The sequence below is a fragment of the Nicotiana sylvestris genome, chromosome 4 (genome assembly GCF_000393655.2).
Source record: "Nicotiana sylvestris chromosome 4, ASM39365v2, whole genome shotgun sequence".
Classification (NCBI taxonomy): Eukaryota; Viridiplantae; Streptophyta; class Magnoliopsida; order Solanales; family Solanaceae; genus Nicotiana; species Nicotiana sylvestris.
The window spans coordinates 175,370,379-175,442,467 of NC_091060.1; the positions used below are offsets into that span (position 1 = coordinate 175,370,379).

At 39.5% G+C, this 72,089-nt stretch overlaps 2 protein-coding genes across 5 annotated transcripts in view; one reads left to right on the forward strand and one right to left on the reverse strand.

Annotated features, from left to right (window-relative positions):
* Positions 1-27,662: 27,662 nt before the first annotated feature.
* Positions 27,663-33,026, reverse strand: LOC104217782 (probable alkaline/neutral invertase D). Of its 2 annotated transcripts, none has more exons than XM_009768103.2 (5): positions 32,935-33,026; positions 31,780-32,263; positions 30,271-30,702; positions 28,762-29,320; positions 27,663-28,151 (listed from the first exon to the last, which is right to left on the reverse strand). In XM_009768103.2, the coding sequence occupies exons 2-5, from the start codon at positions 32,203-32,205 to the stop codon at positions 27,856-27,858; spliced, it is 1,713 nt and encodes a 570-aa protein (XP_009766405.1). In that variant the 5' UTR covers positions 32,206-32,263; positions 32,935-33,026; the 3' UTR covers positions 27,663-27,855. The 2 variants fall into 2 exon arrangements, with proteins under 2 accessions (XP_009766405.1, XP_009766406.1); XM_009768104.2 differs by lacking the exon at positions 32,935-33,026 and adding an exon at positions 32,819-32,887.
* Positions 33,027-71,806: 38,780 nt separating this feature from the next.
* LOC104221659 (uncharacterized) overlaps positions 71,807-72,089 on the forward strand; it is a 12,746-nt gene continuing 12,463 nt past the window's right edge. For all 3 annotated transcript variants that reach the window (XM_070172389.1, XM_070172391.1, XM_070172390.1), the window contains exon 1: positions 71,807-72,089. This exon is cut by the window's right edge and continues 13 nt beyond it. In XM_070172389.1, the coding sequence (XP_070028490.1) occupies positions 71,905-72,089 (185 nt within the window). In that variant the 5' untranslated portion in view covers positions 71,807-71,904.

The window sequence follows — 72,089 nt, forward strand, 5'->3', positions numbered from 1 at the left end:
TTCAGGAACTCAAATAGACCCCCAAAGAACTAGGGTTTTCAAAATCAGTCAGGTTTAGAGGCGATAAACAAGTGAAACAAGCAAACGAATTCAGAATCTCGAATAAACCCCAAAAATTAGGGTTTTCAACATGCTAACTCATATAGAAAAACAAGGTAAACGAATGTTAACAAACAGACTAAGAAACTCAAACAAAATCTCAAGAATTAGGGTTTTAAACATGCTAACTCAAATAGAAAATAACACAAGCAAAACACAGTAAAACATGTCGAGAATCAGAGAAGAGATTCAAAATACCTTAACATAAAACCCTAATTAAAGAATAAAGAGTTTTGAAAGCAAAAAATTAAAGAAACTTTGAGAAAGATGCTTAGAAAGTTCAAAACATATAGATTCGGGGAAGATCTGAAATAAAATCAAAGGAACCTTAGAGATTAGAATTTCGTAAGAAACCCAGGCGATGAGAAAGGCTTTGAAAACCATCGATCTAAGCAGGAAAGTCGAAGATCGAAATCGAATAGCCATGATTGGCATGGACAAAGGTTGAAGACGACCGAAGAATAGTCATCAAGCAAGGCTTGATCGAAACCCCTTCAAGATCTGGTCATAGGACCTCAATGACAAGCACGTAGAGGCCATGAAAGGCTGGTACAGGTCTCCGATGAGCCTGGGAAGCCATGGATTAGGGTTTCAGTGAGAGGCGACGGCTAGGGTTTGAGGTGGGTTGAGAGAGAGTTGAGAGAAAGAAGGGATTCAAAGGCGGCGTCTCTGAAGGAATGGGGTAGGTTTAGGGGTCATTTGAAATTAAAAAGGAAAGAATCAATGGTGGCCGTTGATCTAAGTGATCAACGACCGAGATTGAACGGGGTTACGGGCTGGGTCGGTTGAGTAGGTGCTGGGTCGGGTTAAAGGTAATTGGGTTGGGTAGTTTGGGCTTGAATTTGGGGCTGAGTTGGGTTAATTAGGGGTGCCAAATTGGCTGAAATTGAAATACAATTGAGGCTAGATTGTAAATAGCCACTTTTCCCATTTTGTTTTATAAAAAATAGCAATAACGATTTTAAGAACAAATTAAAAGTACCGAGTAAAAAAATATCATATAAATATTAATTAAAAAATGCTGGGGTTAATTTTATAATTATAAGATGCTATCAATTACAAAATAGGCTATAATTGCAATTATATGCAATTTAGCTTTTTAAAAATGCCAAACGAATTTGTAAAAATATTCAAAAATCACCTTATTTATAGTTTGGTGTAAATAAGAGGATAAAATAAGTTATTTACCAAAAATAATAATTTTGGGAACAATTATTGGATTTATGGTATTAAAATAGGCAATAACTTGGTTTTAAAAATCATTAAAAATACCAAAACTCTTGGGTGTGCTGATATATGCACATATATGCTATTTTGGAAATATTTTGGGTATAAAATTACCTAGGGAAAAATTGGGTATCAACAGCTGCCCCTCTTTACCCCAGGAGGATGAAAGAGTTGTCGGGTAAAGACGAGATGGTCAATTTTGATCGGAAATGGCGATTTGAATGGAATTTTGACCGAGCTCTAGTTTCTGAGTTGCCTACATATCCCTGGTCTTACAGGAATCAGGTCATATGTAGTTCAGGAACCATTGACGGAATATGCCGATGGAGATTTGAAACGGACAAACGCGATGTTTAGATTGAGAGAGGTTTCTGAAAATCGATAGGCTGCGGGAATCAGAGCGAGATCGCTCCTGATGAGATGGACGTTGCTAGCCGGTTTACCTGCAAATGAGCAATACGAACATATATTGTGCATAAATTTAAACGTGATGCAAATTTCCATTGGACCATGAATGCTGTCTTTGGACGGTTAGGATGACGTCCTTGGACCATGACGTCCCGGGCTATGAAGAGCGTAAATAAAAATTCGCATGCCATGAAATGATGTTCTCGGGCCATGTAGATGAAGCCTCCGAACTATGATGCCCTTGAATAATGATATATAAAAGATAAAATGGGGTCCTCAGGCCATGGCATGGCGTTCTCGGGCTATGCAAATGGTGCCTCCGAACAATGACGCATTTGGACAATTTGGCGATCTTTCAGCCCATGAAATGTAGGATTTGGCGATATTTCAGCCAATGCAAGACGTAAATAAAAGGTGGCGATATTTCAGCCATGCGAGAGAGATAAGGTGGTGATCTTTCAGCCGATGCAAGAAAATAAAGTGGCGATATTTCAGCCATGCAGGATGGAGACAGAGCCTAGTCTCGGAAGGCAGAAAGGTAGCCTTATGCAATGCAAGAAATGCAGATGGAGGTAGAGCTTAACCTCGAAAGGCAGAAAAGTAGCCTTATGCAAAATGCATATGGAGACAGAGCTTAGTCTCGAAAGGAAGAAAAGTAGCCTTATGCAGATGGAGGTAGAGCTTAACATCGGAAGACAGAAAAGTAGCCTTATGCAAAATGCAGATGAAGATAGGGCTTAGTCTCGAAAGGCATATAAGGTAGCCTTATGCAGATGATAATGGAGGTAGAGCTTAACCTCGGAAGGCAGAAAAGTAGCCTTATGCAAAATGCAAATGGAGACAGGGCTTAGTCTCGAAAGGCAGATAAGGTAGCCTTATGCAATGCAAGGAAATGCAAGATGGAGACAATGCTTAGTCTTGGAAGGCAGATAAGGTAGCCTTATGCAATACAGAGAAATGCAGGATGGAGACAATACTTAGTCTCGGAAGGCAGAAAGGTAGCCTTATGCAGATGATGATGGAGGTAGAGCTTAACCTCAGAAGGCAGAAAAGTAGCCTTATGCAAAATGCAGATGGAGACAGGGCTTAGTCTCGAAAGGCAGATAAGGTAGCCTTATGCAGATGATGATGGAGGTAGAGATTAACCTCAGAAGGCAGAAAAGTAGCCTTATGCAAAATGCAGATGGAGACAGGGCTTAGTCTCGAAAGGCAGATAAGATAGCCTTATGCAATGCAAGGAAATGCAAGATGGAGACAATACTTAGTCTCGGAAGGCAGATAAGGTAGCCTTATGCAATGCAAGGAAATGCAAGATGGAGACAATGCTTAGTCTCGAAAGGCAGAAAGGTAGTCTTATGCAATGCAGAGAAATGCAGGATGGAAACAATGCTTAGTCTCGGAAGGCAGAAAGGTAGCCTTATGCAAATGATGATGGGGGTTGAGCTTAACCTCGAAAGGCAGAAAAGTTGCCTTATGCAATGCAAAGATATGCAGATGGAGGTAGAGCTTAACCTCGGAAGGAAAAAAAGTAGCTTATGCAGTGCAAGAATGTAAAAGGACGATTAGTAGTAAGATCTCTTAGCTGATAGCCGATTATGACAATATGACTGCTGGGGAGATTGTGTACGGATAGCAATTGCAGGCACGTGATGGTTCTGAGAAGTTGCATAAATGGGAAAGTGTGAGTGCATAAATATATCTAATGATATTGTGAATTGAGTGCCTTTATCCAAAGAAAAATCGTGAGTTCTATAAGGGAAAAAGGTTAGTTCGTCTTCCCCGGGCTCTTGACGTTGTGTGTCATTGGGGTAGCGTCTCTAAACAACAGCAATCTGGATAATAGTTATGCATGATTTAGTAAATAAAACGTAAGTATATAATCGAAAATAGTTTTCTTTAGATGAACCAACGACTGCGACGTGGTTCCAGACATTGCAACCTCTTTCGCTCCGGAATTTTGAGGGTCCTCCTCAAAATTCTGCCCCAGTTTGCTGAGAGTACATTTCTGACGGCTGTGCTGAATGACTAAAAAAATCATCTTCGGAACTTTGAGGGTCCTCCTTAAAATTCTGCCCCAGTTCACTGGGCTGGCACTTCTGGCGATGCATGGACTAAAATCAACTTCGGAATTTTGAGGGTCCTCCTCAAAATTCTGCCCTAGTTCCAATAGCTGGGGGGAATGGAATTTTTATTAAATTGTGACTGAACCCATAGGGCTGCCTACGTATCCCCTCTTAAACGGGAATCCGGTCAGGCGTAGTTCAAATTACATCATAAAGGGAATCATAAGTGGTTACGCATAGTATCGTTTCACTGCATCTGAATTGATTGGCTTCGGCAAGACTTCTCCATCCATTTCTGCAAGAATAAGGGCTCCTCCAGTTAGAACCCGGTGAACTATGTACGGACCCTGCCAATTGGGAGAGAACTTCCCCTTGGCTTCATCTTGATGTGGGAATATTTTCTTCAACACCAGCTGCCCCGGTGTAAATTCCTTGGCTTAACTCTTTTATTGAAGGCTCTGGACATTCTGTTATGATACAACTGACCGTGGCAAACTGCGTTCATCCTTTTCTCATCTATAAGGGCTAACTGCTCTTAACGACCTTTTACCCATTCTACAACATACAACTCTGCTTCTTATATGATCTTTAAGGAGGGAATTTCTACCTCGGCAGGGATGGCCACCTCTGTACCATAAACCAGCATGTAAGGGGTTGCTCCAGTCGATGTGCGGACTATGGTGCGGTATCCCAATAAGGTGAATGATAATTTCTCATGCCATTGTTTGTGCCTTTCGACCATCTTCCTTTGTATCTTCTTGATATTCTTGTTGGCTGCCTCCACAATTCCATTCATCTGAAGCTTGTAGGCTGTAGAGTACTTGTGTTTGATCTTGAATGTTTCACACATTGCTTTCATCAAGTCGCTGTTGAGATTGGAACCATTATCGGTGATGATTGATTCCGGAATTCCGAACCGACAAACAATGCGATCGCGGACGAAATCTACCACAACCTTCTTAGTGACCCCCTTGTATGATGCTGCTTCGACCCATTTGGTAAAATAATCGATTGCCACTAAGATGAACCTGTGCCCATTTGATGCGGCAGGCTCGATAGGTCCGATAACATCCATTCCCCAAGCGGCAAATGGCCATGGTGAGCTTGTTGCAGTAAGCTCGTTTGGAGGCACCTTTATCATATCTGCATGTATTTGATAGTGATGGCATTTGCGAACATATCGGATACAGTCTGTTTCCATAGTCATCCAAAAATACCCTGCTCGGAGTATCTTCTTTGCTAAGACAAAACCATTCATGTGTGGCCCGCAGGTCCCTGCATGCACTTCGTCCAATAGGTTGGATGCTTCTTTTGCTTTGACACACCTTAGTAAACCCAAATCGGGAGTCCTCCTGTACAGGATTCCTCCATTGTGAAAGAAGTTGTTGGATAACCTACGAAGTGTGCGCTTCTGAGTAGCGTTGGCAAGTTCTGGATATTCCGATGTTGTCAAGTACTCCTTGATGTCATGGAACCATGGTTTTCCATCCGCTTCTTACTCAACGTGGGCGCAATAAGCTGGTTGATCATGAATCTTTACTGGGATGGGATCAATGAAATTTGTATTGGGATGGGATCAATGAAGGACGATAAAGTAGCTAATGCATCAGCAAACTCGTTCTGGACTCTGGGGACGTGCTGAAATTATGTCTTTGTGAACCTTTTCCTCAACTCATGTATGTGATGCAAGTAGGGAAGTATCTTAGAGTTCTTGGTTTCCCACTTTTCTCGAACCTGATGTATGAGCAAGTCTGAATCCCCGATCACTAGCAACTCCTGAACGTTCATGTCAATGGCTATTTTGAGCCCCAAGATGCAGGATTCATATTCGGCCATATTATTGGTGCAAGGGAACCTAAGCTTGGCGGATACCGGGTAGTGCTGGCCGGTTTCTGATACTAGGACTGCTCCTATGCCAACTCCTTTGAAATTTGCAGCTCCGTCGAAAAACAACCTCCAACCATCATAGGATTCTGCAATATCTTCTCCTATGAAAGATACCTCTTCATCGGGAAAATACGTTTTTAGGGGCTCGTATTCTCCGTCCATGGGATTCTCGGTGAGATAATCCGCCAAGGCTTGCCCTTTGATTGCTTTTTGGATCACATAAACAATGTCGAATTCACTTAGCAGGATTTTCCACTTGGCGAGCTTGCCAGTGGGCATGGGTTTCTGGAAGATATACTTCAAAGGGTCCATTATGGATATGAGATAAGTAGTGTAAGCAAAGAAGTAATGCCTCAACTTCTACGCGACCTAAGTCAGAGCACAACAAGTGCGTTCTAAAAGAGAATACCGGGCCTCGTATGGTGTGAACTTCTTACTGAGATAGTTGATGGCCTGCTCTTTTCTCCCTGTTTCATCATATTGTCCCAGAACATAACCGAATGCTCCATCCAATACCGCAAGGTAAAGCAATAGGGGTCTTCCTGGCTCAGGAGGAACCAAGACTGGTGGCGTTGACAGGTATTCCTTGATTCTGTCGAAGGCTTTCTGACAATCATCAGTCCACTTGGTAGCAGCATCCTTTTTCAACATTTTGAAGATAGGTTCACAAATGACAGTGGACTGAGCTACAAACCGGCTGATATAGTTGAGTCTCCCCAGGAAACTCATCACGTCCTTCTTGTTCTTTGGCGGCAGCAATTCTTGGATAGCTTTGACCTTTGACGGATCCAATTCTATTCCTCGACGACTCACGATGAAACCCAATAATTTTCCAGCAGGAACCCCGAATGCATACTTGGCGGGATTCAGTTTCAGATTGTACCTCCTCAGTCTGTTGAAGAACTTTTTTAGGTCTTCCATGTGATCCCTGGCTTTCTTGGATTTGATGATGACGTCATCCACATATACCTCGATCTCCTTGTGTATCATAACATGGAAAATAGTAGTCATGGCCCTCATGTAGGTGGCCCTTCATTCTTTAACCCGAATGGCATCATCTTGTAGCAGTACATTCCCCACAGCGTAATGAAAGCCGTTTTCTTTGCATTTTCCTCGTCCATCCATATCTGATGATACCCAGCGAAACAATCAACGAACGACTGTAACTCATGCTTGGCGTAGTTGTCAATTAGAATGTGTATGTTCGGCAAGGGGAAGTCGTCTTTAGGACTGGCCCGGTTACGATCCCGGTAGTCAACACAAACTCTAACTTTCCTATCCTTTTTTGGCACTGGCACGATGTTGGCTAACCATGTAGGATACTCTACTACCCTGAGAACCTTGTCTTTGACTTGCTTGGTAACCTCTTCTTTGATTTTCAAACTCATGTCGAGTTTGAATTTCCTGAGCTTCTGCTTTACCGGCGGACATGTTGGATCTGTTGGCAGTTTGTGAGCTACAATGGATGTACTGAGACCAGTCATATCATCATACGACCAGGCGAATATGTCTTCATATTCCTTTAGGAATTCCGTGTACTCTTTCTTTTTTGATGGTGACAGGTGAACACTAATGTGCGTTTCTTTGACATTCTCTGTATCTCCCAGATTAATGACCTTAGTTTCGTCCAAGTTAGACTTAGGCCTATTCTCAAAATTCTCAACCTCTCTAACGACCTCATCTGAATCCATATCAGTTTGTTGCGTTGTCTCGTTGCAAGTCACAATCGTTGGTTCATCGTCAAGGCAAGTAATAGTAATGTTGTGTAAAATAAAGTGAATGATAGAAAAAATAATAAGAGCGAGATATATAATAAACTGAAATGCTTCGATTGAATTCATAATTGTTTTGAATATCAGAGCTCTTTTCAAAATTAAAGACAATGCGGAAATAAAATCAGCTAGTAAAAAGTAAAAATGTGATGCATGGTGCTTTTGTTTAGCCTTGCTACCCCGAAGCTTTCCGGGCCCTGGTGGTTCTGATTGACCAATTGCTGAGGCGTTCTCATCGGTTCACAGCTTGTATAGAAGGGTCTTCCTCCCCTTCCTCCTCGAAAATAACACAGCAATCCATATCATCGTCTTCCAGAAACAGATTCCTTTTTTCGGATAGGACTCGGAGGAGGAGGAGGTGGAGGGCCCTTGGATCTAGTACTGTATGATGATGGTGCCAGAATGCACGAACTAACCTTTAGGGAGGGGAATAAAAATAAAACAAAAACAAAAAAGGTAACAAGTTAGCGCGAATTATGAGGAAAAATGTTGCAGTATTTAAACACATTGTGCAAGAATATAAATCGCGTCCTAATTTGGGTGCCTCGTTGTGCCCGAGGTAGGTCTAGCAACAAATTAATTTAGAGAACTTATAATGCTAAATGCCTCATTTTATTGATAAAAATAAGACGAATCCAAAATGACACTAAATAACGGAAAGTAAAATATCACTAGTGGCCATTGGCCTTATTACATTAAAAGTGAAAATAAAGACTCCTAACTACTTAGTCCTAGAAGGACCTTCTTCAGGTTGAATGTTCTCGTTGATCAAGTCCTCCAGCTCGCGCAGATTTTCCAGTAAAAATGTTATAGCCAGATGTTCTCCTCTGCCTTCCTCAGCATTTTGACAGTCGATGACTTTTTTCCTCACTTTCCCTTCCAATTCCAGCAAGCTGTACTCCAGGTATTCTAGCTTCTCACTAGCCTTGGTGACTCTCTCTTTCCATTTGTTGATTTGGTTGCTCGGTGGGAGGTTTCTCCACCAAGTCTGTAAGAGTGAAGGTATGTTTACCATACCGAAATCAGGAACTTTGTCATTCATTTTCTGCAAAACAAAAGGGTTAAGACCCCACCCCCACTGGACTCGACTATTTAATACCAATAATCAGCATAAAAGCATTTAGTTCTCCAAATAAATGCACAGAACATGTAGGTGTCCGTTTGGGTTTCAGGGAAACCCGATGGACTTTAGACAAGGTTATCTTAATGAGTCATTATGCGGACAACATAACTAACTCGGCTAGGTTTGACCATGATGCATGTATAATTAAACAGAGTAAGGTTTCTATTGGGGTATTAAAGAGGTACCCTTGAGCGGACAACTCAAGAGGGAAAGGCACGGAACCATTGACTGCACCGCTGATGGACTGGTTTTACCGCAAATACGTCTTTGCCGAATTTAAAGGGTGATAATATTGGAAGAGCGCAACCACTCATTATAAGCGTCGCTATGGTATTTGTATGGCACGAGTGGAATATGATGTTGAAGATGCATTTTACAAGAATGAAATAAATTGACATGTATTTCCACGTTCATAAGATAAATGATTACAATAATTGCAGTAATAACAACAGTATTGAAATAAAGCAGTAAAGGAAAGCAGTTAAAGGAAAGAAAAGACATGAAGAGCCAAGTCAGTTTCGTAGTGAAAGAATAAAAGACAGTAAATAAAGCAATTAATGAGATGGTAGAGTCACAAGCAGCATGCAGTGGTAAAAGCCTAAAGAATCCCCAGTAGAGTCGCCATGCTGTCGATGCCCCCTTTTCTATACGTGGGTCGAAATCGGGTATACGAAATTGGGAGGACAACTCTATTCCCTTTCGAGAATTGGGTCTTAGAAGTTGAAGAGTCGCCAACTAATGATTATAGTACATTAGGACACTTTAAGAAAGAATTGAGATGAAGAACCAGAGGTTGGGTAAGGGCTAGAAATTATCCCGAGGGGAAGGTGTTAGGCACCCCTCAAGATCCACTAGTGTGGTCCCGGCCATGTTACAATTGTGACTCTAAGAAGACAAATAGAAAAGGGTTTTCACATAGTTTCGCAAACAAGTTTAAGAGTTGAAAAAGAAAAGAAGTAGAAGGAGTTTAGAAAGTTTAAAAGAAAACTTAAAAAGAATTAATAAGTAAGGGGGAGAGGGGTTCCTAGGTTTACAAACAATATGGATCACATCAATGCAATATCCAGCAATCTCTCCTCAGAAGAGGGGTCGCACGTGATATTAGCGTACCGGTAATCATATCCATATTCTACCCTTTCCACCCCGTTAAGGTATTAAAGCGCGGAATGGTATCGTTACTTATTGCATGCTATTACCCGTCCCAATCCTATCAGTACCGGAGGCATTTAGGACTACTAATCCTAAAGGGAAAGATATTTGGGGCCTTTTGAGAGTTTTCAAAGGACAAAAATACTAGGGCGTCAATCAAAAACACATAATACAAGTAGAGGGGAAAGCAAATAAGCAGGTAAGGCTCAGGTAAACCTCCTTAAATCAGATAAGCCATGGAGTTTAGCATGTCTTGCATGTACTGGTTTGGTCTTTGAAAATTTAAGCGATAAGCGGACTGATTCAACACATACTTTTCAGACAGGAAGTCCGCATTAGGCTCACTCGAATGCAGTTATCAAAAACTGAGCCACTTTTAGCTATGTGTTGGAAAGAACTACTGATTGTAAAGGAGTTGCAGAATAAGATAAGTTTCATAAAAGATCGAAGACTTAATACAAAGAAAATGGTTTAAAACGAGTTTCAGAAAACATACTTGTTTAAGAAAAAGAGTTGTCGAGTTTTAACAAAAGAACTGAATTGCAGACTGATTCAAAAGGTTTATCAGATAAGTATAAAGAAATGAATTCAGATTGATTTGAAAAAAGTGTTTGTCAAATTATTAGGAAAGCAGTAAGTTTTCAGAAAATATGCACTCATTTGAGAATATTTATCAAGAAGGAAAAAGATGCACTGATTTGGTTGCAAGAAAAGTTTTAAGGGTTCAGAAAACGTGCACAAAGTCGCTTGTTTTAGCAAAAATGGCCAGTACTGTTTTAGACGAGTGAACCAATTCTAATTTGAAGTTCCTATAGGCATGATCTCTACGAGCTACTAATTTTAATACCTTTCAAACGTTAACAGCCTTATAAACATGATATCTATATGTTGATTTATCATTAAACTTAACGGTTTGCCTAATGTCATTATAAATTCAAATCCCTATAAGCATGGTATCTATATGCATAGTTGCAGAAATTAGAAAGTTAGATCCTATAGGCATGGTTTCTACTTGTGAGATTGCATAGATTAACAGTAAAAGTCCTATAGGCATGGTTTCTACCCTTTTGTGCATAAAAGTAAATTCCCTCCCCTTTTCACTAGATCCCCGAGTTTATACAAATTATTACAGACCAGAAAAATAAGACAAAAATAAAAATACATCAGAAATTACAACTACATCCGAGTAGCCTAATTCAGACTTAGTATCTAACAATATGAGATTGAACCACTTTCGAGATCCAGATTTCCAAAGCCTTCTCTTATCTAGGGTGTTTCAGAGATCCAAGGAGTTTCAAGAACTCCAGGCAGTGCTTACACCCAAGATATTAATTAGAAAGAGTTATAGTGCAGTGTGGAAGTATCAGCCCTCAGGTGTCCAAGTTCAGAGGGAGCTCAGGGGGTCCAAGGCAAGGCTCACAAGAGATGGGGTAGAACTTAGTTTCTAAGAATGAGTGTAAGTGCAAGAGGGGGGTTAGGGAGTGCCATGATAGGCTGGTGGTCATGCCTAGCCATATGATAGGCTGGCACACCCCTGACCAGGCCTGTTCAGCCAACAAAGAAGAGTACAGACCTATTGAAGGTCAGACTATGGTCTAGACAGTGATTAGGACACTGTCAGACCAAAGTCTCAGGCTCAGAATACACATAAAGGGAAAGGGGAATAGGAATTGAAAGAGTTTAGGACTGATGGAGTCCAGTCCATATACATGAACAATAATATCAAGTGTTGTCATGTTTTCTGAACCATAACTCAACTTACAAAGGGTTTAGGGATGGGGATTCATGTAGGAGCAGGAATAAACAAATTTGCAAAAAGCAGTAAAAAAAACAAAGAGAAGACTGAAGCATAAACACATAAGAGAGAGGCAGAATTTAAACAAGAAGAGACATACCAGTTGCAGAAAAGTAAGCAGGAAGAAAAGCAGAATACTTGCAGCCAAAGCTCAATCAGAGAAGAGGACTCTAGCTTATGAGTTCAGATAAAAACTCAAATGCTTTTAAGAAAAACTAAGAGTATTTGAGAGAGAAAGTAGTGACTTATGTTGTGTGTGTTTGTCCTTGTTGAAAGAGAAGAGTATAGGTATTTATAGTTTTGAAAACGAATAAGTATAGCCTTAACACAAATATGGGCATGATCACAATCAGAATCAATTAACACAAGACTTCCCTTTAATCAAGGGGTTATTGTTCAAACGGATACTAACAGGATCAAAAATAAGGAAAGAAAATCAGTCTGTAAGTAGAATGGTTGTTGCCATAAAAGGAGTAGTAAAATCATACAATAGGTATTTTAAGTCCAAATACAGGATTGTACTTATTTTTGGAAAGGGTTTAGTAAGGCCAAACCAAGAAAGAGAATCAATTAACCTTTAACAGGCGAGTAAGAGGGAAAAGTTTTGAAATCAGTTATGGGTTTGAAAATCAATCACAGAAGGGACTCAGTATATAAAGGAATGCACAAGTAATAGACATGTGAGGCCAAGCTATGGCAAAAGAAACAACATACAGTAGTAGCATAGAGCAAGCATTCGAAGCATGATAGTCAGGTTTCAGTGGTTTAGTAATAGAGAAAAGGATCAGAGGCATGCAAAGAGTCGAGTGAAAATCATAGTCGAGTTTGACAGGTAGCAATAACTCAGAACCAAAAGAGTCACATAAAGAAAAAAGAGAGTTGAAGTAAAGGAATCACATTGAACAATTTCAACAGACGAAGAACTTCAGGAACTCAAATAGACCCCCAAAGGACTAGAGTTTTCAAAATCATTCGGGTTTAGAGGCGATAAACAAGTGAAACAAGCAAACAAATTCAGAATCTCGAATAAACCCCTAAAATTAGGGTTTTCAACATGCTAACTCAGATAGAAAAACAAGGTAAACGAATGTTAACAAACAGACTAAGAAATTTAAACAAAATCTCAAGAATTAGGGTTTTAAACATGCTAAATCAGATAGAAAACAACACAAGCAAAACACAGTAAAACATGTCGAGAATCAGAGAAGAGATTCGAAATACCTTAACATAAAACCCTAATTAAAGAATAAAGAGTTTTGAAAGCAAAAAATTAAAGAAACTTTGAGAAAGATGCTTAGAAAGTTCAAACACATATAGATCCGGGGCAGATCTGAAATAAAATCGAAGGAACCTTAGAGATTAGGATTTTGTAAGAAACCCAGGTGATGAGAAAGGCTTTAAAAACCATCGATCTAAGCAGGAAAGTCGAAGATCGAACGCGAATAGCCATGGCTGGCCTGGACAAAGGTTGAAGACGACCGGAGAACAGTCATCAAGCAAGGCTTGGTCGAAACCTCTTCAAGATCTAGTCATAGGACCTCAAAGACGAGCACGTAGAGACCATGAGAGGCTGGTACAGGTCTCCGATGAGCCTGGGAAGCCATGGATTAGGGTTTTAGTGAGAGGCGGCAGCTAGGGTTTGAGGTGGGTTGAGAGAGAGTTGAGAGAAAGAAGGGATTCAAAGGCGGCGTCTCTGAAGGAATGGGGTAGGTTTAGGGGTCGTTTGAAATAAAAAGGAAAGAATCAATGGTGGTCATTGATCTAAGTGATCAACGGCCGAGATTGAACGGGGTTACGGGCTGGGTCGGTTGAGTAGGTGCTGGGTCGGGTTAAAGGTAATTGGGCTGGGTAGTTTGGGCTCGAATTTGGGGCTGAGTTGGGTTAATTAGGGGTGCCAAATTGGCTGAAATTGAAATACAATTGAGGCTAGATTGTAAATAGCCACGTTTCCCATTTTATTTTATAAAAAATAGCAATAACGATTTTAAGAACAAATTAAAAGTACCGGATAAACAAATATCATATAAATATTAATTAAAAAATGTTGGGGTTAATTTTATAATTATAAGATGCTATCAATTACAAAATAGGCTATAATTGCAATTATATGCAATTTAACTTTTTAAAAATGTCAAACGAATTTGTAAAAATGTGCAAAAATCACCTTAATTATATTTTGGTGTAAATATGAGGATAAAATAAGTTATTCACCAAAAATAATAATTTTGGGAATAATTATTGGATTTATGGTATTAAAATAGGCAATAACTTGGTTTTAAAAATCATTAAAAATACCAAAACTCTTGGTGTGCTGATATATGCACATATATACTATTTTGGAAATATTTTGGGTATAAAATTACCTAGGGAAAAATTAGGTATCAACATTAGTGATGATGGGGTGTTGAGGATACAGGGCCGGATATGTGTGCCCAATGTAGATGGGCTTCGGGAGTTGATTTTGGAGGAGGCCCATAGCTCGCGGTATTCCATTCATCCGGGTGCCGTGAAGATATATCAATATTTGAGACAGCATTATTGGTAGAGGAGAATGAAGAAAGACATTATGGGATTTGTAGCTCGGTGTCTCAATTGTCAGCAGGTGAAATATGAGCATCAGAGACCGGGTGGCTTGCTTCAACAGATGGATATTCCAGAATGGAAGTGGGAGCAGATCACTATGGACTTTGTAGTTGGACTCCAACGGACCTTGAAGAAGTTCAATGCTATTTGGGTGATTGTGGATCGGCTGACCAAGTCCGCGCACTTTATTCCCGTGTGTACTACCTATTCTTCAGAGCGGTTGGCAGAGATCTATATCTGGGAGATTTTTCATTTGCATGGTGTCCCAGTTTCCATCATTTCAGATAGGGGCACTCAATTTACTTTGCAGTTTTGGAGGTCTGTGCAGCGAGAGTTGGGTACTTAGGTTGAGTTGAGCACGGCTTTTCACCCACAGATGGACGGGCAGTCCGAGCTCACTATTCAGATATTGGAGGACATGTTGCATGCTTGTGTCATTGATTTCGGAGGGTCATGGGATCCGTTTCTGCCGCTCGCAGAGTTTGCTTATAACAACAGCTACTAGTCGAGTATTCAGATGGCTCCATATGAGGCTTTGTATGGGAGGCGGTGTAGATCTCTAGTTGGTTGGTTTGAGCTGGGTGAGGCTAGGCTATTGGGGACAGACTTGGTGCAGGATGCTTTAGAAAAGGTGAAGGTGATTCAAGAGAGGTTTTATACAGCGCAGTCGAGACAAAAGAGTTATGCTGACAGGAAGGTTCAGGATGTATCCTACATGGTTGGGGAGAAGGTTTTGTTGAAGGTTTCGTTCATGAAGGGTGTTATGAGATTGGGAAGAAGGGTAAATTGAGTCCTCGGTTCATTGGGCCTTTTGAGGTGCTTTGGAGGATTGGGGAGGTGGCTTATGAGCTTGATTTGCCACCCAGCTTGTCGAGTGTGCATCAAGTATTTCATGTTTCTATGCTCCGGAAGTATATAGGGGATCCGCCTCATGTTCTAGATTTCAGCACGGTACAGTTAGATGGTGATTTGACTTATGATGTGGAATCAGCAGCTATTTTGGAGTGTCAGGTTCGAAAGTTGAGATCAAAAGATATAGCTTCGGTGAAAGTGCAGTGGAGAGGTCGGTCCGTAGAGGAGGCTACCTAGGAGACTGAACGGGAGATGCGGAGCAGATATCCTCACCAATTTGAGGTTTCAGATATGTTTCTTGACTCGTTCGAGGATGAACGTTTGTTTAAGAGGGGAGGATGTGACGACCCGGCCAGTCATCTCATGAGTTACCACTCTGTTTCCCCTATTTATGCTTCTTATTGCTTTGTTTATGGGTTCTATGCATGATCGGGTTGGTTGGCTCGGGTTCGGAAAGGTTTTGGTAAGGGTTGAGACACTTAGTCTATTTTGAGGAAGCTTAAGTTGGAAAAGTCAACCGGATGTTTATTTATGTGTTAAAGGGCTCGGATGTGAGTTTCTATGATTCGGATAGCTTCGGGAGCTGATTTGAGACTTAGAAGCGTGATCGGAATGCATTTTGGAGGTTTGGAGTGGATTTAGGCTTGAATTGGCAAAAATGGTATTTTGGCATTTTTCGATTGATAGGTGAGATTTTGATGTAGGGGTTGGAATGGAATTCTGGAAGTTACAGTAGGTTCGATGTGTCATTTGGGATGTGTGTGCAAAATTTCAAGTCATTCGGACGTGGTTTGGTAGACTTTTTTATCAAAAGCGTAATTCGGAAGATTTTGGAACCTTAGGCTTGAATTCGATGTGATTTGGTTGATTCGATATTGTTTGAGGTGTTTTGAAGATTGGTATAAGATTGGATGGTGATATGTGGCGTGTTTATGCTTTTGGTTGAGGTCCCGGGGGCCTCGGGATGATTTCGGATGGTTGACGGAAGGATTGAGTTTGGTTTTGGCAGATGAAGATGTTCCATTGCTGTCATAACCGCACCTGCAGCTAGGGGACCACAGGTGCGGTCTCGCAAAAGCGAGTTTGGAGTCGCAGAAGCGGAAGAAGCCAAGGAAGGTAGGAACCGTAGAAGCGGTTAAGGAACCGCACCTGCGATGGCGTAGGTGCGGGTTGTGTATCGCAGATGCGAAAGTTGAGGACTTAAGTGAGGACCGCAGATGCAGCGTCTTGGACCGCATGTGCAAAAAAACTGAGCCAGAAGGTATAAATTATTTCCTTCGCGAAATTTTGGGTTATTCCACCATTTCTAAGTCGGTTTTGGAGCTTTTAGGGAGATTTTGAAGAGGGAATTCAAGGGAGTTTCGTTGAGGTAAGGTTGTTGAACCTAAAACTCGTTTCTATGGTATTATTTCACGGATTAGAGCTGTAATTATGGAAATCAAGGATTAAAAATTAGGAAACTAGGGCTTGGCATTGGAGACTTGACTTGAGGATTTGAGGGGCCATTTGTAGTCGGATTTTGGGACTTTTGATATGTATGAACTCGTGGGGAAATAAGGAATATATTGATATAAATTTTATCAAAATTCGAGACGTGGGCCTAGGGGTCGGGTTTTGGTTAATTTCGGGATTTATGTTGTAAATTGATTATTTCCGCATCGGCTTCGTTCCCTTAGCATATTTTGATGTCGTGGTTCTGATTTTGGATAGATTCGACTCGAGTTGAGGCCGATTCGAGGGACAAAGGCGTTGCGGGCTAGAGTTTGGACCGGATTGAGGTGAGTAATGATTCTAAATGTTGTCCTGAGGGTATGAAACCCCGGATTTCACATCGTTGTGCTATATTGAGGTGATGCACACGCTAGATGACGAGTGTGGGGTCGTACACCGTTGGGGATTGTGACTTAGTTCGTCCCGAATGACTGTTTTATCGCGTATTTGATTGAAAATTGTTTGCTATCATCAAGTTTTGGACGGAATGCCATATTTGGGCCTCGTGCCAACTATTTGAACCCTTATGGGATTTTTACTGCTATTTCCTCACTGTTTTGACTTTATACTTGTACTCAGACATGCTATATTCTAATGTTTTCATAACTCAGCCATATTTACTCTATTTTAACACATTAAATGATATTTTAAATGATAATTTGGGCTGAGCATCATGTTTTACTATTGCCTGAGTGGCTTATGAGATTCTGACTAAGTAAGGTTAAGGGCTTGTGTTGTGAGGATACACTAATTTATGATTATGAGGTCGAGGGCCTGAGATTGTACGCCACGAGGTGGCTTGTTGATATGAAGCCGAGAGCCTACTGATTATGCCACGAGATGGCTTGATATTGCACTTGGTCCGTAAGGGGCCCCTCCCGGAGTCTGCACACCCGCAGTGAGCGCGGGTACCTATTGTGATATGAGATATAGCCCGAGGGGCTGGTGTTGTTATATGTGCTGCCCGAGGGGCTGATTCTATTGGTATTGTGCCTGAGGGGCGGTTATTTATGTGTTTATCTTTTCTAGTTGCCTGTTATTTACTTGCTTAATTGTTAAAAAAGTATTTTAAAGAAGCTTAAACTGAACTAAGATGACTTTATATGTTTTCATTATTTCACTGTTTTTACTGGCTTTATACTGCTTCTTTATAGCATGTTGATGTGCCTTTACATGATTGTTTATCGCTCAGTCTTCATTTAGTATTATTACTCACAGAGTTGGAGTACTCACTTTACTCCCTACACCCTGTGTGTAGATTCAGGCGCTTCAGGTCCTGCTATCGAGTGTTGATTTCTTCCAGCTCAGGCGGATTCGGAGATTCCCTAGGTAGCTGCTCGGCGTTAGCGGCCCAATGCTTTCCCCCTATCTTATTTTCTCTTGTTTTAGTTCTGTAATAGACTATGTAGACTCTTCCTATTCTTAATCGGTTAGTAGATGCTCATGACTGGTGACACCCCGATGTCGGGCTATGTCTATTCCGCAAATTGTATTATTCACCTTCATTTTGGGATTATTATTATGTTAAAGACTTAATTTGTATTATTCTAATTGATTAAAATGAATTGAATGTGTGTCGGCTGGCCTTGTCTTCACGAGAGGCGCCATCACGACCGGATCTGGGTTTAGGGTCGTGACACCTAAATAACTAAGGGTAGAAGTTTGAAAACAAATACATAGAGGGTTAGGGGGAACAGGTTTAGAAATCAGTACATACAGAATAGCAACAAAATTGCACCCAGGAACACACAAAATTTATGTTCAGCATATAGTTCGAACAAGTTGCATTTTGATTAGTCTAGATGTTAATATTAGCATCACTAAGTCGAGTCAGCCAGTCACATAGCAAACAGAATCATTCTAGGAATTGAAACAGGTTAATCAAACAATGCATAGAGAAAAGGAATTGCAAAGGTTAGGGCATACCAGTTGAGAAGAAAGAAAGTAAAGATGCAGTAACAGTTAGGTTCCAGAATAATTTGGGCTTGGCTTTCAGCCGGCCAAATAATAGCCATTTAACACAGAAATCAGAACAGGAGCAAGAGAGAGAGCATAAGTTATGTAGTGAGAATAGGAGAGTTCGAGTGTGGAAAAGTTGTTCCGTTGAAAGGTTGTGTTCTAAAGGGAGTGAGGAAGGGGGTTAAATAGCACACAATGAAGTAAACTAATAAGGTAAGGAACCAGTCATACACAAATAAGGTATGAAAATCAATTAAGGCCAGCATGAATCAATTAACAAGACAAAATCGAGTAAAGTCAGGTTAGTACTACTTGATTTAAGGAAAACCTTATACGAAATCAATTAGTAATTAAGTATTAGGTTAAATAAGGTAAGAACAAACTCCAAAATCAATTAGGAGTCGGCTCTAATAACCAAAGCATAAAATTATGCCAATAGCACCAATTATTAATCACACATTAGTCTAAATAAGGTAAGAACGGGTAAAATCCAATAAAGAAACACTGGTACTAAAGGAAATCCCAATTTCAAACACTAATTTAGGTAAGTGAAATTAATTAACAATTAATCGACGGAGTTTAAGGCAAACGGGCAGAAATAGTACAATGAATGGTCAAATAATTGAAATCCTAAGAAATACAAAGACACCTAGTAAAATCAGTCAAAATAAATGAGGAAATCCTAACAGATACCCAAAGACGAAAATATTTAAGGGTTAAAACATTTTTGCAAAAATCTGTTGAACCAAAACCCTAGTTTTTAGGGTAAATAAAATCGATCAATAATAATAAAAGACTATAAAATATAGAAATAAAAGTACTGAAATTTTAAATGAGAAATACCAAAACAAACATAAAATCATTCCAAATCTAAAAACGATCTAAACAGATTCGACCAAAAAATAGCCAGATTTATAAAAAATAAACAGAAGTTGATCCAAATCTGGTTTGAACCAGAGATTTAAAACCCTAAAATACGAAAATATTCGTACTTACAGGTATTAGGATGAACATAGACGGAATCATCAAAGTATGAGAGACTTTGAACCAAAACTAGTTTGAGTCTCTTGAGATTCACTTGTCATTTGAGGCAAATGAATCAAGTAACATCAAGGTCGAGTAACCAGTAGAGAGACAAAGCCAAATAAGGCAGGGAATCAAGAAGAGATTCCATGAATTAAAGGGAAAAGGGTGACGGCGGGGCTATGGTTTGAGGGGGTGAGAGAGAGGAGAGGAAAGTATCCAAGGACGGCGGGTTGGGGGAAATGAAATAGGGTTTGGGGGTTTTGATATATTAAAAGGGGTTGGGGAATTTAGGGTCATTGATCTTCTGAGATCAACGGCCAGGATTAGATATTTAGGTGGGGCGGGTTTAACTAGATGGGTATGGGTATTGGGTAGTTGGGTTAGGGTATTGGGTATTAGGTATTGGGTTATTCGGTTATTGGGTTGATAGGGTATTGGGCTATTGGGTAGGTCCGAAAAAAAATTAATAAAAGGGCTATTTTAAATACCCACTTAAATTAATAAAATAATTTATAAAAATAATTAATAAATGATAAAAATGTTATTTGTATATGAAAATAATTTAAAATAATTACTTAACATTATAAAAATATAAAAAAATTATTTTCCGCGTAAATAATCTAATTATGCATATATGGGCTATTATTGCAAAGTTATTGCAATTATAGCCTAAAGATACAAATATAATTAGGCATAAAATGATTAAAGCTTAATATAAATATAAATGATAAAAATCAAGTAATAAATCATTATAAAATTATTTTTGATGCAATTAGTAATTATTTAGATAATAAAATGCTGGAATAATTAATTAAAATTATGGAAAAATACTGGTTGATGCTCATGCACTATTTTGAAAGTATATATGTATTTTCAAAAATATATATGGAAAAAATTGGGTATCAACAGAGAATACTTAGGAAAAAATATAAAAGACATAGGGGAAAGGATTCCGACAATTGGGGAAATCATGACTCCAGACCTCCTTAATCTTTTCTCCAACCCATAGTATCTTCGTTGTTAATATATTGATTTAATTTATTATTTAATTAGTTAAACATAAGAATCTTAATATTTATAACATAGAAATTGTTTGAGCTTGTCATCTTAGTGATAGTAAATAATTGTAGCTAAACCTTAGTTCTCTGTGGGATTCAACTTCGAACTCTTAGACTATATTATAATTGCAACGATCGCTTAGTCCTTTTCATAAGGCATAGTTGGGCGTGATCACTTTTAGATCAGATAATGGTCATGAGTTTTTTAATACCCTATGTTCTACTCTTTCAAAGCTAAGGGGATTATTCATCAAAGCAGTTGTGTCCATACTCCTCAACAGAATGGTGTTGTGGAGAGGAAACACAAACATATCCTAGAAGTAGGAAGAGCCTTAAGATTTTAGGCTAACATACCCTTGAGGTTCTAGGGGGATTGCATTCTTGCTGCCACCTATATAATTAATAGATTACCAAGTGTTGTCCTACATAGAAAATCACCTCATGAGATCCTTCATGGTAAACCCACTATCCTTGCTCACATCAGAACTCTAGGATGTCTTTGCTTGCCAAAAAACTAGATTTTCATGATAAATTCACTCCTAAATCTGTCCCTAATGTTTTTATGGGCTATACTACTACTCAAAAATGATATAAAATATATGATATTGAAGCTAACAAATTTATAGTTAGCAAGGATGTTATCTTTAAAGTAAATGTTTATCCTTTAAAACATCTCATGAGTAAATTTCTTGTTGCTCCTAATTCATCTTCTATTCCCTTCTTTCTTTTTTCCTTATTTCTGATCCTCTGTCATTTCCTACAAATGACCATAATCTCATTTTCAATTACATTCCTTCACCTCCTGTTGATCCTATCACTTAGTGTCCATCTATTAGTTCACCTGCTCCACTTCATAATCCTACTTCTTCTCCTTCTTCTACTGTTACACCTGGTCCATCTGATTCACCTACTGATTCTTTGCTGCCCAGAAAATTTGGTAGAACACTTAAGCCTTCTATTTGGCTGACTGATTACATTCATTCTCTTTTACCTTCAGCCTTTACTTCCTGCCTTTATCCTATTCACCATTTTGCTTCCTACTTTCATCTTCCTGCTCATTTTCAGTACTTTCTTGCTTCTTTCTCTGTTTGATATTGAACCTACTTGTTACTCTCAAACCATTAAAAATGATAAGTGGATTAAGGCTATGAACCTTGAGATTAAAGCTTTAAAAGAAAATCATACTTGGGATGTGGTTGATTTCCCACCTGGTAAGGTGCCCATGGACTACAAATGGGTCTACAAAATCAAGTATAATGTTGATGGCTCTATGGAAAGGTTAAAAGCTAGAGTAGTTGCAAAGGGGTATACACAACAAGAAGGCATTGACGTCCATGATACCTTTTCCCCTGTGGCCAAGATAACGATAGTAAGGACTGTATAGTCATTGCTGCCTTTAGGCACTGGCCTATGTATCAAATGAATGTCCATAATGCTTTTCTGAATGGTGATCTTGCTGAGGAGGTTTACATGACTCTTCCTCAGAGATTTGGTAGTCAGGGGAAGCATAAGGTATGTAGACTACTCAAATCTCTATATGGCTTGTAACAGGCCTCCAGACAATGGAATGTGAAGCTGACACAAGCCTTGCTATCATCTGGTTTTCAGCAGAGCAGACATGATTATCCCCTATTCACTAAGACTACTAACAACAAGTTTGTATTTATTCTTATCTATGTGGGTGTTTTACTTGTCACGGGTAATGACTTGGCAGAGATACATCAAGCTAAAAGTGTCTTACATAAAAGCTTCAAACTGAAAGATCTTGGAGAGCTTAGCTACTTTCTAGAAATGGAATTTTGCTAGGTCTGAAGAAGGCATCCTAATATCTCAGAGGAAGTATGCTCTAGAGATGATATTAGAAGCAGGACTATCAGGTTCAAAGCCTAAGGACACCCCTATGGAACAAAAACTGAAGTTAACAAGTACGGAATATGATGAGTATGTGCAGAGAATTGTTACTGATGAGCCATTGAAGGACAAAACCAACTTTCAGAGACTCATTGGCAAGTTATTATACTTGACCATAACTTGGCCAGACATTGCATATGCAGTACAATGCTTGAGTCAATTCATGCATGCACCAAAGACATCTCACTATGAAGCAGCTTCGCATATAGTGAAGTACATTAAAAAATAGTCGGGTCTTAGGTTGTTAATGTCAAGCAGAGGTCAAGAAAATATAGAAGCATTCTGTGATTCTGATTGGGCATCTTGCCCAATGTCCAGGAAATCAATTACATGATTTTGTGTTAATCTGGGAACCTCACTTATCTCATGGAAAGCCAAGAAACAAAGCACCATATCCACAAGTTCAGCTGAAGCAGAATATAGAAGCATGGAACAAACTGTAGTTGAGCTAATATGGTTGAATGGGTTGATGAAAGAGCTAGGAATGAATGTCAAGCTGCCCATAGATTTGTATTGTGATAACAAAGCTACTCTACAGATTGCTGCAAATCCCATATACCATGAGAGAACAAAACATATTGACATTGACTATCATTTCATCAGAGAGAAGATACAAGAAGGGTTGATAAAAACTGCACACATAGCCACTCAAGAGCAACTAGCTGATATTCTGACAACAGCATTGGGGCATCGACAACATGCAGTTCTAGTATTCAAGTTGAGAATGAAAAATATTTTCATTCTCAACTTGAGGGGGAGTGTAGAGGTAAGTAGTTAATGTTGTTGTACAGTTAGCTATTTAAGGTATACTCTTCTAGATAGCCCATCTCGTTAGTTAGCACGTGTGTGTATTAGTTAGTTGGCAGCTATTAGTTAGTGGGATATATTAGTTTAGATATACTCTTGTTTGTACAAATTCTAATATTCCGTTTAATGAAATTTTGCCTTTCTCTCTTTAAAAACTTCTATACTGTTGCTCACAGAGCTTCTTTCGTATAGCTCGAAGTTCTCTAATAGTGGACTTAGGGTTGGTTTTAACAGAATCAAAGATGAAAACTCAGTATTTATTCATGCTATTTTTCAAGTTAAAGCAATGTAATTAAGCAATATCTACATTATAGAGTTGGCAGATATAGTGTGGAGTTCGTATAAAAGGTTGTGAAATTCCTTCTATACCATTTGCCCATTCCCCCTTGTCTCATATGACTTTTATTCAAACTTCTCTATTTTTTAAACTACTACAACTCTACAAGTACCAACCAAATTAACCAGGGGATCCATAGTTAATTTGAAATTATGCAGTAGCAGCAGCAGCTCTTCACTTGATCATACAACCCCTTTAAACTCATACTCTTTCTTATTTCTTAAACGCACACAGAAACATATCTAATTAAGGGCACTTGCGTCTATTGCCATGAGTAGTCATAGTAGAATAGCATGGACAGATATTCTCATTCCCAGAAGTTCCTGGCGGCACGCAGTTGCAACGGGCACAACATGTCCCACATGCTCTCATGCACATTTTCTGTCTAGATGCTAACTTGCACCTCCTCGTACATTCTTTTCCACAATCTGTGTTCAACAAACAATCATCATAAATATTAGTACTAGCTACTACGTATTAACTTAGCTTTTATATATATTGTTCGGACTCTTTAAAAATGTTGTCGGGTGTGTGTCGAATCCTCTAAAAGTGGTACTTTGAGGATCCGACACAGATGCATGCAACAATATTTTTGGAAAGTCGGAGCAACATAGCCAGGAAATAACAACATCAACAACAAATTTAGTATGATAACACCAGTGAGGTCAGGGAACGGTAGTGTATAAGCAGACCTTTCCCCTACCTTGAAGGTAGAGAGGCTGTTTCCGATAGACCCTGACTCAAGGAAGGAGTACAAAGCGAGCAAGCGATAAAATTAAAAGAATGGGATGAGAGAGAAGGAAGGAATGCAAACTTATTGTATAATTAGGACGAGCTTTGAGTGCTTTTGATATTGCATCAATATTATTACTGCTGCTAAGCTCATGATTTTCTGCAGCAGATAAGAGAAAAAGAAGAAAGATTAGTGAGACAATAAGAGCTTTGGACTTGGAGATGTCCATGCCTTAGTAAAACTATTCAGATTGATCACTCTTTCTTTTGAGTACTTCTATGACAGAATGATAGGAGCAAGAAGCACTTATATATACGCATTTTAAAACGCAGAAAATGTTAACCATTTTTTCTTTTTTTTTTTAATTTTCTTTTTTTTTTCTTTTTTCTTGGACCATGAAGGCGCTGATGGGGGCAGGGGGTGTAAAGTTAAACTAATCTTAGCCTGGTCCAGGGGTGGTTTTAGCCTTTGAGCTTATGGGCTCCCATGAACCCAATAGCTTTTGCTCAAACTTTGCATTTATATTAAAAAGTTTACTAAATAGCTATAAATTTTTAACTGTAAACCTACTTATTATTGTATATATAACTCAAGATAGCTAAGAACCCATAAACTTCAAATCTTGAATTCGCCTCTGCGGCGGGTCGTTTTGGTACATGAGATAAGAATAATATTCAGGGGATAAAATTGGGATTTACTTTATCACATGTTTGGTTTGGGGTATTAGTTAATCCCAGAATAACTTTTATACTAAAATGGTAGGATTAGCTATCTCATATAAAAGGTGGGATAACTAATATAATCCCATGGGATATTCCAACCAATGTGATATCTTGGCAGAGGCGGATCCAGAAACTCTATGGGTTCAACTTTTAAAGTTTTTAGCATTAAATCCATTATATTTTTAAAGTTATGGGTTCATACATACTTTTTGCAAATTAATAAAATTTTAACTTCGCGTCAAAAGTTATAGGTTCAATTGAACTCATAGATAATATACTACATCCGCCCCTGACCCTGTATCTTGGAATACCCCACCATTATACCAAACAACCCGTAAAGGACCTATGTAATCCTATAGTAGTGATAGATCCAAATCACTTTTTTGGCCCAAGCAAATAGATATTCTATAGAAGATAAGATACCTTTTTTTGATAGAGTTGATATAGCAAGTGATGCGTCATAAAACAGATGTTAGAAAATTTGACCTTCCGATCATTGAGCAATTGAACACACATAATTTAGTTACTTTAATGTGACGATAAAGAAATTTAGATTATATTATTATAGTGAATAAAGTTCATTGATCATACGTCATGTAATTTCATCATGTATATATCTTACACTAAAGATACATACACGAGTCCTAGATGGAATTACTCCTGAAATCACACAACACCTATGATCCATCTTCACTTAATAATGAAACCAGTAGCTAAGATTAATACATCAATATGTCGATGTTTTCAATGAGTAAAAAATATGATATTGTTGTAAATAGATAATCAACAGACAACTCTTCTGATGTGCTGCTTACAGTCATTGTCTTACTATTGTGCCAGCTTTTATTAGCTGTGAATAATAGATTCCAAACCAAATGCAGAAAAAGCCTAATAATCTATTGCCTGCTGTTAACTTTTCCTATACATAGAAATTTTAGACATAGCATCGTGCATTTTGGTTAAACCCATGCTTTGACGTAGGGGTGTACAAAGGAAATCGATAGACCGCACAAACCCGATAATCCGAGTCAAACCGAGAAAAAAAACCCGACTATGGTTTGGTTTGGTAGTGGGAAAAAAAAATTCGACCATAATTGGTTTGGTTTGGTTTTACCTAAAGAAAGTCAAACCGAAACCAAACCAACCTGACATTACATATATAGAAATTTTAGATATATTTAATATATAAATATACTTATTATGATGTTATTTATAAATATTTCTTAAAAAAATTCATAATTTTATCTTTTAAGGTATTATTTCAAGGTTGAACTTAGAACTTTTGAATGTTCCAATAAGTTTTATAGCCATTAATATTAGTAAATTAAATAATGCTAACAAAATTCCAAACCAAAATCAAATCAATACTAATGCCAACAAAAGACATTCAATTCAATACTACGAACGGGAATGTATTGAATATCTATTTTCTGTTTTGCAATAATTTAAATAAAAATGCATAACCTATTTTTATTTTTTCTTTAGCGTTTAGTCATGTAATTAATACTCCCTTATTAGTCTACTTATTTTAGCATGACTTAGTACTTTTAGATTATGTTTATTTTTATTATGGCTTTTTAATTAGCAATATTGATATTACATGTCTTTATTGTTGAATATTCTAGGATAAGCCATGACACATCTCATATTTTGTATTATTATCTTGGAAAATACTTTATATAGTTGTATTTTACTAGGATTAAAGAAATATGAGCACGAGTTATATGTTTTGTTCTACGAAGATTTTACCGGAAAAAAATCCGAAAAACCCGAATAACCCAAAAAATCGAGAAAACCCGAAAAACCCGAGTTTTATTTGTTCGGTTTGGTCTTTAGATTTAATAACCCGATACAATTGGTTTGGTTTGGTAATGTAAAATCTGAACCAAGCCGACATATGTACACCCCTACTTTGACGTATGGTTTGATTAAGGGTGTCTAAAAGGATAATTTAGGTGTTACATCATTGCCCAAACATTTAAAACGTCTAAAAATAATGTATATTTCTTAAATCAAAGTTTCATTACTAATAGGTCCCCAAATTGAGGACCCCATTTTTCGCTATATGTTCATTAATACTTTTTTCAAAAAAAAAAATAAGTATTTTAAACTAAAAAGTCTAAAAAAAATTAATAGAAAAAGAAAAAGAAAACTTTGAATAGTTCGACGCGTATGAAAGTATCTTTGATTTTCTATTTAAAGGGAACAAATTTTGATCACTACTCCCTCCGGTCCAAAATAAGTAATTTTTTGGATATTTTCACACAAATTAAAAAATTTACCTTTTAACATTAATTAGCAATAAAATTGACCATATTAACCTTTATTATCTCACATAAACACTCCTAACACATACTCCAACACTATTTACTCCAAGGGCAATGTAGGAAAAAAATAATTAATTCATCCTTAAAATCTGAAAAGATCACTTATTTTGGACCATAAAAAAAGGCCAAAAAATCACTTATTTTGGACCGAAGGGAGTAGATGATAAAAATCTTTAAAAAAAATATGCGAAAATTCCTTAATAACATATTAGCCACTAGGACATTGATGGTCCACACTTATTTAAACATTCTTTACATTATCAGCGTATAAAACTAGAACTTCAATTTGTTTTGTTCCCTAACAACTCCTTAGATCAGCTAACATCAAACATCTTTGGCATTCAATGGACATCCTTAGACAAAAACCAGATTAACCGGGGGGGAAAACAGAGTAATGTGTACAATCTCGTGGTCAATTCAACGAAAATTCGACATTTTTGAGACAAACTAAAAGAGAATGATTAAGAATTCCCAAAAAAAAAAAAAAAAAACATGTTGTTTGGTAGAGAAATTGTATACAAGGATATTAACAGGTCCAAGAAGCAGATCTTTTCATGGTAGGCTTCATCTGTTTATCTTCTTCAAGTGCTATCATACCCAAATGAGATGGATCTTCCAACATCATTCTAGCTACCAAGTAACCGGCAATGGACCATGTCTGGAACTTACGAGCCTGCTTTCCGATAAATCGACCAAGCTTTCCATCATAATATTCCGGCCAGCTATCTTTTAGTAATCGCGATTCAGCTAGTTCAATGGCCCGTCGTGCTATTTGGGGTCTACCAGTCTTGATAGCTGCTGCAGTAAGGAGCCATAGAAGAACTAGACAAAGAAACCACACAAATCAGTATAGCACTGAATTGTAAATATCACAGTAGAAAATACGAGAATGGGGAGCCTTGGAGCAACAGTAAAGTTGTCTCCTTGTGACCAACAGGTCACGGGTTCGAGCCGTGGAAGCAGCCACTAATGCTTGGGTACGGCCCTTCCCCGAATCCTACGTGAATGTGGGATTTGTGCACCAGACTAGACTGCCCTTTACAGTGGAGAGTATGAATAGTACTCCCTATGTTCATGTATGTGCATCTGACCGAAGTTTAAGAAAGAAAGAAACAATTTGGGAACTTGACAAACATCCCATGACATTTTTTATGACTATAAAATCATGTCATTAAGGGTAAAATAGAAAGTGCAAAGTTAGATTGTTTCTAAATATAGAAAAATGTCATTCTTTTTGAACGTGCTAAAAGGAAAGAGTCACATAAGAGAGCATGAAATTGTTGTGATTCATTTGCTAATTAGCTGTTAAGCTACCCAACAAGTTGACTTGCAATCTCTATAGCTGTGCATCATAATACGGGTGAAATAGGAAAGTAACTTTAAATAGATTTAAGTACTTTTGGTTGTTGAATGCTTGAGAAGAAAATTTAACCTGGCCAAGATCCACCATTATGATAACTCCAACTAGTGTTTTTAGGATCACATCCTGTAACAATCCTCCATTCATGACCTTCCATAGCGGGATAACAGATTTTTAGCGGCATTTCTCCTACTAGCTCTTGCCATCTTGATTCAACAAGATCCATTATGGCCGAAGCTTGCTCAGGTGTAGCCAAAGATGACAAAATTGCAATACAGTTGCCCAAACAAAACCAACGGAAGTCCATGTGAGCAGGACTAACATTTCCAATGAAGTAACCACCACGACTTGGCATGAAATCAAAAACCCAGTCTGGGAGGGAATCTGGCATCACATTAAACTTGTTTACCGCAGTGTGAGAGTACTCTTCAGTTTTGTAACGGTATATATCATTCAGCTGTTTTATGTCCAGCCAAAAGTAACTTCTCATGTGAAAGCTTAAAGCATGAAGGCGTTTGATTATTGCATCACAACACTCTCTGCCTTCTTCGTCGGGTTTAAGGAGAAGCAAGGCACATCTTAAGGCCATAAAGAAAAGCGCTTGTATTTCAATAGGATAACCATAGACACCCTGGCAACAATATGAAACAAAGTTTTTAAAACCTGTGAGTCTATCGAGCGAGTGGGTATTTAAAAGGAAATTGGACTACAATGATTGAAAAATTCATGGTGTACAAAACGATATGGAGATTTCCACTCATGATCATAGTCAATTTCATTGAACTGAGGAGAAGATAAATATGAGGAAGGAGTACAAGATGAAAGACTTGAAATAGGAGAAAAATAAAAGAAAAAGGCAATCTCCTCATTGAAGTAAAGTGAACACTGCTTAATCAAGTAAGAGGAGGTTTAACTGTTTCATAATTTAGCTACTATCAAGATAGATTCGGACACTTCTAAGAAGCTGAAGCAGATATTCAAATGGCAACTTAAGGAATCAGTTACACCTCCTTGTTTGGCTTCAATTGCGCGCGAACAATTAAGAGATTAAACAAGCATGACTACCTCCATAGATGATGAAACTAATAAAGCCCTTTAGCAGGGAGAGAACACATTAAACCTATTTCTTAACATACACCTTTGCTCTTCCATTTGCTTCTATTCTAGCAAAGGACGTGACTATCTCAGCTGAATTCCTGTTCGAAGCCTAAATTAGCCCAAGTCAAAAGTGGTGATTTGCCATTTACGACGAGCAATAATATTTCTAACAGCCAGACACAGCAGCAAATGATGAAAAGGGAAAAAGGGAGAAGGGGAAAAGTAAAGGACGATAAAAAGAAGAAGAATAGAAAATCACCGTCATCATGTAATAAGAAATAGAAAATCAAGCATGTAATAAGTCTGACAGATTCTATACAGGCGTTTGTTAAATAATGCAATTCTAAAAGTAACATTTGATTGATATCAGCATGTCTTTGACATACAATGCAAGGATCATATATAACAAACAGAATATAAGACAGGACCCATAAGTCAGATCTAGGTAAAAACGATAAAGAGAGGAGAGTACATCAGACTGACCATTCTGCGATCAATCATAGAGCATCCATCAGCACACAGCAGCGTTGGGAATGTATCAAAACCTTCTGAAAGACATAATTCAAGAATCAGCCTTATACCCCTTTGGCATTCAGGCATCTCAGCCAAAGAAGTATCCCCTGTAGACTTTGTGTATGCACGAAGTAGTATAATCCACCAGAAGCCTGAATCCACAGGAGCAACTCTACCGATAGCACTTTCGCCAAAATCTGCAGTTATAGTCTCATAGTTCCTAACAGGATCGTGAAGTACTTTAAAACTTGCAGGCATGACTCCAGCACCTAGCTTGAACTGGTCTATCTTCTTCTCCCGAGATTGGAGGCGCAAGGTTTTCAAAAGAAAGTTTTTTACTATTTCAGGTTCACCATTCATCAAGAATGCCAAAGCGCTAGGGACAAAATCTCTGACAAAAACCTGCCAAGTCAAATGTTCATTACTTATAGAGGATCAACTTCTGGATCACACACTTCTATACATTCATATTGCACAATAAAGGCCATCAGGAAAATGAAGATGTTAAGATGGATGTGTGGATGTATGGTTATAAAAAGAGACAAGATAAGAAATGATCACAGCGTGCAAGTAGTACATATAAAGGATAACAATGAGAGAAGGTTTACTACAGTGGTTTAACCGCGTTCTACACAGACTTCCAAATGTACAAGTGCTTAGGTGCAATACTACGATGTCAAAGCTACTAAAAGGGAATGAGGTATACCTAATACAACATGGAAGAAAGTCATCTTAAAAGGTGTTCGATCAACCAATGCGACTTAGATAAGAACAATGCGACTTAGATAAGAACAGAGCCATTGGAAGCAAGGGATTCATATTAGTGATACGAAATAGGAGTGGTTGGTTTTGAGACTTAGTTGTTCTTGTTACACTCACATTAGGTCTGATGTTTGCTAAGAGTTCTTATATACTGATTAAAAACTTGTAGGTCTGCATAGGGATAAGTATTAGATCTAGAGAAGCCTTAATATGCCTTAAAAACAAATGGACTGAGCTGAACGACATCGGTATAGAGGATTTATATAGCCAAAACTAGTTTGGGATTGATGAGCAGGTAATTGTGTGGTCGATATTGGCGTATATTTTTCATCAATGATAACGTGAGAGTTAGCAGCCACTTCATTTTGTGTTTTCTCGGCCAAATGATAAATCACTAGTTCTACATATGTTGGTCGCCAGCCAACACCAGCTCGCATTCATTAAACTAGCTGGTTTTCGCAGTCCAACCCCCTTCTGGTTATCATACAACCATAAACCATTCAATGTATAACTGATAACTATGGCATTTGGACATATCAATTCAACACTTCCTGTTTATTACGTAAAGAAATATCTGGTACTACTTTTGGAAGGATATTTGTCAACAGAAGTTCCATTGAAGCACATAACCAACCTGCTTCACGAGATATTAAATTACAAGAATAACATAAAGACAGACTTCCATCAACCTAAGGACTAGAATGATAAGGATTGTACCTGATCATAGTTAAGTTCCTCAGCAGAATTATCTATAGCGGCAATAGTTCCCACAGGTTGATCGCGGAAGTTAACAATAGAACGCCTCAAAGCTTCCCAAGCTTCACCTATTATAGGGTGCGGCTCAAAGCCGAAGGTTGATCTAGGCGTGTGTATGCCAGACCACCTTCCTGGCGAATACACTCCAACCATATTGTCAAAAACACGAGAAGAGTTCTCCGAGTTTTTGTATGGCTGGCGAGGCGGTGAATGAGTCATCGACATTTCGCTGAAAGATCTTTCATCAAAAGACCTCTTCCTTTCTATATTAACGTGTCTTGGTCTTTCCAGCAACCTAGACAAATCTTCCTCGATTTCAAACAAGGATGGAGCAGCTTCGACATGTCTTGCATTTCCATTTTGAGACACATCCGTAGTGCTAGGCATCTTTCGACACTTTTAAACGTCCTAGAGACCTAGACAATAAGAAATTGAATCCAAAGATCTGCATATCACCAATGAAATAAGAAAAGTTTTAATACTAATACTTAACAGGAGCTTTATAATCTCACCAGAAATTATAAAGAGAATCAACTAGCAATGTAAAATGCAAATAATGTCTTTGTTACTTAAGATAAATTTAATAAAAATGTGCAACAGATCACAGGAAACATCAACTAGGCGTCAACATTCTGCTAATTTTTGCTATAGCCTATAAACGATATTCCCGAGAAGTTGAGTCAACTGAACAAAACTAGAGCAAGTTCATTAATACATACTTGGTGTGATTATGACTAATCATTAGCTTAATCAAACAATCAAGCCAAATTAGTGCTAGATCTTTTCCTTTATCAATTTATTTATGTTTTTTTTTTAATTTATTAGTAATATTTTGATCATTATGAAGTCAATCAAGTAACATACTCAAGCCGGCCGAGACAAACGCCTAACTGAAAATCTAAAAATCTTAATTAAAGCAAATTACAACAACAACAACAACCACAACCCAGTGTAATCCCACAAGTGAGGTATAGGGAGGTAATATGTAGGCAGACCTTACCTCTACCGAGGGGCAGAAAGGTTGTTTCCAGGAGACAGAATATCGAAATAAACAGAATATGAAAATAAGGAACATAGATTGAACAAAACAAGATTCTAAGAGCTGGTAATAACAACCTCAAAGTTGTCGGCGGCGAACTTCAGTGAGATCTAAAAAACTACAGTTTCCGAGAAGGCAACAACCATGAACTACCAAATGAGTTGAACATGACTTTTGAGGGTCACAATAGGACTATTTTATATGTTAGTACTGTGTATTAAATTAAACCGGGAAATGAAGGTCAAAAAGACTAGTTGACTGGATATATCGGTAAAATTTCGAGATTATGTAAAGAATGGTAACTGACACGTAGGATTTTCTGGGAATATACGATTGTAGTTCTGAGGAAATCTCCGACCAAACAATGAGATTTGTCCAAAATTGGATTAGTTGTAATAATTAAGGAAATAGTTGTTGTGAACGATTATTACGATCTTAAGTATTGATAAGTGATAACGATTATCCCCAGATCCTCGCGACCTAATAAGTAGTTTCATTTTATGGCAAGTGTCTTTAATTAGTACTACTTTTAGTTCAAAATTGATGAAATTACTAATGTTTGGAGAGTTGGAAAAAAAAAAGATTAACAGTAATTTCGTTAAACTTTTATTTAAAAATTTAATCATAGAACTTTGTAATTGAAACATTCTTTATGCTGTTTTTAAGTAAGTCGACTTTTGTTTAAAATTTGTAGAAATTATTGTTTAATTCATGTCAACTGCTCCATTAGATGTGATAATCATGGCGTTTTTTACCCTTTAATTATTTTGGGGATGAAAGTAGCCTTTTTATTGTTTAAATAAATAATTTATTTGTTAATGATTTGATCTCTATACATTAACAGTGTAAATGAACTTTTACAATTTTGGTTAGGTAAAATATAAATATTGCATGCCCATAAACAGGGCCGGATTTACATGGACCCGAGCGGTGTCACGGGACACCTCTTCGTCGAAAAATTATACTACATATGTATGTAAAAATAATAAATAAAACAAAAATACAAGATAAAATTATTAAAAGTGACACCACTTGCATCAAAATAGCTCAATAATCTAGTAGTTGATACCTTCAAATTTGATGTGAGAGGTCTTGGGTTTGAACTCCCTTGGCTCTACAAATTTTTTTTTTGGACTGTTACAGGCTTATTGCTAAAAATAGTAACACCACTTATGAGAAATTCTGCGTACGCCACTGCCCATAATAATTATGATTACTAATTAAAAAATAAGACAAATAATCTATAATAATTAGTTAAAATACACTGATAACAATTTCGCTATACAAAATATGAACCCTTTCTGATTGACCTTTTTATTTTATTTTATTTCATAGTGTGCTTATTTCCTTGCTTTCTATTGTGTTACCTACTTCCTTTCCCCCTTTTTCATTTTGCTTGTCATGTTTTCAACGGTAAGATTTTATTTTGATCATTCTTTGACTTCCATTTGCATGAAACTTGCCTCTTTCGATCTCTAGCACGCAAAGGGAAATAAAATAAACAAATATCCTCTACAAATATCAAATTGGTTTTCTTTATTATTTGTAAATGAGTTGAAAGGTAACGTCCAACTTCATTGAAAACTTGAAATGGATGTGAAAGCTGACTTAATCCTACGTGCTAATTAGGTGGCATTTGGATGGCGATAGCGTTTTTGCCAACGTGTTACGTGAAAATGGGTAATCTTTCTATATGTTCTATGTTTCATGCCTACAGAAATAGTTGGTATATATGTAACTAGTGGTTGTAGGCCCAAGCTAGAATTTGTGGATTAGTATAATTTTTAATATGTATTATTTTCTCCGTTTCAATTTATATAAATAAAAAAATTTAGTCTATACCAAATACCTTTTTTTATATTGAGAAACATTTTACCTTTATGCAATGATTTATAGGCATACAAAATATACATGTCTCATTTTATACCACTAGTTCAAAAGTATTCTCTTTTTATAAGCAAATCAAATACCTCTAAGAGTATTTTACGTATAAGAACTTTCAAGAGCTAAGTCCACAAGTTCAATATATCAGCATTGTTATAGTGGTTGTTAGACTCCTCTATATAGGTCTTTCTTTTGTTACATCATGTTGTAGTAGATTGAATTGTCTGAAATTTATCTTCAGTGGCATAAAGAGTGAATTTTTCCAATCATGACAGATAAATTTGTAGCAAGTTGTCTAAGAAGTTAGTGTTAGGATCGAAATGATCAAGTGTCATGTGGAAGCTAGTAAGCAAACTTTGAACGATGATAAATAAAACAACAAAAGAGAAATATATCAAAAGAGACACAACATTTAACATGGTTTGGTCAATTTACCTACATCCACGGTGGAGATGAGTAATCCACTATATAAAAGAGAGTGCAAAATGAGAATGAAGGGCAAACACAAGTGACATACTAACTTTTGTCCTGTAAAGTACTCCCCTAAACAAGACTTCCAAACCCCATATGGCTACATTGTGGATGCTACCGAATGAGAATGAAGGATCCTCAATTTATAGAAGTCCAAATATTTTCCTAGAAGAAAAGGGACTAGCCATACATAGGAGATTTATAATTTCCTTATAAGAAAAGAAAAAACCAATTATGGTAAATATCTTATCATTTCCTTCAATAGATAGGAAAATCAAATATGGTAAGAAAACAATGACAACCACTTAAAAGTTAGAGAAGCATGGATTGGTTGTTCCCAACGGCAATAAGAAGCTTGAAAATGCCGCTGAGAATGTTTGAAGAATCTGATCGTGATGATGATATTGAGTCTGAATAGGAGAAGCTATTTGAGTTGTGTATTATGGCGTGGTTGTAATATATAGACTTGTCTTGGAATATTTTGTGTTTTATGTGAGCACGTGATTTTTGCTCTATGAGAACTACTCCCGAAAATTCAAAATAAAATGGTTTTGTGTTGTTTGTAATTTATTTGTATTTTTTGTCTGCGCGTGTTTATTTCTACTTTAATTAAGAAAAATACAAAAATATGTGTTGCATGTGCATTTAGGATTAAATTATGCATTTTGGAATTAATTAAGTCATGTCCTATTTTAAAGAATGAAAATCACAAAAATATGAATTTTGGTAGTTTTGTCATTTTTATTGTTTAATTGTGCGATTTTATTTTCGATCTTGTGTGTTAATTGTTGTTAAGGGCTAATTAATATCTTTTTAAAATAATCTTGGTTTTACAATTCAATTTAGGAATTTTGGTTTTAGGAATTAAAAAGAAAATAGAAGAAAAAGAAGAAAACAAGAGAAAATCGGACTGGGCCAATTTTAAAAGAGAGTTTAGGCCCAGTCCAAATACCCTTTTTACCCGGTCCAATTAGGCTGGCAATACGACCGTCCAAACGACGTCGTTTTGGTCACTCTCAATCTGGGTCGTTGATCTCACTTGATCAATGGTCCAGATCAACTCCCTCACAGCCCGACCCGTCCATCCCAATAACCGATCCAACCCCGACACTAAACCAAACGACCCCGTTTCCCTTCCCCAAGTTGATTTCCTCTATCACCCTTAATCCAACGGTTCACATTGATTGACCCTTTTTTAATATATCAACCCCCCAATGCCCCAAAACCCATCAGACCCCCCCCTCTCTGTATCGTCTCCAAATTCAGAGACCAAATCCCCTCTGAAACCTTAGCCGCCTCTCCACTCCTTTGCCATAAACCCGGCGGCTCCAGCTCCGATGACCACCAAAATAACACCCCTAAACCTCCTAACCACCCTCAACCTGAATCCCCACTCCGTTGTCCTCGAATCATCCCCGGCTTTTTCGAATCTTCGATCGAAGCTCAGGACCCAAAACCCTAGTTCATCTAATGAACCCCAAACTCACACCATCTATCCACCTGACCTCCCTCGTGCCTAAAACACCCTTGGTCTGGCTCGAATCGTGCTAGAACTGGTCGAGTTTCAAATCAATCGACGAGCCCTAGAAGAACAAGACCTAGGAGTCGATCCAAAAGAAAATTGAGGTCGTGGCCGATCTTAGTAGTGTGTTCTCAGTCGAGAACACTCGATTAAGGTCCGTCTCGGCTTCAAACCTCAAGTCGAAGGTTCGATTGGTACATATTGGGTTTTGGCATGTAGTTTCTGAGGTATTTCTCTTTTTTTCCTTTTTTTCCTTTTGATTGTTGTTTGTGTTTGCCTAATTTCATCGTTGTGATTGTCAATTGCTTCTTTCCCCCTCCTTTGGACCTTTTTCCGGTCCAAATGTTCATCGTTGTATTAATTGGATTTTATAGTTAATTGGATTTGGTTGAAATCGCTCGAACCCCTATTTGTTTGTTTTCCCTCTAGATTAGTTTTCTCTTTACATTGTTGAATATCTCGGTTTAGGCAAGTTCAGTAAGTGATTATATAAAGCTGTGATCGTTTGATATTACTGTTGGTTCAAATTGTCTTATTATGTTATGATTGATTTTTTCCTCTCCATTGTCAATCAGCTTAGTTGCATATGAATTTGGGATATTACAATATTTCATTCATTTTTGTTAGTTTTGGTTCAGAATGGTGAATGCAGTCAGTTATTCCCATGTACATGTGCATCTTAGCAATTTAATATCAGTTTGTTGTTTGATCTAACCTGTGTGGTTTGAGTTGTTGTTTGATTTTGATTAAGGAAATTGGTTATAGCTGATAAGGTATAAGGGATTGGACTAGGACAGTAAATCACAGTAGTTTCAGGGGTAATTTTGGAATTGAAGAGTTCGGAAATTGGCTAGTTTAAGTGGGCTGTCAGTAAAATATTAAAGTACTATTAAACTAATGAATTATTTAGTATTAGTGGGGAACAAAACATAAAAGCATGGGGGATTAATTGAATATTATGAGCTACCCATACCTTTGGGCACAAGACACTTGATAGTGGGCTGTAAGGGAATATCATAGGCAGAAATACTTTCCTAAGTGCTGATTAGAGTTGAAAAATGGGCTGAGGTTTTGGGTTTAAATATAGAGATTAGTAGAGACATTGGGGGACCTTTTTTTGAAATGGGCAGTAAGGGTTGAGAGTCAAAAAAATAGAAAAAGTCCAAAGATTGGCACACACTGCTTGACTTTGAAAAAGATTGAGAAAACCTACTGTTGCATTAGTTTCCTTAAGTCAAATTAGAATTCCAGTTGATGAGTTGCATGTTTTTAGCTTGATTTCTGATTGTGAGAGTCTCAGAGGTTCCCTGGTTGGTTTTCTAGTGACTTTGGGTTTATTCAGGCTGGTTTTGAGTTAGTTCTGGTAATTCTGTTGGGTTTTAAACACTTATGGATTTCTGATTTATCGCTTGGGTCTGCTGCATATGTCACTAGTTGTTGGTACATGTTGTTTGGTACTCGCAGTGTTTGTTTGATGTTCTGATGTGTTGTATTGCTACTGCTGCTGATCCTCTTCTCCTTCTTCTTGTCATGTTTTTCCAATCCAGGTACACTTTTCGAATCGCCTTGTTGTAGCTCCTTGAAGTTGAAAAATGAAAATATTCACATATTTGTGTTCATTTGTAGGCTGCTTGTTGTTTACAATTGGATGAGTTGTTAGTTAACTATATCTAGTCGATATTGATTATGTGTTTAGTATTATGTGAATAGTGGATACACACGGATTGTAATTAAGAGCTATTGAACTGCTATGTTCCTGTTGACATGCTGTTAGTTTACAAATTTGAGCTGCTAGGTTGTCAGTTGCTTTACCATAACAATTAGTACTAGATGAAGTTATTTGAACTCTTGATTCGTTTTGCTATAAGGGATTCATGTCAAAGTGGGCAACTAGTTAGGGACAATAATTTAATTAGAAACGGAAGCATCAGAATGTTTGAATGTGCGCTGTTTGATTTGGGACTACTTGAATTCATGTTTATCTAGCAACCGCTTTAGTATAGATAGTGCTCACTTTAGTATAGCACTATTCTGTTGAAAAATCAAATTCAGAAACATGATTGGGGTTGCAAATGTATGATGGGTCATCAAGTTTGATTTTGAGTTAAACCTAATATCAGTAGGCATGAACAGATTAGGCTAGTAATATCAGTAGGCATCATCAGTAACTTGTTTAAAATAAGCAAGCACTGTTAGCACTAACTAAACAAATTGGTCATGATAATTGGATATGAATAAGTGGTTAATTTGAACGAGCGTACGTCGTAGTATTTTATTACTATTTGGTAAACACACTCTGGAGAGTTGGAGTAATTGTGGTGTGCAAATGCTTATCCCGCGATCTTCTCGGCCTGATCCTGTTCATTTGAACTAGGCTAGTCCTAGGCCCACTTTGGACCACTGAAAATTCACGGTTGGCCTGCACGAATTTTCTGGCTTGGGCTCTTTGATCCCATGACTAATATGGCATGTTGGCACTTAAGGATGGACTGGGCTTTTAAGTTAGATAGTGGATTCACATTAAAAGGTTCGTCCTTTCGTTTGGATCTGGACTTGAACTATGAGGCCCGATTTTGTAATGCCAATTAATTAGGACTTTTCCTTTTTTTTTTAGAGACAAATAAAGTAGAAAATTATAGATTGCTTTAGGTTTGCCCTTTTAAAATAAGAATGAGATGAGCCTCGCCAAATAAAGCACCTAGATTGCGGGGCCCTCGATAATTGTACATATTAAAATACTTAGATTTCGGGAGAGGCCGTTTAGCGAGTTTCACGGCCATTTCCCAAAATAACCACGTGTTAGTCTCTTTAAGCGCGTACTTTAAATAATATTACTATCTTAAACCCGGGTGCACATTTATGTGACCCAAATCCAAATCTCAACGAAGTCGAAATATGTCGACAATCACGGGTACATTGATTGTGACGTGGTTCGAGATGCATTTCCATGACGCAACAAATTCCTTAAAAATGATGAAGTAGAAGAGCCTCGACAAACAAGAATACACAAACTGCGGGGCCCTCAACGGACAGTTATTTCAAATGCTTAAATTTCGAGACAGGCCGCATAGCGAACTTTACGGCTTTTCTCAAAATAACAACGCGTTAGTACCTTTAGGCGTGTATTTAATAATGTTATATTCCTAAACTCGGATGCACATTTATGTGACCCAAATCCAAATCTCAACGAAGTTGGAACGTATCAAAAATTGCGAGTATATTTATGTGGCGCAGTTCGAGATGCATTCTCACGACGTTGCAATTCTTTGAATAAATAATAATAAAAGTGGTAAACAGTTAAAATTCGCACATAGGTTCAACATGTATTAAAATCAGATAAAAAAAGCCGAATATGACAGTTGAGCGACCGTGCTAGAACCATGGAACTCGGGAATGCCTAACGTCTTCTCCCGGGTTAACAGAATTCCTTACCCGAATTTCTGGTTCGCGGACTGTAATATTGAGTTAATCTTTTCCTCGATTCAGGATTCAACCGGTGACTTGGGACACCATAAATCTCCCAAGTGGCGACTCTGAATTAAATAATAAATCCCGTTTCGATTGTCCTTTAATTGGAAAAACTCTCTCTGCGCCCCTGCGGGCGCGGGCGAAAAGGAGGTGTGACAGCTCTGGCGACTCTGCTGGGGAGATAAGGAACCCAGAATCTATGGTTCAGGGTTCAGGGTTCAGAATTCGAGCTTAGATGAATTGTTATATTTGCCTTTATTTATTATCTGATTTCATTACATGTTTTGTCCTAATGTGCTAAAATGTTGCTTTTACCGCTTTGATATTATCTGAACTGTATATATAAACTGCTACGAAATCCCTCTCTTCTCTTTCTTGAGGAGTGCACGCTGGTCGTGACTTCTTTCTGTTAGTGTCATATCCCAAAATAGAACGAGGATTCGGAGGAGTTGCAAAACCGGATGATCTTTTGGTTACCGGTACGCAGTTCCCATCCTCGGCTCGAGTGGTCCGCTCGGGTAAGCCAGGTCTAGAACAAACACCCAGGATAAACCTAGTATAACAAAACCTCATGTCGGATCCCTAGTAGGAACGCTTATTTGCATCATGTGCACTTGACTTAAGGGACTCAAAACAGGGGTTGGGTCCGTCTAGGACAAGCGAACTGAAATGAAAAGGACCATCCTGCTGCATCCTGTTTGTTTTACGCATTTATTTGCTGCAGACTTGCATGCTGACCGGCTTCTAAAAATACTGGAATATCGGAAAAAGAGAAAAAGAAAATAGCAGTGTAGAGAGATAATTCTGAAGAAAAAAAACAGTGCCCAAATAGCGAACTCTGCCAAAATTTTGTGAAAATAAAAAAAAATGTTTTTTTAGTGTAATTTTTAAACAAGTCTTATTGTCAGAATTAGTTTATTGTCGTTGCCCGAACTACGCCGGTTTGATTCTCACAGAAGGTGAGATACATAGGCAGCCCTCATCGGGTCCAACTTCCCCTTTTGCAAAAATAGCCAAAAAATGTCAAAAATTTTAATTTTTTGTCATAAAATAAGTCGAGTGATTCCATTCTTGTAAAAATAGCCGAATGTCCCTATGAAGACGCCGGAAGGCTGTTTTTTGCGAGAACAGACACTTTTGGTCATTTTTAAGGTTTTGTCCGGTTGGTAAAATACAGCCTTTAAATCTTCTTCGAAGTGTTGAAAGACCGTATTGACAAGACCGGAGTTTTAAATGTGTGTCAATTCTTCCTTTGAGTCCAATGAGTCTTAATCACCCCCAAACAAACATGCAGAATGAGCACGAGTTCAAGTTTGCCGGTAACAGTTAGAAGCAAGATCCTTTTGGAGTTGCGCTTGTGGTGGGAGGATTTGGAAAAGTCAGAGCGAGATAAGATCAAATCACATCTGGGAGGCCTCACCAGTTTGTTGAACGTCAGACCTAGGTGTGACATCATAAAAGCTTTGGTTACATTTTGGGACCCGGCGCACAACGTATTCCACTTCTCAGATTTTGAACTCACCCCAACCTTAGAAGAGGTAGCAGGTTATATGGACATTACTGAGGGGCTAAGGCACAAATATTTAATTTCTCCAAGAGCCGTCAATTCGCACAAGTTCATGGATCTGCTAAAGAAAAGCAAGGGAGTCCCGTACTCTGAATTGGACATGGGTTTTTCTACTCTGCAGTTCATATACCAGAGGTATGGGCATATAGGAGGGCTCGGCGATCTGGAAAACGGGGTTTGCAGTAGAGGGAATCGGACAAAATGGGATGAACATAGGTGGTTCTCCTTCATGGTAGCGTTCTTAGGCATTGTGGTATTTCCTTGGAAAGACAGAAATATTGATTTGAAGGTGGCTGAAGTCGTCAAGGTCCTGATTACCAACAACAAAAGCACGTTTGCCCCTATGATAGTGTCCGAGATATACCGAGCTCTCACAGCCTATAAAGTCGGGGCAGATTTTTTCGAAGGATGCAATTTGTTATTGCAAATATGGATGATCGAGCACTTGTGTCATCATCCTCAGTATATGAGCTATAGATCTACAAACGAAGGTTGCATTGAAGGATATAACACGAGGATTTCAGGGCTCAAATTGCCAGAAGGGTCTGAAGACCGGGTATCTTGCCTTCGCGCCATCACTGCAGCACAAATAGGGTGGACATTGGGTTGGCCTCCTGTTGAAGAAATTATGTACATGCCCGCCACGGGTCCTTACTTCCTCTTAATGGGACTCCGAGGCATTCAGCCTTACGCGCCTTACCGGGTGATAAGACAGTTAGGGAGGTGTCAGGTGGTACACCCAGACGAAGATCTCAGTGTTTATGTAATCGAGGTTAGCACCAATGGCCAATTTCATGAAGAAACCGGTCGTTCTATATGGAATGAATGCCAATATTTGACGGTAAACACTCGAGTGCACGACCTATCCAGAGGCGAAGTCTCATCTGCTTATCTCGCCTGGTACAGAAAGAAGGGCATTATAAGAGACGAACCAGAACGGCCAACCAAAAAACCTCACATTCAAGAGTTCGTTGAGGCGTCATGAGAACCATGGGGCTGGTTGGCCAAAGAGCGCGAATACCGGGCCGAAGTAGGCAAGATGAGGCAACAGATTAGAGACCTGGAATTTGAAAATAGTTTGCAAGTTGATGCCGACCGGGGAGAAAAGAGCAAAATGGCCCAAGAAAATGAGGCGCTGAAAGCCCAAATCTGACAGATAAGGAGAGATGCTGACAAACAACAAAGGAGTCGGTCGGATGAGCGGTTAATAAAAGGGTTAAAAAAGGAAGTCGGTGAGTGCCGGGATGATTTGAAGAAATCTGAGGGTACCATAGCACAACTCCAGGTACAATGGGCAAAGAGAACGAAAGAGCGCACACAGTACCTACAGCAAGCAAGGAAAGATTATGAAAAGACCATTGTCAGTCTAAAAGGGAAGGTGACCATCCTAGAGAGCAAGGCGACTCAACAAGCCAAGGCTTTTGAAACTGAGAGTAAACACTGCTGTAATCTGATGGCCTCGATGGAAGATGAAATACAACAGTTATGGAAACAACATCTGTATGATTCTCGGGTTTTGAAGGCTAGGGGGATCAGATAGAACGCCTACTCCTAGAAAAAGACCGGACCAGGAACAAGATTCTGACTATTGCTTGTGCTATCGCCAGGAAATGTCGGGAGTGTGAAAACATGACCCGTACTACCCTCTTCTCGGCGGTGATGATATTTGTGAAGCAAATCATGCATGAATTGGAGCAGTTGGAAAGGAACCTTACACCTAAACCCGCGGTGAGGCCGAATGATGCCCCGCAGGCACCCAAATTCAAAACCTTAATGAGTTCATAGTTTGAATCTGCATTTTCTTTCTCTTAGAGTCTGTTGTCTGTTAGAGTCTGTCTTTATTTTGCATCAGAGTCTGCCAGTAGTTATTGAGTTCGTACTTGGTTTGGTTTCGAGTCTGTTATTTTCCTTTCTAAGAAGCGTCTGGTTTGTAATAGAATGTTTGTTAATAAAAAATCGAAAATTTCCAAAAATTATCTTTTTGCTTTTTGCACTTATAGGGCAGAACTACGCACGGTCTGATTCATGCGGGGTACATGATACGTAGGCAATCCACATAAGATTCGACCACCACTAAAGAAAAAGTGAATAAAAGAAAGAAAAAGAAAGAAAATAAAAAGAGAGATAAAGAAAGTTTCGGAAATACTTAAACGGGGCACAAACAAAGTAAGCTAGAATGACGCATGCGGTCGAAGTAAAGACATGTTAGAAATAGTTAAACTGCCTAGGAACATTGCATCTCCCAACGTGAAATTGCAATATGTGTTAAACTCTAACGCTAACAAGTTTGTTGTTAATCCAGAGAGAGATTTCGAACTAGTTAGTTTGTTAGGACGTTCTGGCAGATTACCATTACCAAACAAGATCCAAAGGGCCCATACTAAAAAGCATGACTAGTTCAGACCAAAGTGTCGAGGATGAAAGGATGGAGAATCAAATGTTGAAGGAGGAAATGGATAAGATGAGACAGGAAATGAAAGAAATGCAGCTGGCCTTAGCTAGGGTACAAAAAGTGTCTAACCCTCTCGTTATTCCCACTCTCCCACCAGGACACACGCCGGAATACCCTCCCTTCGGCCCTTCAACAAGATCCCCCAATCACCAATACTATCAGGGAAGAAATGCCTATGATCCCCAAGCTTCACAACCCCATCAGAATCCTCCTCCACCAAATATTCCTATTTTCATGGCACCCCCACCCGCCACGCTGCAAAGATCATCCAGCGAGCCGTTGTTTCAGGCTCACGATAACCAATATTACCCTCCTTAACCAACCTTCAAAGCACCCCGAGCCTCATACTTATAATACTCACTTCGAGCTCCCGGTAGAGCCTAAAAAGCCGGCTAAGAGCCCAGAGCAAGACGAAGTGCTTCGAAAGTTTAAAGGCCTAGAGCAGTCCTTCAGGAATATCCATGGGTTAGGCAACCAAGTCAGTGTGGCCTACAAATATCTGTGCCCATTCCCAGACGTTCAATTATCGGCAGGGTTCAAGATGCCAAAGTTTGATCTATACGAGGGGCACGGTGATCCAACGGCACATCTGCGAGGTTTTGCAGTAAGATGAGAAGGGTCGGGGGAAAAGACGGGCTGCTGATAGCTTACTTTGGTCAGAGTCTGAGCGGTTCTGCACTGGAATGGTACACAAGACAGGATCCGAACAGGTGGTATACCTGGGACGATTTAGCACAGGCATTTGCAGGTCACTTTCAGTACAACCTTGAGATCGTCCTTGACCGTCTCACATTGTTGAAACTTGAGAAGAAGCCTGGGGAAAGCTTCCGAGAATTTGGGTTTCGCTGCAGAGAACAAGCAGCAAAGGTTGATCCTCCAATGAGAGAGGGGGAGATGGTGGACTACTTTCTGCAGACTCTGGAGCCAACTTACTTCGGTCACCTGGTGACGTCAGTTGGCAAATCTTTCAACGAAGTAGTGAAAATGGGCGGTATAATTGAAGTGGGACTTAAGTCCAACAAAATCCTGAGTTATTCGGCGATTAAAGCAACCATTCAGGCCATCCAGAGCGGCACGGAAGGTGCACTCGGAAAGAAGAAAAGGGAAGATGTCGCAACAGTAGAGGCAAGTACTTGGTCCAGATCCAAAGGTCCCCTCTCACTACCAACCTAAACCCCATCACTCAAATTACCCACACATTCCATATGGCCCTCCACAGCCCTACTACCCACCACAAGAGCCACATTTCTCTGTCCATCACGCCCAAACTTACACCCAGCCTCCGGCTCGCCCGCAATGGCGTGTGCTGACTACCCAAAATACATATCCACCTCCACAAAACACATATCCACCTCCACAAAACACATATCCACCACCAAGGGCCTACAGGAATCCTTCGGGACCAGGTTTTCGTGGGAATCATACTTTCAGGAATGAAAGGGTGCAGAGGCCGAGAACATTCACTCCGCTGGGAGAAACCTATACTACTCTGTTCCACAAATTGAGGTAGTTAGGCCTATTGAGTCCCGTGGAGCCCAAATTGCCAAATCCCCTTCCTAAAAATCTAGATCACTCGGTAAGCTGTGAATATTGTTCGGGGGCTCCCGGGCATGATACTAAGAAGTGTTGGAAGTTGCAGACTGCCATACAAGATCTTATTGACACAAATAGGATTGAGGTCTAGGAGACAGAGGCACCCAACATCAATCAGAACCCTTTGCCAGCACACCACGAAGCCCACATGATCGAACTAGTGCACGAAGGAGGAAAGCTCAAGAAGCCCTCACAAACGGTAACGATGATCCATGCCAGTCCAAAAGAAAAGTCGATCAGTGGAAAAGCGGTAGTACAGTCGGAAAGGGTAGAAGGCAAGCCAGTGGTGGTGATAGGGAAGAGTTCGTCTGATGTTGCCAAGAATCTAGAGCCGGTCAAAGTAATGGTGCAAGGGATATCAAGCAAGCCAGTAGCCGTGGAGGGGGCATGCACAAGACCAGTTGTTATCAGGACAGTAATGCAGTTGCCGATAATCAGCGAGAAAGCTGTGCCATGGAGCTACAGTCAGGTAATGGTAATACATAAGGGGAAGGAAGTTGTGGAAGAAATATGTGAGGCTTAGGGGTTAACTTGTTCGGAAAGGTATTTTGCCCCCGCAGAGTTAAGAAGGGCCAATCCAGTAGCGACAAAGAATCCAATTACCGAGGAAGAGCCAGAAGAATTTTTAAAGAAAATGAAGGTGCAAGATTACTCCATTGTGGAGCAGTTGAGGAAGACCCCGGCATAGATCTCATTGTTATCATTGTTGATCCATTCAGATGAGTATCGCCAGGTATTGATGAAGATTCTGAACGAAGCCCATGTTCCGGATTAGATCTCTGTGAATCATCTGGAGAAAATATCAAACAAGATTTTCGAGGTCAACAGAGTCACTTTTTCAGACGACGAGTTGCCCGTGGTGGGTACAGAACATAATAGAGCCCTTTATCTGACCGTGAAGTGCGAAGACTCGGTAGTCACTCGAGTACTGATCGATAATGGGTCCAATGCCAATATCTGTCCTTTGGCCACATTGAACAAACTGAAGGTCGATGGTGACAGGATTCACAAGAACAACATCTATGTTCGAGGGTTTGATGGTGGTGGTACAGACACAGTGGGTGACATCATACTTGAATTAACAATTGGTCCAGTCGAGTTCACCATGGAGTTTCAAGTGTTAAACGTGGCAGTGTCATATAATCTTCTGTTGGGGCGACCCTGGATCCACGCCGCCAAAGCAGTGCCTTCTACATTACATTAGATGGTCAAATTCGAGTGGGATAGGCAAGAGATCATAGTACATGGGGAAGACAATGCAAGTGCCGTAAGATGATGATAAGGCACCGTGGGTTTACCAGGTTTTCAATACGGTTTCAGTGGATAAAATTTTTGAAGGCGAGGACCTTCCACTTCCCAAGATCGCAGCTGCAACTGTCATGGTAGCCTCGGAGATGTTGAAGAACGGGTTTGTGCCAGGCAAAGGTTTAGGGGCTGATCTTCAGGGTATTGTTCAGCCGGTTTCTTTGCCCAAAAATCTGGATACCTTTGGGTTGGGGTTCAAGCCTACAGCGACGGATGTGAGACGGGCCTGCAAGTTGAAGAAAAGAGTCTGGGTCCTTCCCAAGCCAATCCCACGCCTATTTAGAACATTTTTCAGAGCAGGTATCAGAAAGTTGTCGGTCCCGAAAGTTCTCGGACCACTGATTGGGCCAGATAGAGATTTGAATGAAGGCTTTGAAAGGCTATTCGTTGATGTCAACATGATATAAGCTGGAGAAGGTTTCAGTAAGGCAGACATACAGTTTGTGGGGACTAGGGCCAATATCAACAATTGGATGACTTCTCCTCTTCCTACCCAGAGGAAGTCTTGGTAGTGGGCTCTGATTTTTCTTTCTTATTTTTGGATTATTCTAGGGTTGTAATCTAGTTTTGTTTTATATTCGGCAAAGTGTGAAACTCTGTTATCCCATATTTTAATAAAGTGAAAGCTTTTTCTTCTTATTTTGTTTTAACTTTGTTTTCTTCTTTTCTCTTTCTGAACAGTTCTCTTTATATTGGTTCTAATGACATGGCATGCACAACGGATCTTCAACCCAATCTAAAAAATCAATCTGATTCTGAACTAATTGTACAAGAGGTCGATTATGATGATGAATCGGAATACGATGAGGACGAAGCTTTCGAAGAGATAAACAGAGAGTTAAGCCAGTTTGAAGAGAAATACAAACCCAACTTAAATGACACAGAAGCCATCAATTTAGGGGATGCAGATGATATCATAGAAACTAAAATAAGCATCCACATTGCACCAAATATCAGGGAAGAACTAATCAAAGCACTTATTGAGTTCAAAAACGTTTTTGCATGGTCATATGATGACATGCCGGGGTTAAGCACTGATTTAGTGGTTCATAAATTGCCCACTGACCCGGTATGCCCTCCCGTCAAGCAGAAATTGAGGAAGTTCAAAACAGACATGAGTGTGAAGATTAAAGAGGAAGTAACCAAGCAATTGCAAGCAAAGGTTATTCGGGTCACTCGATATCCTGATTGGTTGGCTAATGTGGTGCCAGTGCCGAAGAAAGATGGGAAGATCAGAGTGTGTGTCGATTACCGCAATTTGAACAGGGCAAGCCCCAGGACAACTTCCCATTACCCAACATCCATATCTTGATTGATAATTGTGCCGGATGTGAGATCGGGTCTTTTGTAGATTGCTATGCTGGGTATCATCAGATTCTGATGGATGAAGAAGATGCAGAAAATATGGCGTTCATTAGGCCATGGGGGACTTATTGCTACCGGGTAATGCCATTTGGTTTGAAGAATGCTGGGGCAACGTACATGAGAGAAATGACTACTGTGTTTCATGACATGATACACAAAGAGATTGAGGTATACGTGGACGATGTGATGATAAAATCCAAGCATCAGGAAGACCACGTAGCAGACCTAAGGAAGTTTTTCCAAAGACTTCGAAGGTACGATATTAAGCTCAACCCGGCCAAATGTGCGTTTTGTGTTCCATCTAGAAAGCTGTTGGGATTCATCGTCAGTCAGCGAGGCATTGAGTTGGACCCGTCAAAGATCAAATCCATCCAAGACTTGCCACCGCCGAAGAACAAGACAGAAGTAATGAGTCTGTTGGGAAGGTTGAATTATATCAGCAAGTTTATTTCTCAACTCATGGCAACTTGTGAACCATTTTTCGGCTACTGAAGAAAGATGCGGCGGTAGAATGGACGGCAGAATGTCAGGAAGCATTTGACCAAATCAAAGGATATTTGTCAAATCCACCTGTGTTGGTTCCACCTGAGCCGGGAAGACTATTAATTCTTTATCTAACGGTCCTAGAGAATTCGTTTAGCTACGTACTGAGGCAACACGACATTACAGGAAGGAAGGAGCAAGCTATCTATTATCTTAGCAAGAAGTTTACAACATATGAGGTTAAGTACACTCAACTTGAAGCATTATCTGTCATCATATACTACTTATCTCATTTCACGCTTGGATCCACTAAAGTATATTTTTCAGAAGCCTATGCCCACAGGGAGGTTAGCAAAATGGCAAATATTACTCACGAAGTTCGACATCGTCTATGTGACGAGGACGGCCATGAAATCCTAAGCATTGGTCGATCACTTGGCTGAGAATCTTGTTGATGAAGAATACAAGCCATTGAGGACGTATTTTCCTGATGAAGAAGTGATGCATATAGATGAGTAGGAAATGACCAAGGAACCAGGTTGGAAGCTCTTCTTTGATGGAGCCGCAAATGCGAAGATAGTTGGAATAAGAGTGGTACTTATTTCTGAAACAGGACATCATTATCATGTTACGGCTCAGCTACGTTTCTATTGTACCAACAACATGGCTGAGTATGAGGCATGCATTCTGGGCTTACGGTTAGCTACAGACATGGATGTCCAGGACGTCTTGGTCTTGGGAGACTCGGACCTCCTGGTGCATCAGATTCAGGGTGAATGGGAAACAAGGGATTTGAAGCTCATACCATATCGACAATGTTTGCACGATCTGAGCAAGCGATTTCGATCAGTGGAGTTTAGACACATCCCACGAGTTTATAATGAGGTCGCCGATGCTTTGGCCACCTTAGCATCGATGTTATACCACCCAGACATAATTCATGTTGACCCATTGCATATTTAAGTTCGTGATCAGCATGCTTATTGTAACATGATAAAGGAAGAAATGGATGGCGAACCATGGTTTTATGATATCAAGGAATACCTCAGGATGGGGATATACCTAGAGCAGGCCACCGGAGATCAAAAGAGAGCCATTCAGCGATTGGCAAATGGATTCTTCCTCAGTAGAGGAGTGTTGTACAAAAGAACCCCAGATTTGGGATTACTGAGATGTATAGATGCTAGTCAAACCACGACAGTTATGACATAGGTACATACTGGAGTTTGTGGGCCACATATGAGCGGATATGTGTTGGCGAAGAAGATTCTCCGAGAAGGGTACTATTAGCTCACTATGGAGCGTGATTGTATCAATTTTGTGTGAAAATGCCATCAGTGTCAGATACACGGAGATTTGATTCATTCTTCGCCGACAGAATTGCATATAATGTCAGCACCATGGCCATTTGTTGCCTGGGGCATGGATTTCATTGGACCTATTGAGCCGACAGCTACCAACGGTCATAGGTTCATTCTGGTGACCATCGATTATTTCACTAAGTGGGTTGAAGCTAAGACTTTCAAGTCGGTAACCAAGAAAGCAGTGGTAGATTTTTTTCATTCCCATATCATCTGTAGATTTGGGATCCCAAAAGTGATCATCACGGACAATGGTGCTAATCTTAACAGCAGTTTGATGAAAGAGGTATGTCAACAGTTCAAGATTACACACCGCAATTCCACCCCATATCGTCCCAAGGCGAATGGAGCAGTTGAGGCAGCCAACAAAAATATAAAGAAGATACTTCGGAAGATGGTAGAAGGTTCGAGGCAATGGCATGAAAAATTACCATTTGCATTGTTGGGTTATCGCACTACTATCCGTACCTCGGTAGGGGCAACTCCTTATTTGTTGGTATTGAAACTGAAGCAGTAATACCAGCAGAAGTTGAAATCCCATCCCTTCGGATTGTCGCTGAGGCTGGGATTGATGACGATGAATGGTTCAAAGCTCGATTAGAGCAGTTGAGCTTGATTGATGAAAAAAGATTGGCAGTGGTATGCCATGGCCAACTGTATCAAAGGATAATGGCAAGAGCCTACAACAAGAAGGTGCGCCCCAAAAAATTTGAAGTGGGGCAGCAGGTGTTGAAACGAATCCTGCCACATCAGGCCGAAGCCAAAGGCAAGTTCGCCCCGAATTGGCAAGGGCCCTTCATTGTAACCAGAGTGTTGTCCAATGGCGCTTTATGTTTAACAGATATCGAAGGGAAATGCGTCGACATGGCTATCAATTCTGATGCAGTTAAGAGATATTATGTATGATTTCTTTTAATTGTAATTGTTGTTTGTCTGTACTTGGCATTTATCGCAGAATGAAATGACGGAGGCAATTCTTTCTTCTATCCAAACACTTTGACCTTTGCTTCCCATTTTGAGCCTTATTTATTCTTTCACACCCCTCTGTTGGAATCAGTAAAATGAAAGAGAAGAGAAGAGAAAAATAATGATAATAAAGACAAAAGAAAAGTCACAAGAAAAACAAAGGAATTGGGAACTACGTTTGACCTGATTCCTGAAAGAAGGATACGTAGGCGCCTCACGGCTCGGTCATAGTGTAACATAGTGTAACGAAAAATAAAAATCCCCAAGCAAGAAAAACTGGGGCAGAAGTTTGTGTTTGTAATTTTGGAAAGAAAGTTTGATTCCAAGAGTTGTACTGTTTTACCCGTCAAAATTATTTTGAACTTTTGATACCCCTTTTCCTTTTAGCCATACACAAAAGCCCATATTAATGTCCAAAGAAGACCTCCCGATCAATATCCGAGAAGTGCCAAGTCATGCAAATCGAAGTCGGGAATAACACTCTGATCCCCGGCAGAGAAGAGGTTCATAAACTGGAAATGAATTGATAGCCAAAAAGAATCCCCAACAGAGAGAGTCATATCGGTAACACTCCAATCCCCAGCTGAAAAAATAAAATAAAATGAGAGAGTCTTATCGGTGAAAACCTCCACATGCATCATGAGGCGACGGAAGTTGAGAGAAATAAAATAAGAGAGTCTTATTGGTGAAAACCTTCACAGACACCGTAGTGCGATGAGAGTTGAGAGAAATGAGAGAGTCTTATTAGTGAAAACCCCTCGAAGGGCACTATGAGGCGACAAGACAAGATTGCGGAAAGGATCCGCATTTGGCAAAGAGTCGAGTGCCTGTTTATCCCCAGCAACATGAGGCCGCCCGAGAGGTTGATTGATACAAATAGATTGGGTTGATTAATCCGGAATGCGCGACATGATCGTTGGGATCGGTTATATCATTCAGATAAGTTCTTTTCTTTCCCTTTTTTCCAACATTTGTTCAGAAAGACTTCTTCTTTGTCTATCTTTTGAAATTATCATTTTTTCATTTCTTGGTTTAAAGACTTTACCTCCCCAGCAGTTTGTTTTGAAAAGGCTTTTTCAGAGCTTATTACCAGTTGCCAACACGGTGCGAAGCAAAATGCGAATAGGACAGGCCAAAGATAAGGCAACGAAGCGAAAAGAAGTTTTCCGCAAGACCAAATGATGAATGGGTTTAGATTCCAAGAGGACCAAATTTCCAGGGGAAGTTGGAGAAAAACAGAAAAAACAACAGTGGAAAAGTTATGGATCAAACTCCAAGAGGATCCTCAGCAGATTTGCGAGATACAGGAACAACTCCGACAAATTATCGACTAAGTTCCGCAATGGTCGGACAACATAGAGCGGGGAAGGAAGAGAAAAGAAAAACCATCCCCGGCAAATAATATCATGTTCAACAAGTTTTGTAATAAAACGCAAAGCATGGAAAGGAAAAAGGGAAAAACCATCCCCAGCAGGAGTGACACGACCACTCACCACGTTTTAAACTAACAAATATTTCTTTGATTTGAAGCAGGGAAAGGAAATGTTATTGACAGCGGGGAGACATGGCCGCAAAGAAGATTATCAAACTGGGGCAGAGAATTTTTTCTCATTGTGAAAATTTTCTTGAAATCAGATATCCACTTGGGGAAGATGAAAGATAACACAAGTTTTGAAGGAAGTGGAATACCCAGCAGTTTACGGGAGAAGGCAATACAAGTTTTAAAGAAAGCAACCTTGGAAGAAGCAAGATAACCCAAAGTTTTAAAGGTAGTGGCCTTTGAATTAGTATCATCCCCACCATTGTTAAAAGGAGGAGAGTAGCTAGTCTTAAAGAAGAAAGATAATTCCCCAGTAGTGTTATCCCCGGCAAGTTTCAGAGAAGTGAAAGCACCAGCTTTAAGGGAAGTAGTCTGTGAAGAAGGAAAATAACATAGTTGTGAATAAAACACCGGTGTTATTCCCAGCAGTTTTCGGAGGAATAAGACACCAGTTTTGAGAGAAGCAATTCTGAAAGAAGATGATCTAAGGTTTATTGAAGTCAGGAGCCCGCCTGGAGAATGGAGGCTGCATTATCTTTAAATTATCGTTAAAGTCAGGAGCCCGCCTGGAGAATGGAGGTGTTGTGTTTTTAAGAATTAGTTGAAGTCAGGAGCCCTCCTGGAGAATGGAGGTGTTATGTTTTAAGAAATAGTCGAAGTCAGGAGCCCGCCTGGAGAATGAAGGTATTATATTTTAAGGTTTATTGAAGTCAGGATCCCGTCTGGAGAATGGAGGCGTTATGTTTTTAAATTGAGGTCAGGATCCCGCCTGGAGAATGGAGGTATTGTGTTTTTAAGAATTAGTTGAAGTCAGGAGCCCACCTGGAGAATGGAGGTGTTATGTTTTAAGAAATAGTCGAAGTCAGGAACCCGCCTGGAGAATGAAGGTGTTATATTTTAAGGTTTATTGAAGTTAGGAGCCCGCCTAGAGAATGGAGGCGTTATGTTTTTAAGTTGAGGTTAGGAGCCCGCCTGGAGAATGGAGGTTGTTATATTTTTAAGAAGTAGTTGAAGTTAGGAGCCCGCCTGGAGAATGGAGGTGTTATATCTTTAAGAAATAGTCGAAGTCAGCAGCCCGCCTGGAGAATGGAGGTGTTATATTTTTTAAGGTTTATTGAAGTCAGGAGCCCGCCTGGAGAATGGAGGTGTTATATTTTTAAGGAGTTGTTGAAATCAAGAGCCCGCCTGGAGAATGGAGGTGTTGTGTTTTTAAGAAGTAGTTGAAGTCAGGAGCCCGCCTGGAGAATGGAGGTGTTATATTTTTAAGAAGTTATTAAGGTCAGGAGCCCGCCTGGAGAATGGATGTTATTATATTTTTAAGAAGTTGTTGAAGTCAGGAGCCCGCCTGGAGAATGGAGGTGTTATATTTTTAAGAAGTTGTTGAAGTCAGGAGCCCGCCTGGAGAATGGAGGTGTTATATTTTTAAGAAGTTGTTGAAGTCAGGAGCCCGCCTGGAGAATGGAGGTTGTTATATTTTCAAGTTGTACTCGAAGTCAGGAGCCCGCCTGGGGAACGGACTCGTAGTAGAAGTCAGGAGCCCGCCCAGAGAGCGAAGGGTTACAACAAAGATCCCCAGCATAAATTAATGTTCAGAAGTCGGAAGGAAGGCAACACTAGTCAGAAGAAGGTGGTACAAGCTTCGAAGGAAAAATAATTCGAAGCTCACAAGAAGGAAATAAGCAGTTCAAATTCGGCACTCAAGAGAAAACACCAGTCACCAAGACGTCAAAGCAACAAGAGACACAAGAGCACGACTGAAGATCTAGATAAGATTTTGTAATTCATAGACTATAGTTTAGTCTAGCTCCTTGTTTTTAGCATGGTGTAATAAGGAGATCAAAAAGCAGTAGCAACAGCATGCAGCAACAGTAACAGCAAAAGGCAGTCCCACGGTAGTCCCAACTACCAAAACTTCTCAAAATACATTAACCTGATTCCTTTCTAGCCAGGGATATGTAGGAAACCTTTGAAGCAAAGGTTCAGTTAAATCTTTTCAAAAAATGCTTCACACGGAGTATTCCAACGGGCAAAAATCGCTCGTATCCGCTCACTTCATCTTTGCACGAAAACCTTTGTGTTTTTGGACAAAGAGGGACATCTGTGAGCACGTGATTTTTGCTCTATGAGAACTACTCCCAAAAATTCAAAATAAAATGGTTTTGTGTTGTTTGTAATTTATTGGTATTTTTTGTCTACGCGTGTTTATTTCTACTTTAATTAAGAAAAATACAAAAATATGTGTTGCATGTGCATTTAGGATTAAATTATGCATTTTGGAATTAATTAAGCCATGTCCTATTTTAAAGAATGAAAATAACAAAAAATATGAATTTTGGTAGTTTTGTCATTTTTATTGTTTAATTGTGCGATTTTATTTTTCGATCTTGTGTGTTAATTGTTGTTAAGGGTTAATTAATATCTTTTTAAAATAATCTTGGTTTTACAATTCAATTTAGGAATTTTGGTTTTAATAATTAAAAAGAAAATAGAATAAAAAGAAGAAAACAAGAGAAAATCGGGCTGGGCCAATTTTAAAAGAGAGTTCAGGCCCAGTCCAAATATCCTTTTTACCCGGTCCAATTAGGTTGGCAATACGACCGTCCAAACGACGTCATTTTTGTCACTCTCAATTTGGGTCGTTGATCTCACTTGATCAACGGTCCAGATCAACTCCCTCACAGCCCGACCCGTCCATCCCAATAACCGATCCAACCCCGACACTAAACCAAACGACCCCGTTTCCCTTCCCCAAGTTGATCTGAACCCTCCATCACCCTTAATCCAACGGTTCACAATGCCCCAAAACCCATCAGACCCCCCTCTCTGTATCGTCTCCAAATTTAGAGACCAAATCCCCTCCGAAACCCTAGTCGCCCCTATACTCCTTCGCCGTAAACCCGGCGGCTTCGGCTCCGATGACCGCCAAAATAACACCCCTGAACCTCCTAACCACCCTCAACCTGAATCCCCACTCCGTTGTCCTCGAATCATCCCCGGCTTTTTCAAATCTTCGATTGAAGCTCAGGACCCAAAAGCCTAGTTCATCTAATGAACCCCAAACGCACACCAGCTATCCACCTGACCTCCCTCCTGCCTAAAACGCCCTTGGTCTGGCTTGAATCTTGGTAGAACTGGTCGAGTTTCAAATCAATCGACGAGCCCTAGAAGAACAAAACCTAGGAGTCGATCCAAAAGAAAATTGAGGTCGTGGCTGATCTTAGTGGTGTGTTCTCAGTCGAGAACAGTCGATTAAGGTCTGTCTCGGCTTCAAACCTCAAGCCGAAGGTTCGATTGGTATAGATTGGGTTTTGGCCTGTAGTTTCTGAGGTATTTCTCTTCTTTTCCTTATTTTTCCTTTTGATTGTTGTTTGTGTTTGCCTAATTTCATCGCTGTGATTGTCAATTACTTCTTCCCCCCTCCTTCGGACCTTTTTTCCAGTCCAAATGTTCATCGTTGTATTAATTGGATTTTCTAGTTAATTGGATTTGGTTGAAATCGCTCGAACCCATGTCTGTTTGTTTTCCCTCTAGATTAGTTTCCTCTTTACATTGTTGAATATCTCGGTTTAGGCAAGTTCACTGAGTGATTGTATAAAGCTGTGATCGTTTGATATTACTGTTGGTTCAAATTGTCTTATTATGTGATTGATTCTTTCCTCTCTATTGCCAATCAGCTTAGTTGCATATGAATTTGGGATATTACAATATTTCATTCATTTTTGTTAGTTTTGGTTCAGAATGGTGAATGCAGTCAGTTATTCCCATGTACATGTACATTTTAGCAATTTAATATAAGTTTGTTGATTGATCTAATCTGTGTGGTTTGAGTTGCTGTTTGATTTTGATTAAGGAAATTGGTTATAGCTGATAAGGTACAAGGGATTGGACTAGGACAGTAAATCACAGTAGTTTCAAGGGTAATTTGGGAATTGAAGAGTTCAGAAATTGGCTAGTTTAAGTGGGTTGTCAGTAAAATATTAAAGTACCATTAAACTAATGAATTGTTTAGTATTAGTGGGGAACAAAACATAAAAGCATGGGGGATTAATTGAATATTATGAGATGCCCATACCTTTGGGCATAAGACACTTGATAGTGGGCTGTAAGGGAACATCATGGGCAGAAATACTTTCCTAAGTGTTGATTAGAGTTGAAAAATGGGCTGAGGTTTTGTGTTTAAATATAGAGATTAGTAGAGACATTGGGGGACCTTTTTTTGAAATGGGCAGTAAGGGTTGAGAGTCAAAAAAATAGAAAAGTCCAAAGATTGGCACACATTGCCTGTCTTTGAAAAAGATTGAGAAAGCTATTGTTGCATTAGTTTTCTGAAATCAAATTAAAATTCCAGTTGATGAGTTGCATGTTTCTAGCTTGATTTCTGATTGTGAGAGTCTTAGAGGTTCCCTAGTTGGTTTTCTAGTGACTTTGGGTTTATTCAGGCTGGTTTTGAGTCAGTTCTTGTAATTTTGTTGGGTTTTAAACACTTCTGGATTTCTGGTTTATCGCTTGGGTCTGTTGCATATGTCACTAGCTGTTGGTACCTGCTGTTTGGTACTCCAAGTGTTTGTTTGATGTTCTGTTGTGTTGTATTGCTACTGTTGCTGATCCTCTTCTCCTTCTTCTTGTCCTGTTTTTCCAATCCAGGTACACTTTTCGAATCGCCTTGATGTAGCTCCTTGAAGTTGAAAAATGGAAATATTCACAGATTTGTGTTCATTTGTAGGCTGCCTGTTGTTTACAATTGGATGAGTTGTTAGTTAATTATATCTAGTCGATATTGATTATGTGTTTAGTATTATGTGAATAGTGGATACACACGGATTGTAATTAAGAGCTACTAAACTACTATGTTCTTGTTGACATGCTGTTAGTTTACAAATTTGAACTGCTAGGTTGTCAGATGCTTTACCATAACAATTAGTACTATATGAAGTTATTTGAACTCTTGATTTGTTTTGCTATAAGGGATTCATGTCAAAGTGGGCAACTAGTTAGGGACAATAATTTAATTAGAAACGGAAGCATCAGAATGTTCGAATGTGCGCTGGTTTGATTTGGGACTACTTGAATTCATGGTTATCTAGCAACCGCTTTAGTATAGATAGTGCTCACTTTAGTATAGCACTATTCTGTTGAAAAATCAAATTCAGAAACATGATTGGGGTTGCAAATGTATGATGGGTCATCAAGTTTGATTTCGAGTTAAACCTAATATTAGTAGGCATCAACAGTTTAGGCTAGTAATATCAGTAGGCATCATCAGTAACTTGTTTAAAATTAGCAGGCACCGTTAGCACTGACTAAATAAATTGGTCATGATAAATTGATAATTGGATATGAATAAGTAGTTAATTTGAACGAGTGTACGTCGTAGTATTTTATTACTATTTGGTAAACACACTCTGGAGAGTTGGAGTAATTGTGGTGTGCAAGCTTATCCCGCGATCTTCTCGGCCTGATCCTGTTCATTTGAACTAGGCTAGTCCTAGGCCCACTTTGGATCACTGAAAATTCATGATTGGCCTGCACGAATTTTCTGGCTTGGGCTCTTTGATCCCATGACTGATATGGCATGTTGACACTTAAGGATGGACTGGGCTTTTAAGTTAGGTAGTGGATTCACATTAAAAGGTTCGTCCTTTCGTTTGGATCCGGACTTGAACTATGAGGCCCGATTTTGTAATGCCAATTAATTAGGACTTTTCCTTTTTTTAGAGACAAATAAAGTAGAAAATTATAGATTGCTTTAGGTTTGCCCTTTTAAAATAAGAATGAGATGAGCCTCGCCAAATAAAGCACCTAGATTGCGGGGCCCTCGATAATTGTACATATTAAAATACTTAGATTTCGGGAGAGGCCGTTTAGCGAGTTTCACGACCATTTCCCAAAATAACCACATGTTAGTCTCTTTAAGCGCGTACTTTAAATAATATTACCTTTTTAAACCCGGGTGCACATTTATGTGATCCAAATCCAAATCTCAACGAAGTCAAAATATGTCGACAATCACGGGTACATTGATTGTGACGTGGTTCGAGATGCATTTCCACGACGCTGCAAATTCCTTAAAAAATGATGAAGGAGACGAGCCTCGACAAACAAGAATACACAAATTGCGGGGCCCTCAACGGACAGTTATTTCAAATGCTTAGATTTCGAGACAGGCCGCATAGCGAACTTTACGGCTTTTCTCAAAATAACAACGCATTAGTATCTTTAGGCGCGTATTTAATAATGTTATCTTCCTAAACTCGGTGCACATTTATGTGACCCAAATCCAAATCTCAACAAAGTTGGAACGTATCGAAAATTGCGGGTACATTTATGTGGCACAGTTCGAGATGCATTCTCACGACGTTGCAATTCTTTGAATAAATAATAATAAAAGCGGTAAATAGCTAAAATTCGCACATAGGTTCAACATGTATTAAAATCAGATAAAAAAGATGAATATGACAGTTGAGCGACCGTGCTAGACCCACGGAACTCGGAAATGCCTAACGCCTTCTCCCGGGTTAACAGAATTCCTTACCCGAATTTCTGGTTCGCGGACTGTAATACAGAGTTAATATTTTCCTCGATTCAGGATTCAACCGGTGACTTGGGACACTATATATCTCCCAAGTGGCGACTCTGAATTAAATAATAAATCCTGTTTTGATTATCCTTTAATTGGAAAAACTCCCTCTGCGCCCCTGCGGGCGAAAAGGAGGTGTGACATTTTATACTTGAATAATCATGTTATGTTTTAGACTTGAATATGAATGTTATATTTTAAAGATTTGGTTAGTATGTTTAAAATAGAAATGTGAGTTAGTATTTTAATAATTGAATGTTATTTGGGTGTGATATTAGGTGTTTGATCAGTGATGATGAATTAGGTGTTTGATTGATTGGATGTTTTATTTGGTAGGTGTGTAGTTGAAAAAATAACAGAACTCTGTTAAAATTTTCCTAAATTTGAGGTTTATTTCCGACCGATTCAGTCGCAATTATTACCTAAAAATTCCTAGATTTGCTAATGTTTCAGTCAGAAATTTTTTACCGTTTCAGTCGCAAATTATTTGCGATAATATGTTTTCCGATTGATCGTTTTTAGTCGGAAATCCATTAAAAAGCTCGATTTGGGGCTGTTTTGACGATCAAAATTTAGTCATTTTCTAGTAGTCTTTTGACCCGAATTGTAACCGGATGCAGCTCTCCCTCAACCGTAGGCACCTATCTTTCTCCCTTATTAATACTAGGAAATATATCAATTATTTACCATGTAACGATATCACCCCTTTTGTTTTACCCGACATGCTAGTATGACTAAATTTAAACTTGATCGGTTCAACTCTAAGATTTGAATATATATATTTATATATATATACACACACACACAATATATATATATATATATATATATATATATATATATATATATATATATATTAGGTTCATTTGAATTAATTGTAAAAAATAATAATTTACATTTACCTCGACATGTATATAATGTATCAGAAAATATCTCAGAAACTTTTATAATCTTAAACATGTCATTCTTATAAGAACATTACACACACAAAAAATGATGCTAAATAAAGAACTTCTAAATACAAAAAAACATATCAAAATTTTTAATTACAATTAAAAAAAATCATATGAAAGAAAACAAAACAAATAGTTTCTTTTAATGTAAATATAAAACTTTACTACTATTTTGCAGGGGAATTGTGAAGTATGTCCAAATGTTATTTAACTATTTTCAGGAGTTTTTCGCAGCTTCTAGACTTAGTGCAAATATGGACAAAAGCTCCATTTATTTTGGAGGAGTGAACGATGTAATGCAATAACAGATTATGGTGGCAACTGATTTTGCAAATAGTGACTTGCCTATAAGGTATTTGGGAGATCCATTGAGCTCAAAGAGACTCTCAGTTATTTAATGTCAACCTTTGCTTGATAAGATGCTAGGTAGAATTCAAAGCTGGACAACAAAGCTCTTATCCTATGCAGATAGGGTCCGGTTGATAAAAAGTGTTATGTTTTGGTCACAAATCTTTGTGCTACCCGTAAAGGTAGCCAAGCTAATAGAGTCTACTTGTCAGACATACTTGTGGACTAGAGGGGGGAGGGGTGGTTGAACTATCTAAAAGGGATTTACTTGCATGGGAAAGAGTCTGGTACCCCCAAGTAGCAGATGAAATGAATGTTTTGGATGTGCCTAGTTGGAATAAAGTAGCCATATGTAAGATTCTATGAAATTTGTGTACCAAAAAAGATAGTTTGTGGGTAAAATAGGTTCACACTTACTATATAAAAGAGCAGCAAATCTGGAATATTGCATCAAAACAAGACTCATGGATAGTGCAAAAAATTTTGAAGGCTAGAAGGTATGTCGAACAAGCAGGAATGGGGGGAGCTTAGTTTCAGGCAATGACAATATTTTCTATCAAGCAAATGTATGTCTAGATTAGAGGTGTTTTTCTGTAATGACTCGGTCGGTCATTTTAAGAATTAACGCCCCGATCCCTTATTAACTACATTTCCCGTGTTTGTTTCTGCTACTGTGAGTTGCTGGGAGGATTTATTTGGAGTTTCAGAGAGTTTTGGAACACTTAGTCCCTAAATGAGAGTTTAAGTTTTAGAATTTGGACCGTAGTTGGAGCAGTATGAAGACGGCATCGAAATGGAATTCCAACGGTTCTGTTAGCTCTGTTAGGTGATTTCAGGCTTAAGGGCGTGCTCGGATTGTAATTTAGAGGTCCGTAGCTAATTTAGGCTTGAAATGCCGAAAGTTGAATTTTTGAAGTTTCCGGTTTGATAGTGAGATTTTGATCTAAGGTTAGAATGGAATTCCGGATGTTGAAGTGGCTCCGTAGTGTTGAATGTGATGTGTGTGCAAGATTTCACGTCATTCGAACGAAAGTTGATAGACCTTTTGATCGAAAGCGTAATTTGAGAGTTTTTGGAGTTTTTAGGCTTGAATCCAATGTTAATTGGTTGATTAGATGTTGTTTGTGGTGTTTGGAAGATTTGTATGAGTTTAGATATTGGTATATGACTTGTTCGTACTTTTGGTCGAGGTCCAAGGGGCCTCGGGATGATTTCGGATGGTTAACAGGAAGTTTGGAGTTGGGAATTTGCAGCTGAAGCTGCTGAGTCTGCTGTCATAACCGCACCTGCGGCTTGGGGACCGCAGGTGCGAGCTTGTAGAAGCGAAAGGGGAGCCGCAGATGCGGTCAAGAAGAAGAAGGGATGGAACCGCAGATGCGGGAGTTTTGCTGCACCTGCGAGACCGTAGGTTCGGATAGGTAGTCGCAAAAGGGAAAGTCTCCGTTTAATGAAAAGTCACGGGTGTGACTTGGTCTACGCAAAAGTGGGACTGCAGGTGCGGTCCCATAGCCGCAGATGCGATTTCACTGGTCAGAAAAGGGCAGAAACGAGGTTTTAGTTTCAAAACTTGGAAAATTGATTTGGGAGCTCGGGCTTGGCGATTTTGAGTGAGATTTTCACCTGGGTGTCTTGGGTAAGTAATTCTTACTCGGTTTTGATTAATTTTCATGAATCTATGCTTAAATTCATCCTTTGAATTCGAATTTGGGATGAAAACTTGGAGAAAATCGGAAAAGTTCCTAGGCTTAACTTTTGGAGTTTTGATCTAGGTTTTGATGCCGGATTGGGATAATTTTGGTATAAATGAACTCGTGAGAGTATGAGGATTTTGAATTTGTAAATTTTACCTGAATCCGAGACGTGGGCCCGATGGGCGTTTTGGTTATTTTTCTTAATTTCGCTTATTAGCTTAGAATTAATTAGTGAAATCAGTTACTTGAAGTTATATTTATATTATGTAATTGAATTGAATAGATTTGAGCCATTTGGAGTCGAGTACTCGTGGCAAGAGCGTGGTTTCAAATTGATTTTGAGTCGGTTCGAGGTAAGTGGCTTGCCTAACCTTGTGTGGGGGAAACTCCCCCTAGGATTTGGTATTGTTGATGTTTGAAATGCCTTGTACGTAAGGTGATGAGTGCGTACTTGTGCTAATTGTTGAAAAATCTATTTTTATTAATTAACTATAATTGTGTTTTCCTTTCCTGATTATTCTACTTGCAATTTAAGCTTGTTGTTAGCTTAGGTAAGCATGTCTATTTGACTTAATTGCTTTACTTGATCAAACTGCCTTAATTGGATTATGTGCAGCATGTTAGGCTAGAAGTACCTGTTTTACATTGGTATAGAATTTGAGTTGAAGTATGTATTCTTCGTGTTGTTGCTGTGTGTTTACTTTGGGACTACGGGACGGTATCCCGAGAGCTCCCCCTGCATGTTTACTTTGGGACTACGAATTTGTATTCCGGTAGATCCCCTTGCACATTTACATTGTAACTATGGGACTGCACCCGGTAGATTCCCCCTGAACTGGATATTTACATTTGGGACTATGGATCGAATTTTCGGTAGATCCCCGTGCATTATGAGTGGGACTACGGGACTGCACCCGGGAGATCCACTGGATATTTATATTTGGGGACTACAGGACGGTATTCTAGGAGATCCCCGGTTATTATCCCCGTGCTGAGCTGTATACCTTCCCGTGATTATTTGTCTCTGTTATAGTTGTTGTTGTTCTTTCTATCCTGTGTTACTTCTTACTGTTGCACTTAATTATACTGTCTTATTCTATACTGTTACACCTTATATTTTATTTAATCTCAGTAGGTCCCTGACTTTCCTCGTCACTACCCGACCGAGGTTAGGCTTGACACTTACATAAGTACCGTTGTGGTGTAATCTGCCCTTTCTGTGTATGTTTTTCATGTGCATATCCAAGTACTTCGACTCAATCCTACCACCCTTGAGGCGAGGCGATTTTCCCAGAGACTTCGAGCTATATCTGCTGCCTCCGCAGACCGATGAGTCCCTTTCTATTCTCTCTTTAAGTATTAACCCTTCTGTATTTTCTTTTGTTAGACATTCTAGAGTTAGATACTTGTAGACATTCAAAAGCCTGTGATTTCATGAGATTTTGGGTTTTGAAAAATATAGTTCTGGTTGAGAATTGTATTGTATATGCTGAGCGGCATCTTAAATGCTTCATTTTGATATTTTTCTGCAGTTTTGGCTAGTTTTATTCTGTTATTTCTATTTTCGTAATTTGTTAGGCTTACCTAGTCGTAGAGACTAGGTGCCGTCAAGATAGTTCACAGAGGGCAAATTGGGGTTGTGACAAGTTGGTATTAGAGCTCTAGGTTCATAGGAGTCATGAATCACAAGCCAGTTTATTAGAGTTTCACGGATCGGTACGGAGACGTCTGTATGTAACTGTTAGGAAAATTCCACTTCATTTGATTTCCTTGTCGTGCGAGATTTTGATATCATAATTCTAAACTTATGTCTTCTATTCTCTCACAGATGGTGAGGACACGTGCTACCAGAGATGATCAGGCACCCGCGCCCCCTACTGGAGCCGTCAGAGGTCGGGGCCGGGGTAGAGGCCGAGGGCGCGCACGTGGTGCAGTCAGGGCACCCGCGTGAGATGCCACCGAGGTGCCACGAGCAGTTCTATCCAGAGTCCAGGTACCTAATATGCCTACTGCTACTACTACTCCAACGCTCCAGGAGACTCTTGCATATTTCATGAGCATGTACACTACTCTGGCTCAGGCAGGGTTGCTTCCCCTTGCCGCAGTCACCTCTCAGGCCAGGGGAGAAGCATAAACTCCCTCCGCCCGCACTCCTGAGCAGCGAGTGCATGTTGATCAGGTCCCATAGATTATTCCTGTACAGCTTGTAGCCCCAGATCAGCCCGAGGGTACGACAACGGCTTCCGAGGATGAGCAGCTGAGGCTTCAGAGGTTCAAGAAGTATAAGCCTCCTATATTTAGTGGTATAACATCAAATGATGCTCTGGAATTTCTAGATGAGTGCTACCATATTATCTGTACCATGGGCATATCAGGATCGAGCAGGGTTTCATTCACTACCTTCTAGCTTCGAGGAACCACCTCTGAGTAGTGGCATACCTATGAGTTAGACAGTCAGTATGAGGATGCTTCCCTGACTTAGACTCAGTTTTTAGATATATTCCTGAGAGAGTATGTTCCTTAGAGCCTTAGAGACGCATGGCGCATAGAGTTTGAGCATTTGAGTCAGGGTACTATGACTGTCTCGGAGTATGATGTCCGTTACACTAGCTTGGCTAGACATGCCCCAGCCTTGGTTCTACTGTTCGCGAGAGGGTTCGCTGGTTTATTGAGGGTCTTATTCCCAACATCAGGTCTAGCATGGCTCGTGAGTTGGAGATGGATATTTCTTATCAGCAGGTGGTGAGCATTGCTAGGAGGATAGAGGGTATGCATACTAGGGATAGATAGGAGAGGAAGGCCAAGAGGTCTCGAGAGTTGGGCCATTACTTTGGTGCCCGTGCTCCAGCTACAGTTCGTCATAGTAGGGGTTAAATGAGTCGCCTCGTTCATTCAACTCTTCCAGCAGCCAGTGGTATTATAGCTCCTCCTAGGCCTCAGGAGCCTTATTATACACCTCTGGTATCTAGTGGGCCTTCTGTGTGGGGTGCTTTTAGTGGTCAGTCCACTAGACCTGGCCCGAGCCAGTCACAACCGCCACGTCCTCCCAGATCTTGTTTTGAGTGTGGTGACACACGCCATATGGTAGGGATTGCCCCAAACTTATGAGGGGTGCACCTCCACAGACTTCTCAGCCACAGCGTGCCCTGCAAAGTTCTCAGGCTATGGTTACAGCTCCAGTTGCTACCCCACCTGCTCAGCTAGCTAGAGGTTGAGGTCGGGGAGGTAGAGGTCGCCCTAGAGGGAGAGGCCAGGCCAGATATTATGCCCTTTATGCCCGTACTGAGGCTGTCACCTCCGATTCTGTCATCGCAGGTATTGTCCTGGTTTGTCATAGAGATGCATCAGTTTTATTCGATCCAGGCTCTACCTATTCTTATGTGTATTCTTATTTTGCTATGAATTTGGGTGTATCTCGAGATTCTTTGAGTTCCCTTGTTTATGTTTCTACTCATGTGGGAGATTCTCTTGTTGTGGACAGCGTTTATCGGTCGTGTGTAGTTTCTCTTAGTGGTTTTGAGACTAGAGCCGATTTGTTATTGCTCAGCATGGTTGATTTTGATGTTATCTTGGGCATGAACTAGTTGTCGCCCTATTATGCTATTCTTGATTGTCATACCAAAACTGTGATGTTGGCTATGCTAGGTGTACCACGAGTAGAGTGGAGGGGGACCTTAGATCATACTTCTAGTAGAGTTATTTCATTCGTTAAGGCTTAGCGTATGGTTAAGAAGGGGTGTGACGCGTATCTAGCTATGTGAGAGATATCAGTATTGATACCCCTACAGTTGATTCAGTCCTAGTAGTACAGGATTTTCCTGATGTGTTTCCAGCTGATCTTTCGGGCATGCCGCCCGATAGAGATATTGATTTTGGCATTGATCTGTTGCCGGTCACTCAGCCCATTTCTATTCCTCCGTATCGTATGGCCCCTCTTAAGTTGAAGGAGTTGAAGGATCAATTGCAGTAATTTCTTGATAAGGGTTTCATTCGGCCCAGTGTATCACCTTGGGGTGCTCCTGTCTTGTTTGTGAAGAAAAAGGATGGTTCTATGCGTATGTGCATTGATTATCGTCAGTTGAACAAAGTTACAGTGAAGAACCGGTATCATTTGCCTTGTATTGATGATTTGTTTGACCAACTTTAGGGTGCACGAGTGTTTTGTAAGATTGACTTGCGTTCAGTTACCATTAGTTGAAGATTCGGGAGCCAGATATCCCGAAGATTGCCTTCAGGACTCGGTATGGTCATTACGAGTTCCTTGTTATGTTATTTGGGCTGACCAATGGCCCAGCAGTCTTCATGCATTTGATGCACATTGTGTTCCGACCGTATCTTGACTAGTTCGTCATTTTCTTTATTGATAATATTCTGGTGTATTCCCGGAGTTGGGAAGATCATGAGCAGCACCTGAGGACAGTGCTCAGACTTTGAGGGAAAAGAAATTATATGCAAAGTTCTCGAAATGTGAGTTTTGGTTGGATTTCGTGGCATTCTTAGGCCATATGGTATCAAGTAAGGATATTCAGGTGGATCCGAAGAAAGTAGAAATAGTGTAGAGTTGGCCCAGACCATCCTCAGCTACATAGATCTGCAGTTTTCTTGGCTTGGTGGGTTACTACCGTCGTTTTGTTAAGGGGTTTTCATCGATTGCAGCCCCTATGACCAGGCTGACCGAGAAGGGTGCTCCGTAGGGGTGGGCATATTTCGGTTGGAACCGAATAAACCGACCGAACAGAATTTTTTTTATTTCGGTTTCGGTTATTCGGTTTGTTCGGTCGGTTTTGGTTTAAAATTTTAAAATTTTGGTTTTTCGGTTATTAAGTTTTTTAGTTCAGTTAACCGAAAAATCGAATTATTAATATATATGTTCTTTAAGTTATACATAGGTTAAGCTCATAGGTAATAAATTAATACTATTAGGTCCAATCTATCAAAAACTCAACCCAATTAAGTAAGTCCATCAACTTTCCAATCTTAAAGACTTTCAGTCTATTAAAACTTCCATAGCATATGTGATAGATACCGGGAGAATTTCACACAGAGTTGTAATTTACACTATGTTTGAATTTTATGATCCATAAAGTGTGCAAAGTTTAGTCTATTTTTTTTCTATAAACACAATATTTCCAACAATTTCGAAGTTTTGAGAAAAATCAACAAATTCGTTGGTCGTATTATTACATAGAAGGAGTCCAATATGATAATGTTCAAACCGAAAACCGAACCGAAATTAGAATAACCGAACTTATTTCAGTTCGATTTCGGTTACTACTTTTACAAAACTGAAAACTGAATAACCGAACCGAATTTCTTCAAACCGAACCGAACCAACCGAATGCTCACCCCTAGTGCTCCGTTCCAGTGGACGGAAGAGTGTGAGGCGAGCATTCAGAAGCTCAGGACAGCTTTGACTACAGCCCCAATTTTGATATTGCCTACAGGTTCAGGGTCTTATACTGTCTATTATAATGCCTCGAGGATTGACCTTGGAGCGGTATTGATGCAGGACTGTAGGGTGATTGCCTACACATCCAGACAATTGAAAGTACATGAGAAGTATTATCCTGTCCATGACCTCGAGTTAGCTGCTATTGTTCACGCCTTGAAGATCTGGCGTCATTATTTGTACGGTGTTCCTTATGAGATTTATACTGATCACCGGAGTTTGTAGCATCTGTTCAAGCAGAAGGATCTTAATTTGCATCAGAGGAGGTGGTCAGAGCTGCTGAAGGACTACGATATCACTATTTTGTATCACTCAGGCAAGACCAATGTGGTGGCCGATGCTTTGAGTCGTCAGCAGAGAATTTGGGGAGTTTGGCTTATTTACCAGCAGCGGAGAGGCCTATGACGATGGATATTCAGGCCTTAGCCAGCCAGTTTTTGAGATTGGATCTTTCAGAGCCTAGTCGGGTACTAGCTTGCATGGTTTCTCGGTCTTCCTTATTTGATCGTATCAGGGAGAGTCAGCTTGATGATCCTCATTTGCTTGTCCTCAAGGATAAGGTTCAGCACGGTGATGCCAGAGATGTGACTATTGGTAATGACGAGGTATTGAGAATGCAGGGTCGGGTATGTGTACCCAATGTTGATGGGTTTCGGGAGTTGATTCTAGAGGAGGCCCATAGTTCGTGGTATTCAATTCATCCGGGTGCCGCGAAGATGTACCGGGATTTGAGGCAGCACAATTGGTGGAGGCAGATGAAGAAAGATATAATTGGGTTTGTAGCTCGGTGCCTCAATTGTCAGCAGGTGAAATATGAGTACTAAAGACTGGGTGGGTTGCTTCAGTAGATAGAGATTCCGGATTGGAAGTGGGAGAGGATCACCATGGACTTCGTAATTGGACTCCCACTGACCTTGAGGAAGTTCGATGCTATTTGGGTGATTGTGGATCGGCTGACCAAGTCCGCATATTTTATTCATGCGTGTACTACCTATTCTTCGGAGTGATTGGCGGAGATATATATATCCAGAAGATTGTTCGTCTGCATGGTATTCTAGTTTCCATCATTTTAGATAGAGGTACTCAGTTCACATCACGGTTCTGGAGGGTCGTACAACATGAGTTGGGTACTCGGATGGAGTTGAGTACAACATTTCACCCTGAGACGGACGGATGGTCCGAGCGCACTATTTAGATTCTTGAGGATATGCTCCATGCATGCGTGATTGAGTTTGGAGGGTCTTGGGATTAGTTCTTTCCATTGGCGGAGTTTGCCTACAACAACAACTATCAGTCAAACATTCAGATGGAACCGTACGAGGCTTTATATGGTAGGCAATGTAGATACCCAGTGGGTTGGTTTGAGCCTGGTGAGGCTAGATTATTGGGCACAGACTTAGTTCAGGATGCTTTGGAGAAGGTTAAGGTGATTTAGGATAGACTCCATACAATCCAGTCGAGACAGAAGAGTTACGTGGACCAGAAGGTTCGTGATGTTTCCTATATGGTTGGAGAGCGGGTTTTGCTTCGGGTTTCGCCTATGAAAGGCGTTATGAGATTCGAGAAGAAAGGGAAATTGAATCCGAGGTTTATTGGTCCTTTTGAGATATTGCGGCGTGTTGGGGAGGTTGCTTTTGAGCTTGCCTTACCTCCCAGCTTGGCAGGAGTTCATCCGGTATTTCATGTTTCGATGCTCTAGAGGTATCACGGTGATCTGTCGCACGTGTTGGATTTTAGTTCAGTCCAGTTGGACAAGGAAATATCTTATGTTGAGGAGCCAGTGGCGATATTGGACAGGCAGGTTCGGAAGCTGAGGTCAAAGAACATTGCATCCGCAAAGGTTCAGTGGCGGGGTCAGCCGGTATAGGAGGTGGCCTGGGAGACCGAACAGGATATGCAGCTATTACCCTCATTTTTTCACTACTTCAGGTATGTCTTTATGCTCGTTTGAGGACGAACGAATATTTAAGTATAGGAGGATGTAACGACCTGACTGGTCATTTTAAGAATTAACGCCCCGATCCCCTATTAACTGCATTTCTCGTGTTTGTTTCTGCTATTGTGAGTTGCCGGGAGGATTTATTTGGAATTTCGGAGAGTTTTGGGACACTTAGTCCCTAAATGAGAGTTTAAGTTTTAGAATTTGGACCGTAGTCGGAGCAGTGTGAAGACAACCACAGAATGGAATTCTGATGGTTCCGTTAGCTCCATTGGGTGATTTCGGGCTTAGGGGCGTGTTTGGATTGTGTTTTGGAGGTCCGTAACTAATTTAGGCTTGAAATGCCAAAAGTTGAATTTTTGAAGTTTCCGGTTCGATAGTGATATTTTGATCTAAGGGTCGGAATGGGATTCCAGAAGTTGGAGTAGCTTCGTAGTATTGAATGTGACGTGTGTGCAAAATTTCAGGTCATTCGGACGAGGGTTGATAGACCTTTTGATCGAAAGCATAATTTGAGAGTTTTTGGAGTTCTAGGCTTGAATCTGGTGTTAATTGGTTGATTCGATATTGTTTGTGGTGTTTGGAAGATTTGTATAAGTTTGGATATTGCTATATGACTTGTTCGTGCTTTTGGTTGAGGTCCCGGGGGCCTCGGGATGATTTCGGATGGTTGACGGAAGGATTGAGTTTGGTTTTGGCAGCTGAAGATGTTCCATTGCTGTCATAACCGCACCTGCGGCTTGGGAACCGCAGGTGCGAGCTCGTAGAAGTGAAAGGGGAGCCGCAGATGCGGCCAAGAGGAAGAAGGGCTGGAACCGCAGATGCGGGAGTTTTGCTGCACCTGCGAGACCGCAGGTGCGGATAGGTAGTCGCAGAAGCGGAAAGTCTCCGTTTAATGAAAAGTCACGGGTGCGATTGGTCTACGCAGAAGTGGGACTGCAGGTGCGGTCCCATAGCCGCAGATGCGGTTTCACTGGTCAGAAAAGGACAGAAACGAGGATTTAGTTTCAAAACTTGGAAGTCTGTTGTAGACGCGCTGTCAAGGCAAGATTTGCTAGGAAGCTTGAGCTACTTAATTTTTATCCTTAGAATTAAGGTAAAAGTAGTCGGATAGGGGTGCAGATAAATATGTGGGGCTGGTAATATGGTTTTAGTTTCTGAAGTTCTTCTGATGTTGGGGCTCCATGTCTAACAATCAGATTGATTTTCTTTTTTTATGTACAAATAATTTACTGGCAATAATGTATCTCCACACGTGTGCAGATATATTACATTGGAGAAAGAGGTGGTTGAGAAACACACCCAAGACATGTTTGATTGTCAACAATCCCCCTTCCCCCAATTGCATCAACCTATCCTTCGCGAGCAATCTATCAAGAGCTGACAACCTTAAAATGAATATCTATTTTGGAGATCCAATATTATTGTAGACTATTTTCCTCAACTGTACTTTAGGAAATCACCCTTCATCTGTTCATCAGCAGGTGTATCTTCTTAGTGGGGAAGGTTGTCATACCTCGTAAACAAACTATGAATTCTCATACTGTATGCCATTTTTTTTAAGAAACTCCTTACATATTGTCATTGCTAATTTAATTAGATAAATATTTCCTTTTAAGAAAATTAAATGAAATAATTTTTAAAGATAAAATTCTATCAGAATTTAAAATTTGTCTGAGAAAAGGTTATTTGTACAAACATCCCTTTAATTACTATAAAGAAGAATTAACCTAAATAGCTAATTATCAATCACTTAAATTAAAAATAACCATTAAATATATAAAATATATATAATTTATGTTAAATATGTGTATAATTATGTATAGTTAGTGTATAATCAATACTCCATCTACCAGCTAAGAAAAGTAAATAGTAAATCCGGCCGGCCATTTGTGTAAAGATAATCTTACAAGGGCCCAAAAGGAAGCAGTGGAGGCCCAAACCCAAGCCTTACGCTCCTATCTTTTCAATCTGGCGTTTCAGAAAGCATAAGCTTTATTTTACCGTTGAGCAAATTTTCGAACTCTTAACGGTCCTACATTTCCACTGCTCTCTCTAACTCAAAGGAACCTAAGAAATCATTTTCTCCTTTCAAACTCCATCTATCTCTTCAATGGCAAAGCCTAAAGGAAGTAGTTCGGAAAGAAAGATCTGGAACAATGTGTTCAACCTTTTATTCGATTTAATAAAATCACAGCAGACACATCTTGAATATCTCGCCAAAGACCGAAAAATTCTTGAAGATCGTGTAAAGTTACTGCATGATCGATGGGTAAATGATGGTTATAGCTATCAAGA

Excerpts from the sequence above, each read along its gene's own strand:
- LOC104217782 (XM_009768103.2), bottom strand. The coding sequence starts at position 32,205 with ATGCCTAGCACTACGGATGTGTCTCAAAATGGAAATGCAAGACATGTC. Across the intron at positions 29,321-30,270 it reads CTATGATTGATCGCAGAATG|GGTGTCTATGGTTATCCTAT; the intron begins GTCAGTCTGATG and ends TATTGTTGCCAG. Across the intron at positions 28,152-28,761 it reads TAATGGTGGATCTTGGCCAG|TTCTTCTATGGCTCCTTACT; the intron begins GTTAAATTTTCT and ends TTCTTTGTCTAG.